A 68722-nucleotide genomic window follows, 5' to 3' on the forward strand; every position below is an offset into this window, starting at 1 on the left:
CAGCAGATGCAGGGCATCCACAGGGAACCTTCTATGATCTTTATGAATATTTGAAAAACCTTCTAAATCCTTGACTATATAGGCAATCAATTATTATGGATTTTTATCTTTCACACCCACCACAGGATCTACATGATAGATATATATTATTGGCAAGAATGACAAAATTTTATCCAAGATAAATGTGGAAATTGCAAAGAAAAATAAGTAACTGCATTTGAATTGAAAGTCAAGTGATAGATTATCTAATTTCTCTAAGTATGAGTAAATTACTCAGCTCTGCTGATTCTTGAATATGCAACAATCCTCCCTCCAGTTTTGCTAAAAGGGTTTACAAACCTTGGAAATCATTTCATATATACCAAGAAAAATGAATAATAAGAAATCCATTTACATTTTGATTAGGGTGAAATATATAAACCAAACTAAAAAAATAAGATATTAAAATAACATTCCTTCTTTTCACAAGTCTTTCTTATTCTTAGAAAAAATGCTTTTGTTTTTCAATTTCATTTTTAAAATATTTTTAGCTTACATTTTTGAAGTTCTAAAATTTTCCAAACTTTACCTAAATTTTTGCATTGATGGAAAGGACACTTTAAGTCAAGAGAAAACAAAACAAAACATTAGATCCTATGAAATTCTGGGAAGCATCAATTTAATAGAAGGTGACATTTGACAATATAATGTGTTTTCATTGACTTAATAAAAATAGTTTTTTAAATAGAAATACAGATAAAGTTTAAGCACTTTGACTAAATAAATAATGGTAAAATAGAACTAAAATTTTCTGTGACATAATTTTTGGAAAGGATTTGGATTACTTTGGTTATGGAACTAGCAATTTTTTTATTAATGCAATGAGCATTGCAACTTAATAACATTATGAGTATAATTTCTAATTGTTTTCCAGAATGGTGGGATTCATTCATAGGTGCATTGACATTGAATTCTTGTAATTGTTTTCACATTATCCTTTCTGTATTTGTTATTTCTTTTTTCTCACCTTTGCCATTATATTGGTATGAGGTACAATCACAGAATTGTTTTAATTTTCACTTCTCTACTTATAAGGGTTCTAGGTAATCTTTTCATTACTGAAACTTTCCTCACTTACAACAAAATTATATGAAAAGATGAACTATAGATTTTAAAGCTTTCTCAATCATCTGGCCTGCTTTCTGGTCTTTCTTTTCTCTACACTTAAAACAAAACAAAAAAGAAAGAAAGGAAGAAGAAGAAAACATTCCTCAATGATCTTTTCTTTTTTTAACTAGAGTTATTATATATTTTTTTCCTTTATATTGTACCAAAATTTTTTTCAGTGCTCTCTCTTCTAATTTCTTTAACAGTATAAAATAAATTTATGCCATCTTCAATGTTAGATGCTTCTAAATAATCAGACAATTATTATTCATGGTCTACATATAGCCTTCATTAGTATCAGTATTCTCAATTTAACTTTTTCCTTATGTGATATGGTTTCCTTTGAGTTCTTTGAACATCACTCTTTTCTTCAAATGTTCCTGTTAAAACACTGTGACCAGATGTTAACACCATGTGGCAAGTATCATTTGTATAGAATACAAAAGGACACATTACTACCCTTGACTGTTAGGAATATTAATTAGTTAACCTGAGAATGTGTTAACATTTTCAGGAAGCATTTCACACTGTTGTTTCATATTCTGCTTGTAGTCTAGAAAACTTTCCCCAAGTTTTGTCAAGTTAAGTCTCATTCATACTTTCTTATGTTGCTAATTTTTAAGTGAAATGTTTTACATTTGACAGTTCACGATTGTATCTACTTAGTTTTAACTCATTTTTCAATTATGTATTATAATTACAATATAATGGTTTTCCATTACATTAAATATGATTCTTAGCTTTAGTTTATGTGAAAACTCAATAAATATTCCTCTGACCCTAGTATGAATGTATAAATTATTGAAGGAAAAAAATAATTTAACTCTTACTATGTGAAAATATTCTATATGCACTGTATTTTATTTTTCATTAGTCAGTAAAGCATCTATGATTGCCTAAATATGCTGGGCATTATAGTATACCCTTGTGATACAAAGACAAAAACAAATTCTGCTTCTGTTCTTTACATAATAGAACCACTTTAAATGTAACCTTCCCCAAGCCATATTTCTTCAGCTCTTAGAATATTGAAATATATCATTAAGTGCATTTGGGAATTCAACATACATAATTTTACAAATATTGATTTTCTAGTTGTCTCATAACTCTGTTAATTATAAAAATTGGTCTTATTTAACATTATTTATTTTTAGTAAGTATGTGCCATGTCCCAGTGCTCACAGATTTTTAAAAATTGTATATAAAAAATCCATTATCCATTTTACAAGTTGTTCTCAAACTTTTCTGGAAATAGACAGTAAGGTTACCAGTCTGATGCTAGAAATTTTGAAATTTTTCCTTCCCTTATATTTTGGTATTCTCTCATTCATTGTTATTCCTCCAGGGTTACTGACAATAACTTTTCCATCCCTCTTGAAAAAATAAACAAACAAACAACTGTAATAGGCATATGTTTCACTGGGACATAACTATTTGAAATCATTTAAATTGGTTAGATTACTAAAAGCACTCACACATACTTACAATACATTTTTTTTCATTTTTAATGTAAAACTAATGCATTTGTCATAATTCTCCCAGATATTGAAGTATTTGATAGTTTGAAAATATGTTGTTCTCTCTGTTGTTGGACCCTATTAACCCCCAACAACCCACCCCCCCACCCCCCGTTATCTACCATTCATTAACTATCTTTCAAAAGTGTGAACAGTTCATCTTTCTGTATGGGCTCACAAAAATACTTTCACCCACAACACTTGAATCACCCTCCTTCCACATTATGCTGTTACCACTATAATACAAAAAATTTAAAATGCATGTATTCTTTTCTCTTTGAATTTATACTGATTCTTCAAAGAAAAAAAATATTCTTATGGTTCTTTCATCGCTATAATATCAATTATTTTGAATGCTCTCCAAATGTTTTTAGCATTGTTTTTAAAAGGTAACGGGGGAATTCAATCTCTGAATGCCTTTGAACTAATTTTCATGCCAAAAGATTGTAAAGCTTGAGCATTTTAAATTGACAAAACATGTCTTACATATAGTACTATACAAAGGTCAAGGCGTGATAGAATAAAAAAAATAGCTAGGTTAGTATAATTTCTCCACCCCTCCCCCCACATAATTAGAACTGTTTGGATGACCTGACTATAATCATCTGTATTAATTTTACAATGCCAACATAGCAGGAGGTCTGCAATGGAGTACCCTAGGAATTTATGCATGGATCTCTGATACGTAAAATTTGTATCAATGACTTGAATAAGACAAATGTGGCAAGCTCATTATGTTCTCAGAATACATACAAGTGGGAGGTATAGCTAACATGTCAGATAATAAAATCAGGATTTAGGAAGAACTTAAAAGGCCAGATCATTGCATTTGTTCTAATAATATATAATTACATAGGATTAAGTATAAAGTCTTATTGGTTGGTAGAAACAAATAACTTTAATAAGTAAAAGATGAGGGAGGCATTCTTAGATAGTCATTTTTTTCTGAAAAAAGATCTTGGTTTTTTTAGTGGACTACAATAAAGTCCAATGTGAATGAATGTAGGATGTGGCAGCCAAAAAAATTCAGTTCTCAATGCATAGCCCCATGGAATGATGCCTTTGTTTATTCCAAATGGGGTTCCTCAATATTTAATGAGTTCCCCCCACCTTGGAAATCTTAAATCAGAGGTTAGATGACTACTTCTCAGGTACATTACAATTGGGGTTTCTTTTGCATATTGTTTGGACTATATAAGCACAAAGGTCCTTTCTAACTCTTGAAAGCTGTGATTCCATCAATCATCTACTGCAATCCATACCTAAAAATATAATTCCCTTCCTGAAAAATGGTCACGTCATCTTTGTCATACAAACACTGTAATTGTATTGTACACTCCTGTGTTTTATGAGGTAACACTTATAATGTTCTACAACCATCCAATATGGGTTAAAAATAGATTTACATTTTAAACTGGTATGGCTTTTGACTCCATTACTCCTTTCTTAGCAAGTAAGTATGATAGTTGCTGACTAAAACATTTTTAATCTGTTTTAGTGGTCTTATGAATTTATATTGGTAAAACTGTCTGAAATGATAAATATTTGTGTTTTCTTTGGCTTTTCATGCATCTTTATTATCAATAACTTATTTTAATTGGGTGACATTTTGTTTTTTCAATTACATGTCATATTTATTTTGATGATGGTGTAGTTCCTCTTCTCACTTAAGTTAAATCTGTCAACAACAAAAACAAAAAACAAACAATAGATTTTTAAAAATCTGAATTAGCTGCAATGATTTCCTTTCTCTCTCTCTCTCTTTTTGTTTAATGCAGATATTCCTGCACATTCAAGTGCTATAATGAATTATTGGTGTAGACATCTATGTTATATAAACAATCAGATGAAGTCAATACATTTAATGCATTCTCCACTATCACAAAGAAAAGTGCAATCATATGCCAGTTGTAGAGCAATTACTGGTCTCTTATCATTGTTCACGCACATCCTACTCTTTATAACCCCATTTGTGGCAAAGATACTAGAGAGATTTGCCAATTTCTTCTCCAGTTCATTTTATGCATGGGATAACTGAGGAAAAGAGGGTGAAGGGAATTGCCCAGGGTCACGCAGCTAGTAAGGGTCTGAGAACTCAGGTCTTCCTGACTCCAAGAACAACCCCATGTCCATTGTTTCACTATGCAATATTGCTATATCTATAGGATATGAAAGCACAAAACCCAATAGTTAAACAGCCTGATGAATCAACAGTGGAGCATCTTAATCCCTAGTGCTAACCCTATACACCTCACCTACCCAAAATTCTATATCTCCTAAAGATTGTGTTCTCTTATTCACTCTCTTATGTGTTGTTCAGAAGTAATAGAAACAGAGGGGGAGATACTTCATTCTTTCTATAGTTGCCCCTAAGCCAGGGAACATAAGTCAGTACTAACTGTACAATGAACATGTAATCCACTCTCCCCTAAAACTGGGGAAAAAAAAAACTCCACAAGAGCAGACTCTTCAAAGAACTGAAAATAACATGAATTAGTATGGGAGTCATATTTAGAGACACACTATGTCTGAAGAAAAAGGGACTGACATCCAGTTGTAGTCATTCCTACTGTCACAGGAATGTGAGGGTCCAAAATACATGCAAAATAAATTGCCCAAAATGGGAGGAGACTGAGGCTGAGATATTTTTGAGATCTAGCCTCAAATATAAACCCACCACCAGAGGAGAAGGAAATACAGAAGGAAAATATGTGTTTATATGTCTATGTCTTATGTAGGATAAATCTTGGTATACACAGATACATACACAAATTTATACACACACACTTATATATACATACATACATACATATGCACACATTCATATATATAACAATGTAAGAAGATTGGCCAACTCCTATGAGTCATGACTAATAAATTCACATATCAGTTGCTTTTGAAATATTTTTCCTTAGGATTGATAAATAATGGTCAATAACATTTAAATAAAATGTTATTATCTTAAATCTTGATTTTGTGAACACATACTTATCATCCAACAAGCATTTATAAAACACCGAATCTGTATCAGACACATTGCTAAATGCTAAGTTCACAAAGAAAGGCAGAAAAACAGTCACAGCTCTCAAAGAGCTCATGGTCTTTTGTGGAAGACAACATCCAAACTACTTTGTACAAAGATGTGCTTATTATAAATTGGAGATCATCTCAGAGGGAAGGCCCTGACGTCAAGTGAGACTTTAAAGAAACTTTTCTAGGACTAGTTTTCAGAATATACATTGTATATTTGACTGTATTTCCTATCAAGAATTTGAATACTTTTATGTAGCATGTAGTATGTTGCATTTAATTGAGAATAAATATTATAAAAACATTTAGAGATTAGGTGGTTTTCATCTACTTCAGGAAATATTAGAAAAAAGATAGACAGGAAATAAAAGATATTAAAAGTAAAAAAAAAAAAGTATTAGAAAAGCAGAGAGCAGGTGGCACTTAAATCCAACACCAAACAGAAAGGAGCCAAATTTTACTCCTTGGAGTACAAAGAGATTTACTCACCACATGTGAATTTCTAGGTTTCACATGTAAAAAATAAAATTCTTTATAGACAAATCTTCTAAGGAAGCAATTCTTGCATTTGAATTTAATTCTACTTTCTTTTCCCTTATTCCTTCCCGTTAGCATATAACAAAATAAGCACATCTGGAAAATCTTCGAGAAGATTATAAATATATATATATATATATAAGATGGCATAGTGAAAGCAGGAACTCACCTGAACGCTCCCATGAATTCCTTCAACAACCTCAAAAAAGTGAATCTGAACAGTTTGTAGAGTGGCAGAATCTATTGGAAGACAGAGTGTGGCAAATTTCCTGCGTAGGAAAGTGCGGAAGGTTAGGATTTGTTTACACTGGGTCACAGCGGTCGGATTGTTGAACCTAGGGGCTGCACCAGTACACTCCGAGTCAAGCTGAAAGAAGACTTTATTTGGATACAGTGTACTGACTAAGAAGATAACAATTTACAGGTGATGAGGTGAAAGTAGGGTTGTGGTATGTCATGTCTAAAGAACTGCAAAGACTCAGGCCAATTCCAAGCCAGTTGGAAAGATTTATTATACTTTTGAGGTTTCACACTCTGGTGGGTGGCTAAGTCCCTTTGAGGAAAGTAGCCCCTCAGTAAGGCAAGACACACAGTTTTATAGAGAATATGATGTTGATTACATAATCAAGACTTACATACAATTATGGGAACATAATTGATAGGAGGGGTTTGTTGAGTGCTTAGGTAATGGAGGAGAGGTCCAGGTCTTACTGTAACTGGCCATGTGTTTAGCCATAATGTGTGCAGCTAGGGGGCATTTATGTATGGTAATGATACTATAATAAACCTCTCTATGTCATAGGTTCACTCCAGGTCAGTCCTTTACTATTACTGTATAGGCACTAACATAGGGTGGGCCCCTTCTTCAGTTAGGTAGTCAAGTATGCTGGTCTACATCCTGGTATAGTTTTCTGAAAGGCTAGCTATTGAGGCCTTGTCTGCTCAAGATGGATAGTTAGGTATTGTTGTACTGTCCTGGACTAAACGGATGGTGTCATTGTGATTGCACACCTGTTTTCATGGGAAAAGGTCTGGTGGGGCAGGGGGGCAGGGGGCTGAGTTTCTATCACATGGGCACTCCTGTTGTTTCTGTGGGAATTAACAGTTCAGGGACACACTTGTTCTAGTCAGCAGTGAGGCATAAGTTAGGACATTGGTGGGGGAAGAGGGAGGTAGGTAGATACAGTGGGCCTGTAGTGAAATTTAGATATTGGGGCTGAGGGCAGTTCTGCTAGGACTTCATCACTAGTGACCTAGGAGTGGAGGGTCTCTGTATTTCTCATGTTTGAATAGTGAATAATGAAGGATGATTGGTTGATGAAATGGTTGTACTTAGTGATGATGACTGAATGAGTAATTGATTTGTAACCTAGTATGCCCCATGAGTGGAAAACTTTGACTATTGTACTTAGTGATTGAATTAAGGATTTTGTGAATGCTTGAGTTACTAAATGATTGTTCTTTGTTCAAAACTTTGTGACCATGGAAGTGGAAACTATATGGCCATTTTCTGTGATAAGTTGTTGTGAATGCTACATTTTGTTTTTCTGTGATAAGTTGTAATATTTTGAATGCTGCACTTTGATTTACTGCGAATGATTAGCTTTGATTTGTTATGGAATAAAGTGTTCACTATATTGTGTAATCAGAACTTCAAAAGGTGTTCATGGTAGCATTCTTCTGGAAAGCTGTGCATACATGGCATTATACCCAGGATGCCAGTGGCTGAGCCGAAAGTGAACTCTAGCCCAGGGGCATAGAGGCAGAATCCTGAAGCATCCAGTACACCCCACCCCACACCTCATACTGTGAGCTTCAAAGTAACCCCAGGGAAATGTCAAAAGTCTTGGCCTAGGCCTCAGACTAGACATTCAGCAAACAAAGCCAATAACCAGGACCCTAACTCCCAGTGTAAGAAGCGTGTATCAGAGCCCTATGTATACCAGAAGCAGAGGTCCACTTTGAAAGACAGGAAATAGCCAGTCACAATGGGTAAAAAGCAAATTGGAAAATTGAAGACTTTAATATTCTATTATGGTGAGGGAGAAGAACCAAATTCAGAAGAGGACAGCATTGAACTTTTACCCACATCTGAAACCTCAAGAGGGCATATGAACCCTTCTCAAGCCCCAAAAATATCATTGTTAGAAAAGTTCACAAAGGATTTTAAAAGTCAAATTAGAGAAGTAGAAGTTAAGTTGTTCAGGGGCAGCCAGGTAACACAGCGAGTAAGAGCACCGGCTCTAGTGTCGGGATGACCTGGGGATCGAATCCAGGCTCAGACACTTAGCACCCACCCAGAAACACCTGGCTGTGTACCCTTGAGCAAGTTATTTAACCCCAATTGCTTAGGGGCGGCCAGGTAGCTCAGCGAGTAAGAGCACCGGCCCATGTTGGGATGACCTGGGGATTGAATCTGGGCTGAGATACTTAGCAGCACACCCAGAAATAACAGTCCATGTAACCTTGAGCCAGTTAACTAACCCCAATTGCTTTTTAAAAAAGTAAAATTTGGTAAATGGGAAAGGAGATTCAATATCTAATTAGACAAAATTCCTCCCAAAATTAAAAACTGAACACATGGAAATGATTAAAAAAAACCATCTGGTGAAACCAATTAACTAAAAATTAGAATATGGCAAATTGAAGATAATGACTCTATGAGGCAGCATGAATCAGCCAAACAAAATCTAAAGGATGAAAAAAATAGAAGAAAATTTATAATATCTCATTGGAAAAAAAAAAAAAAAACAACTGACCTGGAAAACAGATCCAGGAAAGTTAATCTAAGGATTATTGATTTACTGGAAAGCCATAATGTAAAAACAAACCTGCACAACATCTTCCAAGAAATCATAAAGGAAAACTGTCCTGAGGCCCTAGAACTAGAAGGTAAAATAGCAATTGAAAAAATTGACTGAACATCTCCTGAGAGAGACCCAAAATTGAAAACTCCAAGGAATATTGCAGCCAAATTCCAGAATTATCAGATCAAGGAGAAAATACAGCAAGCAGGCTGAAATAAATAATTCAAATATCATGGAACTAAGAGTCAGGATCCCACAGGACCTAGCAACTTCTATATTAAAAGATTGGAGGGATTGGAAAATGATATCTCATAAGGTAAAAGAGTTTAAACTACAAACAAGAAACAGTTACCCAGAAAGTTTGAGCATAATCTTTCAGGCAAGTAGACAGTCATTCATTGAAATAATGGATTTCCAGACACTCATGTTGAAAAGGCCATTTTCAAATGCAAGATTCAAGAGAGACATAAAAAGTAAACAGGAAAAACACACACAACTTATTATTCAATTAAAAAAACTAATTGAGGGGTGCAACAACATTGTAAGAGAAGAGGAATGGAGGAGGCAATAAAGGATAAATTATGCCACATATAAAAACATATTATTATGGAAGGAAAGAACAGAGGGAAATAAATATTTTATGAGTTTTAATCTCATTGGTTTTGATTCAAGGAGGAAATAACATATACAGTTAAGTATAGAAATCTAACATGAAAAGACACAAAAACTTAATATATTAGATGGGAAAAAAGGGAGGAAAAGGACCATTGTTTGAGATTTACTCTCACTGGATTTAGTTCAAGGAAGAAACATACTTTGTTAAGTATAAAAATCTAACATTCACTAGAAACAGTAGGAAGGGAAAGGGGAAAGAAAAGAGGGGATGGTTAGAAGGGAAGGAAGAAGTAATAAGGAGAAAGGTTAGGAAAAGAGAAGGGGTATGATAGGGAAGGAATACTGAGGGAGTTGGTGGTCAAAAGGAAAACTCTTAAGGAGGGAAGGAAGAATGGAGAAATAAAAGCATGAACAGGGGAGGGAATATGATGGAGAGGAAGACACAAATAATAATCATAACTGTGAATGTGAATGGGATGAGCTCTCCCATAAAACAGAGGTGGATAGCAGAATGGATTAAAAACACAATCCTACAATAAGGTTTTTACAAGAAACACAATTGAAGCGGGAGGATATATAGGGAAAATGGAAAAAGCTGGAGCTGAATATATTATGCTTCAGCTAAAGTAAAAAAATAAAAAAGACAAGGTAGCAATTCTTTTATCAGATAAAACAAAAGCAAAAATAGATCTAAGAGATAAGGAGGGAAAATATATCTTTCTGAAAGGAACCATTGAAAATGAGCAATATCATTACTCAACATATATGCACCTAGTGGTATAGCATGCAAATTACTAGAGAAGAAGTTAACGGAGTGATAGGAAGAAAAGGATAGCAAAACTATATTAGTGGGGGAACTCAACCTCTGCTTCTCTGAACTTGATAAATCTAACCTCAAAATAAACAAGAAAGAAGTTGAGAAAGTAAATAGAATTTTATAGAAGTTAGATATGATAGACCTCTGGAGAAAACTGAATGGGGATAAAAAGGAATATGTCTTTTTCTCAGTGATACATGGGGCAGACACAAAAAGGTACCATGTACTGGGGAATAAAAACCTTACAACCCAGTGCAGAAAGGCAGAAATATTAAAGGCATCCTTTTCAGATCATGAAACAACAAAAATTCTATGTAATAAGTCCTGCAAGGATAGTCCATAAACTAATTGGAAATGAATTTATCTAATACTAAAAAATGAGTGAGTCAAACAACAAACTGTAGAAACAGTCAGTAACTTCATTCAAGAGAATGAAAATAATGAGACAACACATCAAAACTTGTGGGATGCATCAATAGCAGTTCTTAGGGGAAGTTTTATATATCGGAATGCTTACATGAATAAAATAGAGAAAAAGTAGATCAATGAATTGGACATGCAACTGAAAAACTTAGAAAAAAAGAACAAATTGAACATCCCCAATTAAATACCAAATTAGAAATACTTAAAACAAAAGGAGAGATTAATAAAATTGAAATTAAGAAAACTATTGAACTAATAAAAAATTAAGAGCTAGTTTTATGAAAAAAGCAACAAAATTGATAAAACTTCAATCAATTTGATTTAAAAAAAGAAATAAGAAAATCAAATCACCAGTAGCACAAAGCAAAAGGGTGAATTTACCTCAAATGAAGAAGAAATTAAAACAATAGTTAGGGATTATTTTGCCCCATTTTATGCCCATAAATTTGACAATCATAGTGAAATCAATGAATATTTACAAAAATATAAATTGCCCAGATTTCCTGAAGAGGAAGTAAGATACTTACCCCTCTCAGGAAAAGAAAATGAAGAAGCCATCAATGAACTCCCTAAGAAAACAATCTATAGGGCCAGATGGATTTTTAAGCAAATTCTATCAAGCATTTAAAGAGCAAATAATTCCAATACTTTATAGACTATTTGTGAAAATTAGAGGAGTAGTCCTACCAATTTCTTTTTATGATATGAATATGATACTGATACCTAAAGCAGGAAGATCCAAAACAGAGAAAGAAAATTATAGAGTGATTTCCTTCATGAATATAGATGCAAAGATTTTAAATAAAACATTAGCAAAAAGACTATAGCAACTTATCAAAAGAATAATACTCTTTGATCATGTAGGATTTATTGCAGGAATGCAAAGCAGTTTCAATATTTATAAATCTATAAGTATAATTGATGATATCAACAACAAAACTAGTAGAAACCATATGATTAACTAAATGGATGCAAAAAATCTTTTGACAAAACACAACACGCATTCCTATCAAAAACACTAGAAAGTATAGGAATAAATGGAGTCTTCCTTAAAATAATAAGTAGCATCTATCTAAGACCTTCAGCAAGTATTATATGTAAGAGGTATTATATGTAATAAGTATTATATGAAGTAGTATTGCATATATGTAATGCATATTTGTAATATATACATACATATAACATGTTTTATATATAATTCATATAATATGTGTTAATGTAATAGAAGCATTTCCAGTGAGATCGGGGGTGAAACAAGGATATCCACTGTCATCTCTGTTATTCAGTTTGTTACCTGAAATATTAGGTGTAGGAATAAGAGAAGAAAAAGAAATCAATGGAATCACATTAGGCAAAAAAGAGACTAATAAAAAAGAGACTAACTGCATATCTTTGCATATGATATGATAATATACTTAGAAGATCCTAGAAAATCAAGTAAAAATTATTTGAAATAATAAATAAATTTAGCCAAGTTATGGGATATAAAATAAACCTGTATAAATGCTCAACACTACTATTTATTTCTAACAAAGCCCAAAAGCAAGAAATAGAAAAAGAAAAATACATTTAACTTTAGTGAAAACATTATAAAAGACTTGTGAGACTACCTGCCAAAACAAATCCAGGAATTACATCAATACAATCAAAACACTTTTTTTTCACACAAATAATGGCAGATTTAAATAATTGGAAAAATTTCAGTTGCTTATTGGTAGGTCTAGCTAATATAATAAAAATGACACTTTTACCTAAATTAACTATTAAGTGCCACATCAATAAATCTACCAAAAATTATTTTAGGGACCTAGAAAAAATAGTAAGAAAATTCATCTGGGAGAACATATGTATAAGAATACAAGTCATTCCACAATTGATAAATGATCATAATATATAAGCAGGTAGTTTTACAGAAAGATATCTATAATCATATGAAAAAAACTGCTCCAAATTACTGTTGATTAGAGAAATGCAAATCAAAGCAACTGTGAGGCACCACATCTCACCTCTCAGATTGGCTAATATGACACAACAGGAAAATGAAAAATGCTGGAGAAAACGTGGGCAATTCGAACACTAGTGCATTGTTGGTGGGGCTGTGAACTGATTAAACCATTCTGGAGGACAATTTGGAATTATTCTCAAAGGGCTATAAAAATGTGCATTCCCTTTGACCCTGAAATACCACTTTGGGGGCTGTATCCCAAAGAGATCATACAAGTGGGATAAAAGCTTATATATATATATATATATATATATATATATATATATATATATATATAACAGCTGTTTTTGTGGTGGCAAAGAATTGGAAATCAAGGGAATATCCATCTATTGAGAAATGGCTAAACAAGATGTAGTATATGAATGTAATGGGATACTATTGTACTATAAGAAATGAGAAAACAGACTTCATAATAATCTGGAGAGACCTATATGAATATGTTGCCCGAGTGAGAGAAGCAGAATCAGGAGAACATTGTACACAATTACAGACACATCATGTCTGTGATGACTGACTTTGACAAACTGGGCTCCTCTCAGCAATGCAAGGTTATAAGACAATTTAAAAGGACTCATGATTCAAAAGGCTATCCCCATTCAGAGATAGATTTATTGAGTCAGAATGCAAATTGAAGTAAACTCCTTCCTCCCTTTTTTTTGTTTTGTTTTGTTCCTTCTTCCTCATTGTTCATTACATTGGTTATAATCCTTCTTTATAACTTGATTAATGTTTCATGTAAAGGTATTTGTAGAATTTATATGAGATTGCATGGCATCACAGGGGTGAAGGGAAGAGGAGAGGGAGCAGAAAAAAAATTTGTAACTCAAAAACTTGTGGAACTGAATGTTGTAAACTAAAAGTAAATAAATTAATTAAATTTTTAAAAAGTCTCACAACTGAAATCAGTTAACAATGGCAATTGAAAATTGTCCTGTGGTTTAATGTAGCTATAAGTGTGTACTCTCAAAATAAAGTTATTTTGCGCTAGCAAATAAAATCCACCTATAAAGCCAAACATTTTAAATCCATGAAATTCCTCATAACTCTACTGAATATTAGAGTTTTACTCTTGCATTAAACACATTAATTCAACTATTCCTCTTCTTCCTCTTGCACATCTCAGTGTCCTACTGCTTTTATTATTAGCATAAGCAACGAAGACAGTCTACTATAGAAACATTCCTTCTGTATCTGCAAAGGCCTGTGGGAAAAAAAGCCTGTCTTGTTTAATTAACTTGTTTAGTATTTATACTCCACCTGCTTCTAAAGAGGATTTGAGGTTACAAATGTAAATTAGACATTAAAAAGTCTCAGACAAAAACATTTTTGTTTCCTAAAAGCTAGAATATCTAAATACAGATAGAGATATTTCCAGTATATTGACAGTGAGTTGACCTTTTGAACACATATATAAATGAAAGAAATGAAGTCAACAAATAGTTTTCAATTACAGACAGTTCCCTTTCAACATTGTTGTAGCCTGGCAGTAGAAAGGAGAATAGAGTGGGCAAAACACACTTCAATTTTAGAATGTCTTAGTCATTAAGTTAAATATTGATCATCTCAATATGAGATCATCTCCCTATTGCTACTAGAGAAACAAATTCATGTCATTCTTCAAATTCTTCCTATAAATACAACCAGAAAAAAATAAAGAACAGCCCATAGGTTTTCCTTGGAGTTGCTAAAGTTAGTTTAATTGAGGATCTGATATTAATGATGATTAATGATTAATGAGAAAAATCATTTCATGGGATACAGAAGAATATCACATTGTAGTGATAATGACAAACATTTACAAGGAGCAGAGTGATGAAAACTGACATGTATATGTGAGCATTTGTTAAGGAGAATAAGGAATGTAAAAAAGTTTATAATAATCTCCAATTATGTACAGGGTAAAGACACACACTTTTTACGTCAGAAGATCTATGTCTGAGTTTGGGCTCTGCCACCTATAGACTGTGTCACCTTGTGCAAATCCTTTTTATTCTCCGAGCCTCCATTTACTCACTTGCAAAGTGAAGGAGTTGGATGGAATCATCTCTAAATCTATAATCCTTTAAACACACAATTTAATTTTTCCAAAAACTATGCTGTAGTATGTGACTCAGGATTAATGAATGAAAGGCCAAAAATTGCATTGCTATATGTTATATATTATTAATCCATTGAAAAAACAATAAATTGACAAGTAATTCTAAAGCTCTTCCTTTATGTCAGGCATGATACTAAGCAATAAGAATACAACAAAAATGAAATGATGCTTGACTTCAAGGAGTTTATAATCTAGTGTAAAAAGAAAACATACATATGTGTGTGTGTGCATGTAAAATACATGCAATATAATGTGAAGGGGAAGGCTAGGAGTATCAAAATAACTGCATGTGGAAAGTAGCCAGAGTAATAATAGAATACATTCTAGGGAAAAATACACCAAGTACAAAGGCATGGAAACATGACATGTGATGTCATGTGTTTTTAAAAATAAGAACATATATAGTGTGGATAAAAGGGAATGGTGGGTAATAAGATTGAAAAGGTAAGGTGGACGAGTTTTTGAAGGACTTGGGACTTCATCCAGGTAGTCAACAAGCATGTATTGAGCACTTACTAGAGCAGGTATTGTTAAGCAGTGAAGATATCAAGCAAAGCTAAAACATGCTACATGCCCTAAAAGAGCACATATTCTAATAGAGGAGACATGTAAAGATTTTATGGACAAGACATATACAGTGTAAATCAAAGGCAACCTCAGAAGGAAGATACTAAAGAGAATGAAAAGGCCTCCATGAAAAGTAAGATTTGGGAACAAGAGAAACCGCAAACTAGAAATGAAGACGGATTGCAGGCCAGTTATAGGGAGCAGACAGGGAAAAGGCTCGGAATATTGTGTTCTAGGAATGAAAGGACAGTGTTCATTAAATCACAGATTACATGACGGAGTATAAAATATGCAAAGATTCCTAAAGTAGTAAGTGGAAAGATTTTGGAGAACTTTATATGTCAATTACATATTTATTTTGGAGGAAATTAAAATCTGCTAAAATTGATGTGTGCATGCCTGCACTCGTGTGTGTATGTGTGTGTGTGTGTGTGGTTGTGTAAATAGTAAAATGATCAGGCTTGCTTTTTAAGAAAATTTGGCAGTTACACAAAAGGTGATTTGAGATAGGGAAAGACACTAGGTAGAAAGACCATTCAGAAACTATTGTGATGAAATGGACACCGAGACTGAACAGAGACCGAGACTAGATAAAGCCAATTCAGGGAGCATTTATTAGCCGGCCCGTGGCAAACTCAGGAGCAAGTCATTGAGAGCTGCCCTGAGCCACGGTCAAGGCAGGGTATATAAAGGCAAAAACCACAAGCTTATCTAATTGTGCATGGTACAGGAAAGTTACAGCAGGGGTCAGATACAAAGAGTGCCACACTTATCTGGCGCAACAGCAGGGTTTGTCAAGTTCAAGATGGTCTTTGGGGCCCCTGGCTAGGCATGTACAAGTTCAGGAGGATTTCAGTAATTTTCCAAACTTGTTACATATAGGGACTTAGTATATGAGGCCATGGTCATTTCAGTAATAATATAAATGTAAGGTGATGAGTTTCTGTGTGGGTGCTAAGAAAGGGAGCATATAGGAAAGATGTTGTGAAGGAAGAAATGAAAAACAAAGACAAATGTAGGCACAGATTAGATATGGGAAATTAATTCTTATGAGGAAGTAAAATGATCTTGTAATTGTAAGTCTACATTACTGAGAAATAGCGATGACTTTGACAGTAATTTGTAATTTGGGAAGAGGACCTTTTTGTGGGGGGAGAAGGATATTGAATACCTTGTGGTATGCATTTAATTTAAGAGGTCTATGGTGTATATGACATTCAGTCAGAAAGTCCAAAGATAGTTAATGAAGCTGAACTGGATCTCAAGAAGGATTTCAGGGTTGGAATTATCTTCATAGAGCTGATAATTGAACCAATAAAAGGTGGTAAGTTCACTAAGGGAGATAGTTGTAGAGGAATGGTCCTCATTTAGTATTTTATAATCCTCTTGGAGTTTCCATGTAAGGGGTTCATGCTAAAAATTCTCTAATGGAACCTTAAGTAGTAAATATTTGTTATAAATTTGTACCTCTTCTGTGGCAAGAAGTTGCATGTTTGAAACATTATAGATTTCCATGTATTCCAATTCAATCTATAATAATCACAAACATAATAGCAAGCAAATAAGTTCTTGTTTGATTACTTTTTTAATCTCACTAAATATACTTCAAAATACTTGTAATTATTTCATATTTTCAATTTTATAATCTTATAGAGTTTTAATAATTACATGTAAAATCCAACTGTTTTTGTGGTTTTCCAGTCATTTTTCATTATGTCTGACTTTTGTGACCTCATTTGGGATTTTCTTGACAAAGATATCAGAATAATTTGCCATTTCTTTCTTCAGCTCACTATACAGATGAATAAACTGAGGTCAGTTGGATTGTAATTTCCCAGGGTCACACAGCTAGTAAGTATTTGACACCAGATTTGAACTCAGGAAGATGAACCTTCCTGACTCCAGGCCTGGCACTCTATTAACTGCACCACTTAGGTGCTCATAATATATATTGGGGGTATATTGTGTGTTCACAGAAGACTAGTACCTTAGTTATGATGGTTGTTGAGTCCTTTTCAGGACTACTTTACATCATTTGTGTCCACCTGTTCTACCTGGCTCTCACCTGTGACTCCAAGAAGCTGTATCATGGACTGTCGATATTCCCTAGTAAAACTATTTTGGTAGATGGGCTAAAACGGGTTGAGGATAACTGAGTAGTCTCAAACACATTGGTGAGTTGGGGGGTGTCTACACCAGCCATGTGAAGACTTCCCCTGGTCAAATGGGTGAATGAACACAATTTATTCCTCCAGCCATGAAGGCAGCTAAAGCAGGTGATTTGAGTCACAAGAACTTGGTGAGACATCAAAGACACCAAGATAAAAGTCATTGATATAGAGGGAATATTAGAAATTAATTAACAGCTTGGGGATGACAAAAGAAAAAGTTGTGAGTAAAAGAGCCAAGAAAATATCTTAAGGATGACATACCCTTACAGACTGAGAAGGGGAAAAGTATAACTAGTACAAAAGACAAAGATAGGTACAAGACCAAGGGGGAGAACCTATATTTAAAGTAGGTGATAGAGTTGATGGGCAATTTTTAAAGATATTATAGCTATGGAAATAAGAATGAAGACTGAATTAAAACCCAGGTATTAGGAGAGGCAACTTTATGTGACAGATGGAGAAAGAAACACACTGAAGAAGATAAGTTTTGAGCCCTATCTCTGGAGCATACTGGAGGGGTAAGTCACTCGACCTTTCAATGACCTAGGAAATGCTCAGAAAATAATTTATAAAAGCTGATCTTCTCTGTTGAAATCACGGTGTAACATTCAAAGAGTAGTTTCTATTGATTGAGTGGGTAACTGTTAAATAAAATAATGATTATATCCTTAGAAATAGGAGGAACAAGGTAAAGATAACTTTCCACATATTGATCAGTGAAGATGGTATATCAAGGGATAAATAGTGTAGATGATCAAGAGAAAGATTGGAAAAAAATGGAGAAATGTAATCATGTTTGTCAGAAGATAGGAAGAAGTCAATAGTGAGTAGAAGTTATAAGGAAGTCACTACTGTTGGAGCATATTCTTTGAGAAAATGGTGAGATAAAGGTAAAAGTAGAGAGATTATGCTAGGTCTTAGTGAATTGGAAATCATGTTGAGAAAATTTTATTACTGGAAAGGGAAAATTAAGAACTCCAATGAGGGAACAGAGGAAGAAAGAAATGAAGGAAAGAAGGAAGGAAAAGGAGGAAGGAAGGGAGAAAAGAAAGGAAAGAAAAAAAGGAAGGAAGTAAAGAGGAAGGAAGGGAAGAAGAGAAAGCAAAAAGAAGGAAAAAATGGGAGCAATGGAGAAAGGAGGAAGGAATAAAGCATTCATTAACCATCTACTATGTTCCAGAAACTGTGCTAAGCAAGCAATTTGCGTTTTTTTCTCAAAACAATCTTGGGAAGCAAGGTGTTATTATTATCCCTCTTTTACAGTTGTTAAGACTGAAGTAGAGAAAGGTTAAGTGAATTTGCATAAGACCACACAGATATGAGTCCAAAGTTGAACTCAGGTCTGGTCTTCCTGACTCCAGGCCCAGAACTTTATACTGTATACCTACAAGGAAGTAGGTAAACAGGCCATCTACTACAGAACTTCGACTTTGGACCTCTTGTTGAGAGTTTGGTAAGTGTGAAGTTTTTTGATCGTTGGGAATGTAGGTAAGAGCACCTCCAAATAGCGTATATTTCTCAAGAGAATATAATAATATGAGGATCATTTATCACATAATTCTCAGTAAGAAAGAAAAGCATTTTGAGTAGAATCACTCCATTTTTTCTAAAATTGTTCTAATTTTTTTTGCATGGACTGGATAAACAAATAATTCCTATCGCCATACTCAGAATGTCTATATGTATGTACTGTGTACATTTGGGAGTTTACAAAGTCATACAATTTTCAAGACAAACAAATAAAAATAGAAACAACAAAGTTCTGAAGGATTCTATCTATACTGGGGGGGGGAGTATCTTTATTTGAAATTCAAACTTCCTCTTAATTTGTAGTGTTTTTTAAATCAACTACTTTTTTCCCCTTTAGATTCCTCCTGTCTTGATTTCTTTGTGCATTTAGATTGTCGCCTAAATGGAGTCTCACTAAAAAAAAAAAAAAAAGTGTTCCAACTGGTGTAATTAGCATCCAGTATAATGCAATAAAATGTTGCTCTCAATTAGTCACTGGGGTCCCACATTGTCCTCCTGAGCACAGAGGATAAAAATTCCACACTCTAATCTCTTTATTAAAAGATTCTCTGGGGTTAGGGAAGCAGGTGTAAAAATGTGCTATTAAAAATGTTTTAGCCTGCCAAAAACGCTCCCTAAGTCAAAGAGGTTGGAAATCTTTTATGAAACAGAAAACAAAAATAAGGATAGTAAGTGACATACATGAGCATCATTGCAAATTGAAATGATTTCCATTTCTCCTTTAAAACATATGTGCATTTTTGAACTGCTATCTAGTGCTTTTTTCTAAAGCTTCTGCTAGAGTCCCTGTTTGTATTGGAGGTGGTCCCTAAAGTCAATAGTCATTAAGCTGGTATTTTGAGAAAAAATGAAGGGATAAATACAGAAACATTTGCTATCTAAGACATGAATACTTGTAATAATATTAAAATATTCCTCATCAGGGAAACATTTTCTATATACAAAAGAATATGCCTGAAAAACGGTCTTTATTAGTAAAACAGTGAAAAGTGTCGCATGCTTATTTCACTAAATCACAGATTTGCAATCTACCTCAGTAACCACCTAATTCAGTTGGAACTTGTATACCAACCATGGCAAGTTGTTACACTACCCTAATTTGAAGAACTGCTGAGACAGGAAAGATACTAACTCCAAAGGTGGGCATTTAACTTTTGAATAGCTATATTTCTAAGGAACTTAATCCTTACCTTATTCTATGTAATTGAAAACCATTCTTCTAATTCTGCATCCTGAGGTCAAGAAGAAGAAATCTATTTCCTTCTTTATGAGTCAGAACTTCAGATGTTTGAAGACAGCTACCAACCCCCTATTCTTATCCCCTTTGGTGTCTCTTCTGCAGCTTAAGTGTTTTCTTTTTTCCTCCCATCTCATCCATAATTACAATAGTCTATAACAGCAGTCTCAAATTCAAATAAAAAAAAAGGGGGTCACTGAAGCAAACATAAAGAAAATTGCATATCACATATTGAATTAGAAACAATTTATTTGACTTAATTTTTTCTATTTATTTTTATTTATTTAGTTAAACATTTCCTAATTTTATCACATTGTGATGCAATAATGGAGTGTTTGATGGGTTGTACATTTGACAGCACTGATCTAAAATATACTTAAACTTTTGATTAGCTTCTTATGAATATGTTCCACTTTAGCAAAATCCTTTCAAAATTTGCTTTTTAATGAGCTTTTATTTTTAAAGAAAAGGGATAAGTAGAAGTAAATTTTCTCATATGCGTTTTCATTATGCCTAACAAAACTATGTAGTTCTTGACTAGTGTAATGCCAAGCATGAGCATCTTTCCAGAGGACTGCTACTGTGAACAGCTTTAAGGTTCGGATTACACAGTATAATCAACTCTCTATTGATTCAGCAGTAAATTAAGGCAAAACATTCACAGAAATCAAAGTACAGCATTCACAATATTATAACTTATCAACTTATCAATAAAATGGCCACATAATTTTCACCAAAGTGGTCACATAGTTTTAAGCAAAACATAACATACATTTAGTAACTCAATCATTTAGTAAGTCCTTATTTCAATCATCTTTAAGGAGGCAAGCCTCCTTAATTGACACAAAGTACAAAGGTCAAAGTCCTCCACTCCCGGTCACATTGTCTTAATCTCTTCAATCAAAAAGTCCTCTTTCTTCTTAATTGGATAAGTCCTTAACTCAGTCATCCAAATATAAAGTTCAGAAGTCACTTAAACCCAATTGCCCTCTGAAAAGGAAAAAATAAAATAAAATAAAATAAATATAAAGGTCAGAGTCTTCCATCCCTAGGCCAGAGTAAGTCATGATTTTCTAAGTTTGCATCAAATACCCAAGGACAGATCTTTTCATCTTGACTCAATAAAGGCTATTAGCTTCCACCTTTCCTTTTGCATGGTCCCAGCTCCTTCCCAAATCTATCCAACTGCCACCTGGGTTCAAAAGCAGGCAGCTCTAATTTCTTTGTCCAGCTTCTTGTGCAATTCCTATTCCATATTGAAGTTCACAGTGTCTGATCCACCTCAAGTCCTCCACAGTTTCTGTTCCTTGGAAGATAAAGATTAACAAAGCTACTATAACATTCATGAATATTGCTGGCATCCTCATCAATCCACTTTCTGCCTGAGAAATCAACATAGACCCAACAAAAAGGTCTGAGGCATCAGCACGAATCATCAGTATACTCCCAGGACTGCTGAAATCATTGGCAAGACCCTCCTCCAAGACTTCTGTAAACATACAACAAGAGAATCCTCTTTCTGGGCTTGTGAACCAGCAGCAAGGTGCCAGGGCTTCTATAACAACAGCACCAACTTCTATCAGCAGACAAATCTGACAAAAACATCAGAAAAGAAAGACAAAATGCCAGAACCACAGCCTAGTCCCACTTCTGCTGTCTTCTCAGTTCTTAGTTTTTCTAGATTCTCAGTTCAGTACTCAGTTCTTATTTCTCTTCTCAGTTTTTCTCAGTTCTCAGTTTAGTTATCAATTCTCTTCTCTCTCTCCAGCACTAGAAGCTCAGCCTTTATATGCTCACTCCCAGCTGTTCTCTTGTCTCTCAGCTTGGGCTTTTCCTTATATATGGTATTAGCTGACCATCCCTGTTCTGACCCTCCCTTTTAGGTCAACAAATCCATCCCCTTGTGTGATTCACAAGTTCTGGGTCTTAATACTTAACACAATCATAAACTTGTAAGTAGGTGCTAAGTAACTGTTTGATTGCAAACACAAGGTTCATGGAAGATCCTCAAATTCAATTAGCATTACACCTAGTGTAAATGGAAGGGTTCATAGAGAGATACTGCAACCATCTCATTGGACATAGGAGTGACATGACTTTTGTTGGATTATATATCTATTTATGACATGATTAAACTGAGGGTTAGTGAACCTCAATAATAAGAGTTCTTTTCCAGGTGGAAATGATAGGACCTTGGAACTTTTCCATACTCCACCCAAGAATTTGTGATAGAAAAGAGGAAAGCAAAATGTAGAATTAACTGCCAAAAAAAGACTGATTTTTATTTTTTAAAAAGGATCCTATTATCATGACAGTACGGGTGGAAAAGTCCTTGGGGATCATCAAACCATTCCCTTCATTTTAAAGTTGAGGAAACTGAGGCACAAAAACGTTAAATGACTTGCACAGCATTACATATAAAGTATTGGAGGTGGTACCTTATGAAGATGGAAGCAAATGAAGAGAAGATGAAAACCATATGATCTATCCATGTAATAAAATTTTCAAGAGTCTCTATACTGAACCTATGTAGCTATCTAGTGATTTTCAAGAATTCAGACATTTGGGTCAAATATTTACTGTTTTCTCTTTGGCACTATTACTATCCTTTAGAAATTAATGTTATAAAGCACTTCAGTGTAATACAATAGAAATGAAATATATTTTCTAAGATGATTCTTTACAGTTTAGCAATATTTGGATATGTGGAAATAACTGTTACACCTCACCATATTTTTAATATTTATTAATGTATTTTGTTATCAAGTAGAACTGGCCATTGTGATATATTAAGATATTTTTTGTCTTTCTATCTTGAATGATGAATTTATTCATAGTTATGTGAGCCATTGGATTTATAGGTAAATATTCTTCTTGTTGTTTTTTTTTTTTTCCTGCACTATCCTTTAGTGAAGAATGATCATAAATCTTCATTCAGGAGGTTAAGTTGCTTGCATATAAAAACAAAGCCTTGATTTAATTTAATTTTACCAGTTCATCCTATCTTATTCTACCTCAGTGATCAACTTGTATCATCCATTTGGATTCAATTTTTACTTATTTCATACTCTCATTTTTTATAGATGTGATTTACTCTTTATCTCCAAACTTCCCAGGCGTTGATGGTAAACCATCAGCTTTGTATTCTAATAGTCACTAAGGATATAATCTCCACTTTAGAGAAACATGATTGTGTATTTAAAAGAGGTGTATGAATCAAAAGACTTAATAGAACTATATCCAGGGTTTGAATCAGTGTCAGTTGCTGAACACCTGGCTGAAACTATAGATAGTCTTTGTTGGAAGATGGGTGAAGTTTCTCTAAGGAGTCTGACTAGGTTGAATCAACAAAAATTGTTTGGCTCAAAATACTGTAGGTGGGTGCCACGCTTTTTAAAATGAAGTCCAATGGCAAAAATTAGATCCTGAACTTTTATGTATATGTATGTGTGTATGTATATGTACATGTATGTACATAAATACACGTATGCATCCACATGAACGTATACACACATATGTGCATGCACACATGCATGAATCTATACATTTACACATAATATACAAATCACAAATACATAAATCAAATTCAGTCTTGGGATCATCCACCACAATTTATTTATTTGACTTTCTTTTACATACATAAAGGGTTATCTCTCTCTGGAATATTTTATCAAGAGTATACATATGTTTTCATAGATGTGGGTAAAATGGTCTCCATGTTCAACTCAATCCCTTCCAATTCCCTTCCCAATTGACAACGTAAAACAATTTCATGACAAACTGGACTTCACCAAAAGGTAAATGCAGGAAAAATACCTTAAAATTTTATTAAATAACTAAGAAAAAATAGACTTTCTCTGGTTAGTCTCATTACTCACCTTCGCCACATATACACTGTATTGTAAAGTGTCCCCAAGAAGACTAGTTTCTTATTCTCTATTTGAAATTAACCTTTTCCAGAAAAGTCATTCTATTTTATCCAATAATCTTAGTGATTTCTGCTTCTACTAATTGATTACCTTCTTCTGGAGCAACATTCTTAACTACATGAGCTAATAATAAAACCTATCTCTTCTACTGAATCTCTGACCTTAAAAGTATTCTTACTCTATTCTGGACCTAGCTGTTGTCATCTGTGGGACTAAGGTAGGGAATGTTAGTGGCTTCCTTTAGGTTTATATAAATACATGGGTAGAAGCTAGAAATACAAATCTACTGTTAGAACTTTTATTTCTAAGCTGTGTCCAATATCTCTGTATATCTCCAAATTGGAAATGGATACTAAGAAACTGAATCTTAATTTGAAAATGTATTACTTAGGATTATTATATTTTATTTTGTTAAATATTTCCCAATTACACATTGATTTCATTAGGCTACATGTAGGAATGTTATGGGCTAGTCTTTTGACACCTTCTTGTATATCACTTTGAGATTAAGTGGTATGCCCAGGTTCCCAGTATGTGTCAGAAATGGGTCATGAACTCAATTCTTCCTGTCTTTGTAGGTGCTTGTCTATCCACTAAGTTATTCTATATCTCAGCTGCATAAATTTAAAGTATGATTAAATTTGTTCCTTATCTCACAGTATTGTTTAGAAGTTATGATCTATACTTATAAGATTCCTGCTGTATTCAATTGTCATTTACAAGGTCTTCTGAGAGAACACAAACTTCCAATCACTGCTCACTCTTTCTTTCTCTTTTATTTTTAGATCAACTCATTTCTCTTATTTTTGTACTATAATATTTTTGTGATACTTGATCAATAAATATTTGATGAATTTAATAAACTGTTCCAAATGTTCCTGAGTTTTCTTTCATCTTACCTGTCTTTAAATGTGTGATATAGAAGTAACATTTACAGTTTTAAACTTGAATTCTGTATATGCATATAGATATGTACGTATATGTATATGGATATATGTTCATATACATACATATATTATTTCTAGCTAGATGGAAGTGAATACATTTAGAAAGATGATAGAGATATGATGCAAATAATATCTTTATCTCAATATATAACATAAAATGCTTTCTTTTCTAGATGAATGTGTTGATTTTAGCTACTGAACCAAAAAGTGACATGGAAATATATTAATAAGTACAATTTATAACTACTGCATTTTAATATGTAATTCACTAACATTAAATATATTATTAGGTAACATGATTTGGTGGATAAAGGCTTCTTGAAGTCAAGAATACCTGGGTTGGAGTCTTGCCACAGACAAATATTAGCTATGCAACCATGGACAAATAACTTCAGCTTTCACTTGCCCAGGTAAGTCACTATGATTGTAAGTCAGAGTGAAGTTGTTGAGGATTTAGCCCACCCCCCTTCCAGAAAATATTATCAATAAATTGTACAAAATGTATTTTTCAAAAAAAATAAACATAAAACAATCATATGGAGTGACTTTAAGATAACTTTGCATGTGGATATTCTAAAAGTCCATTATTCCAGTTACGTGTAACTGCCCATTTTCTGCCATATTATTTTTTCCAGTGTTCCTAGCAATTTTTTGTCAAATAATGAGTTCTTATCCCAGAAGCTACAGTCTTTGGGTTTTTCAAACAGTAGATTACTATAGTCATTGACTGCTGAGTCTTGTGTACTCAATCTATTCCATTGATCCACTACTTAATTCTTTAGCCACTACCAAGTAGTTTTGATGACTGCTGCTTTATAATACAGATTAAAATCTGGTACAGATAAGTCACCTAACCTAGCATTTCTTTTCATTAATGCCTTTGATATTGTAGAACATTTGTTTTTTCATACGCATTTTGTTACAATTTTGTAGCTCTATAAAATAAGTTTTTGGTAGATTAATTGGTATGGCACTAAACAATTAATTTAATTTAGGGAACTGCCATATTTATTATATAATCTTGATCTAACCATGAGTAATTTATGGTTTTCCAATTATTTCGATATAGCTTTATTTGTGTGAAAAAATGTTTTGCAATTATGTTCATATAGCCACTGCTTTTTTTGGCATGTAGTCTCTGAAATATTTTATCATGTCTATAAAAAAACTTTAAATGGAATTTCTCTTTCTGTTTCTTTCTGTTGGACTTCATTAGCAATATAGAGGATTTATGTGGGTTCATTCAATATCCTGCAACTTTGCTAAATTAGTTTATTTTCGCAAGTAGTTTTTTATTTGATTCTCTAGTATACCCTAAATATATCATCATGTCATCTACAAAAAATGATAGCTTAGACCTCTTTTTTTGCCTAATCAAATTCCTTCCTTTTCCTTTTCTTCTCTTATTGCTATGGGTTACATTTCTAGTACCTGTGGCCAGCTCGGGAATGTTCATGATGAAGTGGAGAACATGGAAAGAAGACAAGGCCCAGGCAGGAGCCTTAGAGCAGTGCAATCCATTTCTTCATCTGAGGGTCAGGGTTTATATACCTTTTACAGAATAAGCTACTTCCTTTATCCCACAGTACAGGTTGTACACAAGACACAGTATACATGGGAAGCAAGCACAAAGTATTAACAATGTAATAAGCATAGGTACAAAGTGTAATAAAATGGATATAATATTCTGGAAAGGATTTAACTTATCAAAATTATAGAGAATGTTATTAGCTAAATCAGAGGGATCAATTCCTACATTGTTTCTATGTTCAATCTGTTCTGTAATATTCCCCAGGGCGTACACGTTCCAGGTGATGCTGGAATCATGCCAAGCTCCCAATAAGGGAGCTATATTTTTATCCCATGTAATGTTGTCCTGAGAAGAATTATATAGGCTGGGGGTGATACAAATATATGTATATCTCTAATCACATCTAAGTAAAAGTCAAGGTTTTTATTCTTTTAACTCATAACCTTAATACAAAACTATTTGTTCTAATATATTGATCTCATATAAAAGATAATTATCTATCTTCTGTTGTGTCTTAAAGGCTAGAGAAACATTTTTTTTGATAATTCATTAACATATTGTGCAGTTTGGATTATTCTTTGTAGATAAATTGCAGACACACTGGTTGAAATTCTCAATATTAGGGCAGTGAGTCTAGTAACCTGAAATCTGACAAACCTTCCCTCCCCTTCTTTTTAACAGATCAAATATCATATGTAATGCATATCCCCTTGACATTTGATACCAATAATGAGTTAAATTAGTTGTAAAAGAGGCAAAAGAAGACTGTTCAACAATTATTACAACAGAATTTCAATGTAGATATACACTGAGTAAGAGTACAATTAACACAAGTTATAGAAGTCATACATCTATAGGTGTATGCATAATTACATTGAAGAAACAGTCTGGTCTTAAGTGTTTCTAACTAGTCTGAAGATACAAGCCTGATTGTTCCAAACAAATTGTTTTTTTTTTAATTTTGTCTTTATCTATAATTCTTTGGTTTTTAAATCCAGGCTAACATTTTATTTTTGCCAAATCAATCACAAATTGAGTAGTTTGTGTTTCACTTAGTAAAGAAAAAGAAGACACAGTTATTGATACTTAGAAAGAAGCTATAGCAATTAGTCCCATGATTAAAAGTCCAGAAATTGCTTTTTTATAGCTACACAACCAGATATTATTTAAAGTGGATGTTCCCTCAAAGTCTGAAACCAATTATGAAAAACAATAGTGAAAAACAGCAAAAGAGGGTGGTTCTACAAACAGTACAGTGACATCATAATCACTAATAAATTGTTTAAGGGTACAATTTAATCAAATAATGTTCCATTAGACGGTAGTATTGTCTTATGAAAAGTTGAGACACTATGCCACTTCTCCTGGGATTGACTTTGTGCAAGGAATCTCCCAATACTCTGAATTCTCAGTTTCTGCATCTGCACAGTGAGTTGTGGAACATGCTTGGACACTCTGTTTTGACAACCACACTGGAAATTCAGCATCTTCTGGAAAAAAAAAAAAACATAAGCATAGCCTCACCCCCACATTAATAAAGGGTCAGGCCCTCCTCATTTCTTTGTTTGGGGATCTCTCCACATTGCCTTCATTTGGAGAGTGTGTATTTTTTCAAATTGATTTTCTGCTGGTGTATACCCACTTTTGGTGATGTTTAAAAAAATTTCGGCTATATAAGGCAATAGCTAGGTGCCTTTGTGGTGTATCAGTCCAAGTATACCTTTTTATTTTTTTAAATAGTTTTAATATCTTTATTCCATCAATCAAATATAGCTTGGCCACTGGGATTATAAAGGATGCTTGTAATTAATTTTATTTGAAAATGATCACAGAAGATTGAAATGATTTGCTAGTGTAGGCAAGGGCATTATCAGTTTTCAATTGTTTTGGAATGCCGATTGAAGCAAAACATTGTAACATATGGCTAATTATATATTTTTCTGCTTCTTCTGTCAGGAGTGAAGCAAAGGTAAGAGAAGAAAAGGTATCTACCATAAAATTCATATATTATAATTTACCAAAAGAAGGGTATTGAGTCTCATCCATCTGCCAAATATGGTTACATTTAATTGCCTGTGGGTTAATGGCAATAACTGGATGAGTAGTATAAATAATGAATTAAGGGCAGTTTTTGATGATCTGTTTAGCTTGTACCCTAATAACATGGAATTGTTTCCATAGGGTATGTGCATTTTGATGAGAATAACAGTGAGATAATGTAGCTTTATGAATATTTGGGGGAAAAGTGGGAAAAACTTTAACTTTTTGATCAATAATTGCGTTATTTTGGGAAAGAGGTCAAGGGAGTGAAGAATGAGCTTTAATATAGGTTGTGGCTTCTATCTTATGAGATTTTGTAATGTCTGAAAAAGGTTAAAAAGATCTGTATTTTGTATGTTTTAAGTTTGGCGGTTTTGATATATTGACACACATATTATGAGTATTTGTTATCTGAAACAATAGTAAAGGGAGAAGAAAAAATCCTTTAACAATAATATCATAGCTGAAAGCTTTGCATTTTGAGCGGAAGTGAAGGGAGCATTAATAACTTTATAATTATTAGCATCAATGTGGTAAGCTATATTTCTAGTTTTAAGATTTATAAATGATCACCAACTTTTATGGAAAAAAATAGTTGAAAACTTATAACACTGTAGCTCTGTTTTTTACCTTAAAACAAAAACAAACTTTTAAAATTGATATTTATTAAAACTAAGTTGGTGTAAAATGTCCTCAAATAGCATAAATTCCCAAAGTATTATTAACAAACCAAATTCTTAGTTAATTGCAGACTTCTTATATATTACAAAGTTTTTTATTCAAAAAATGTAGTAATTGAATCTGATCATAGTACTTTTAAAAATTATTAGATTTACAATCCTTTTAAACGATGGGAATATCTTAAGATGAGTGTTAAGTAATTTGTATAAATTTCTGTACATGTTCTAATTCTAGGTGAAAAATAATATTAGATTTCCCAGTAAGCTAACACAAATGAGGTCATATCCTTTACTAATTACTTGTTCTCATCATGGAATTTGTTACAGGAAGGAAAAAATATATACGAATGTGTGAATTAAATATAATCTTAGTACATTTTATCTTAAACAGCAACTTTCACCAATCACAGCTCAGAGTCAATTACAGTTAATTTTATTCTATAGAGCTGTAATAAACAATAGAAATTTATGGGATTTACATACGGAATTTAATTTAAGGTTTGTCTGTCCCAAATTTAAATTTGTCCTGCTATAAAAGCCAATTGTTAGAAATTACTTCTACTTATTGTACCTAGACTTGTAATTTCTCAGCAAGCTAAGTTCATAGCTTAAGAACTGCATAACTAAAACAAGTTAATTTTCCAGCTGAGGACTGTGCCTATAGAGATAGTTTTCAGGGGTCTTGGGAGTTTTATGCAATAAGGATAATTGGCATGGACCCTAGGAAGGGGCCAATGGTCATACCCCTGCTTTGTCAAATCTCATGCATGCAGGAGGAATGGTCTTAATGGGCAGAATTAATCCAAATAAAGTTTTCACCCTGTCTCCTCCTATCAACCTATGGTAATCAATCAACAATTTTAGGTTTTTGCATTGAGACAGAAACTTAATTAACAATTTTATAAGTTTCATAAATCAGAACCAAATTGTTTTAACTACAACCTCCTTTTTAACTACAGATAAAGACAAATACCTGGTTTTCTATATGACAGATGTAAACATTATGAGACAGGGTTTAGCAGAACTGATAAAGTGACATAATTGTTCTAACACTATTTTTTTCCTCAGTCTTTTAGTTTCAGAAAAATTCAGATTAAAAATTTGCTTTATCCAACACAATTTATAGCTTAAAATGGTCACAATATTTTTTTTACTATATACTAGAATTTTACTGCAGTTTGGGAAGACCATAATAACAAGATGACATTACGACATTAATTACATTTCCAAATCACCACCTGTAAAAATTATTGACAGAAAATTGCACTTATCAAATGCAGAGATTTTTCTCCTCTTCACACAGTTTCAGAGCCTGATTGTGGATTCTGGGGTTTTGAAAGGAGAAGTTCATCTGCTTTTCTAGAGTTTGGGACTTCAGGGTGACCCAGGGCTTTTGCTAGTGTCATATAGAAATTCATCTTAATCTATAGGGAAGTAGGAGGGGAAAGGGGAAAGAAAAGGGGTAACAGAAGGCAGGACTGATTAAGGAAGGTATATTGTTGGAACACTAATAATTATTTGAGCATTGCAAAGATAAATATTACAAACTTCATGTTGAAAATTTCACAATGTCTATGTAGTCTCTTTATTTCCTATTCTTGTTAAAAAAAGATTCTCAGTTATACATTGCTGAATTGCTGCAGTATAATGGTGTCAAATGCAAATAGAAACAAATCACTGTGGCTGTATATTAACAACATATTAATATTAAGTAGGTGATATTGTTTTACACATTTCCTTAATTTCTTCTAAATTACATTTTATCTAATTCTAGGAGTACTTTGGAATTTTGCTGGTCTCTTGACACCCTACAGTTACAGCTTTGACATGTCTACTATAGTATACTTCCTGTGGACTCTGGAGTTCATCAGTCTTCTTACCATATTACTACATTGAAAGGCATACACAATTTTCATTCCTGTGCCTTATAAAATATTTGTTTTATTTTTCTTTATCTAGACCTTATTTTTTCTTTTTTCCTTTTCTTCTCCCTTCTCATTTCTTCATCTCAAAAATTATTTTTTTCTCTTCAAATCGTCCTTTTTTTCTTCTCAAATTACTTTTGTTCAACTCATCTTTCTTTATCTCCTTTTTTAATTGCTTCTTTTCCTTCTGTTTCAACTTGTATTTGTGTTCATTTATTTTTTTCTTCCTTTCTTTGAATCTTTCTTCATCATTCATTTTGACTTTTTCTAGGGATGCTCCCAACTTGTACTTCTCAAATTTCAATCTCTGCTTTCTTCATTAACCCTAACTGTTCTAAATATCCCATATAATTATTTTGCTACATCAGGCATATGCTTTCTTGCACTGAACAGGAGAATGGATGACAATATTAATACTGCTATTACTAATCCACTTAAATATTAGAAGATAATACTTGAATAATTAAATAGTAAACAATGAAACATTTCATAAAAATAATAAACTGATTTTTTTTATGGTACTTTGGAGTTTGAAAGTATTTTTCAGCACAAACATAAACATTGCTTTTGTTAAGTCATTCGGTCAGTCTTATTCTTCATGACTCCATGGACCATATTGTCCATGGGGTTTTCTTGGCAACCACTGAAGTGGTTTGCTAGTTCTTTTTCCAATGGATAAATAGAAACAAAAGTTGTATCTTGACCACAGTAAGTGAGTGTCTCACTAACTGTTAGTGAGTGTCTGAGGCCAGATTTGAAATAAAGTCTTCCTAATTACAGGGCCAGGTGTTGTATCAGCAATGCCATACTCACAATGCCTATGGAAATTACAGATATGCTGATATAATTATCCATTACAAAATACATCATGCTTGCCATATGGGGGAATAAGCTAGAAAATTTATTAAGATACCAAAAGACTGAGTCCCAAAACCAGAAAGTGAAAGCCATAAGAGTAGTTTTGAAATTGGCACAGGTAGATAAAGTAGAAAGCACCCACATTATCAAGCCTTTAAAACAGAACAGGCTACCTCAGGCAAAGGTCCTCCTCTCCCCACTCACAGCAACCACCCAGCGTCCCGGAAGTGCGCTCCCAGGATCTCCGGCCCCTGGCAGTCCTCAGCAGGAGTCCTTAGCAGAAATTCTGGCTGACTCAAAAAGGACTTCGCGCTGCCACCGCTGTTGCCTCTGCTACTGCCACCGCCACCATCGCCACCACTGCTAGCCACCGCAGGAACTCTAATTTTGGCTTCTGCTTCCTCTTGCTCTGCCCCTTCCTGCTATGTAAGCTAATACAATGGGGCATGGAAGATCTTTAAATCCCATAACCCTTACAGGTGTCTATCTGCTGAGCCATCTAACATAGAGTAAGCAATATTTATGTAACAATAAAACATCATATACTTATTTAAAAAGCTCCACAATTTTAGGATGCTAATGTAAACAACCAAATGTAAAAATGGAATAAGAATAAAATTAAATGATATATTTTATTTCTATGCCATAATTTCCAAATGAAAACAAATATATACTCTTTTAATTGCAAAGAGAAAAATAAATAAATGGATTAATAGTAGGGCTAATGAAACTAATTTTGATAAGGCATCTATGGCAAGTTAAAATAATTTGTCATCGCTTTCAGAATAACCTGAGTGTATATGTAGGTCTAATAATTTGCCCTTCTGGGAAACACCAAACAATTTGCCAAGTGTTCTGAATATGATCATCATTGCCCTACTTTCATAATCCTTATTCTTTGCACCCTATAAACAAAGTAACTACACAGCATTGCACTTTATAAATAGTGGTTCAAACAGAAATACCGACAGATTTTTTTTTCAGGAAAAAAAGAATAATATAGATTCCTGTATATTAATTCCTATATATTAAAATATCCTTACTGAAAAATACATGGAGTTAAATTGAAATGGACAAATAAAATGGACATGACAGCAAAGTGAATTATAATCAACAAAATGTGGTTCCAATGGGGGTGGGTAATGTTATTTCTAGTGAATTCTTGATTACCTAGCAAAGACCTGGATGCAAACATAAACAGACTGAATCTGGGGCATGTTTCTAGCAACACATATGAAAAGTTCCCTCACTATTATGGCCTATCAGGTGGTTCCAAGGACCCTGGTAGGGGCCCCTTCTGGCAGGTTTTAGGGGGCTTTGGTGTATAATTTTTGGTGGGCACTTCACTCACCCCTTTTCTTCTTCATAGTTGAAACATGGACTCAACTGAGTCTGGGGACATAGGTAGGGAGAAGGGCAAACAGCTTGATGGCTTGGATCCTTTTTCTAACATAGGTGGATAGTCAATTTGTGAAACATGGGAAACAACATGAACCTGGGGTCAAGCAGGGCATAGTGATCAAAGAAAAAGGGTGGGCTGGCCATGAGTTAAATTTTTAGCTAGCAGAGTCCCATCAATTGTCTATGTAAGAGTACAAGGTGGGAGCACAGGAGTTGAAACCATTGAAAGGCAGGAATTCCAGGAACAGGAGCACCAGGACAGTCTCTTACTCTTCATTTGTAAGTCACCAGCTAGCTGTTACCCACAGGTCTGGTGGGTCAGGAGGAGCCATCACCTTGATGTGTGAGGAGTGGATCCAGGCTTTTCTTCCTGCTACGTTAACAGTGGAGTGGTCTGGTACACCACTTGGACTGCTTCCTGGATGTTTTGGAGAGCTTGGAGGAACTAAAGAAGTAAATCATTAACAATCATACATAACAGCATTGGTCACCCAAAATACAATAGAAGGTGGGGTGCCGAACAGAATTTCCAAAAAGGGAATGAATTTTACACATATGTATTAAATTACAAATATTAACACTTGCTTAAATAATGGATCAAAATAGGAAGTTCTTGCTACATCAATTTTGCAAGAGGAGGTTTTAGTCGGTCTCTTAAAATCACACCAGAAATTCTAAAAAAATTCTTCTAAAAATATTTTCCTTCTTCAAAACAGTTTCCCTGCTTTTTAATTTTTTTTTTAAAGCAATCAGGGTTAAATAACTTGCTAAATGTTACATGGCCAGGTGTTTCTGGGTGGGTGCTAAGTGTCTGAGCCCGGATTGGATCCCCAGGTCATCCTGACACTGGAGCCGGTGCTCTTACTTGATGTGCCACCTGGCTGCCCCTCTTCAAAACAGTTTCAAGATTTATAAATAATCACTAAACTTTTATAAAGAAAATTAATTGAAAACTTTTAAATGATCTTAAGCAATTTGCATAATTTTCTGTACATGTTCTAATTTTAGATGAAAAGTAATATTAGATTGTACAATAAACTAACATGAAAGAGCTCATACCTTGTACTGATTACTTGCTCTGAGTATAGAAAGCTGTTATAGAGGGGAAAAGCAGGGATATGTGAAATTCAAAATGTGCCAGGAGAAAACATCCTTAGCTCTGTATGAAGTCACGTACATTTTCAGGTATGCCATCTCATGTAGCATCTGTTCCATTTCATAGATAGACTCAGGAATAGGTGGGAAACATTCCTTTTCAAAGGAATTTCATGGTTAAACTGAACCAGGAGGGATCCCATCTCAGATTGAAGCTAAGATTGTCCCTTTGGTCTTTGCCAAATGTAGGCTTCCACCTGTTGACAGTACAAGATCACATTCCTTCTCATTAGCTAGTAGAATTTTCTCTCAGACTGATTTAATGCAGACAACTATACCAAAATTCAGATTCAAAATAAAATTTAGTTATGGTCCCAAGTGATTTTTACCTTAAACAACAAGCCTCACCAATCACAGCTTAGAGCCAGTTATAATTATTTCTATTCTCATGGGACTGGAATAAGTAATAAAAATGAATAAGATCTTATAATCTAAGGAATTCCATTTTCCATCCTTCTAGAATATAAAGGCCAATTTACAGAAAATCTTTTTAATCTTTGCAATTTCTTAGCAAGTTAGCTTCATTTACTAAAACAAGTTCCTTTCTCAGGATTAATGACTTTTCCTGGACATAGTTACTAGGGGATTTAACAATTTTACAACATAAAGAAAATTTATATGAATTGTAAGCAGGGGAGACTACTCTGAATGGGCAGAACTATTCAGACAAGTTTTCATCCAGTTAGTTCCTTCCTTTCAACATACAGTAATCCATTAAAAATTATAGATTTTAACATTAAAATAATAGCCCCAAATAGCTTAGTTAATAGTTTTACAAGTTTTTTCTAACCAGCAGATATACATATTTAAAGTAACACTACTAGTATTACACAATTTTCTCCTCACTCAGGTTTTACAATATACAGTGTAGAAATACAAAAATAGTACAAACTTCAAGATGACATTAATTGCTTTTCCAAATTATGTATAAGAATGATTGATCTTACCAATTGAAGAGTCTAGTTGACTTCTGCCCTCATTTTCTCCTCTCTCATCTCCCCACTTTACAGATGAATTGAAACTCAGGGTTAAATTATTTATACTAGGTCACACAATCAGTCAGTGCAGAGTTTGTAACACACTGTTTCTCACTCACAAGCTTTTTTCTCACTTTTCTGATTTTTCTCTCTTTCATCTTTGTCTTAGCTGTACCTCTATGGTTTTTCTCTTTTTGCTCTATATTCTGGGGGGTTTTATCCTTGCTCCATTGTTTTGCAGTAATCCTTAGCAACCTTCTTTAGCTCCTTGGCACTGGAAAAAGCAAAGGGATAATTTGCAACAAGGGAGAGACCTCTTAGATGGGACTGAATTTGGGGCTTCATGGTACAGAGTGAATTCTATATTTCAGAGGAAAACCCTCCATTTTTCCAAATTCATGAAACTCAAAGCACATTATCAGCCAACTGGGAAGTGCCAGGAGAGGGTAGCCTGGAGCATTGAGGATAGGGTTTGGGGAATTTGAAGTAAAAAACTTCAGGCTCTGCTTACTTAGAGTGATGGACTTCAGGGTACCTGGGGATCTAAAACTATTGCTAGTGGGAGCTAAGCCAAGTACCCTTTTACTAAACTATTTAAGCTGTGGAAAGAATATAATTTTACTTTAGTAGTTCAAATGTATCTCAGGCTTAGTATATGGGGTAACGATTAATTTCTGTTTATACTTTTGTTTCACAAGCTTCTTTTCCCTTGTCTAACTCTTCCTATGCCATTCAGGAAAAAAAAAATCTATTCCTTGGATTTAACCTTTCAGGTAGGCAGATGACAAGCCTGTGTAGCTCTGATATAGCAACTGTTCCTTGCCCCCTTTTTCTATTTGGAGGAGGTTAACTCAAATTAACTTCACTGCAGCCCTAGTTCAGTTATAGTCAGGACAACAGGGAGAAAAAAATTCTTAATGGTTCAAACCTCTTACTGTCTCCTCAGCTCCGTCCAAGCTGGATGAGAGGGGAGGGCTCTGCAGCCCTAGCTAAGAAGAACTGGGACCACAGGGAATAGAATCTTATCAGTTGTAACTTGTTACTGCAGCACTGGTCTGATCAGAGTTGGATCACAGTGAGAAGGCACCGTAGCCCTTAGCCTTGTCTGAGGTAGGGCTACAGGGAGGAGAATTTTAGTGGATTTTTCTTTTTGACCTTTTGCTGAAGTAAACTTTTCTTAGGTTTTCATTCCTTTATAATTTCAGAACTACTTCAAGATTTTAAGAGCAACTGATTCTCATACAACCTAGATGATACAACTATTTACCAGTAACAATCATGGTCTTAATGTTGAACTTTAAAATGACAACAATTGAATAACCAATCTGGTGACCTTAAACTTCAGTTTTTTGTAGTGCCAAATAGTAACCAGAATGAATTCAATTACATGGATCTATGTTTCCAATGATGTTTCACAGTTCTCTTTCTATGACCCAGGAAAGGGTTAAGTTTTAGTCCTATTTCAAAGTACAGCTTGGAAACCTACTTCTCTTTGATCATTGAAGTGACCCCTTTTTCTCTTAGACAGATTTTAGGGGAGAAGTTTCCCATTCTATCTCTGGACATTTGTCTTTCTACTTCGAGAACTTTGGCTGGAGATAAAGGAGTAGAAGGAGAAATGATTTTCTGCCAACAGCCATTCCTTAAGAGATTATTCAACTTTCTAGTGCAGGTATACCATTTCTTACCACTTGGGTGCTTCTGGCTTCCTATTTTTGAATCTTACAGGGTGGCAGATTTAGAAATTTCTTTACACAATCCCACAGACAGGATATTAAAGTTACAGAGACCAAAAGAAATGCATGCGGAGACAAAGAGAAAGTTATAGACGGACAGAATATACACAAAACAACACAACACACAGAATATACTCCAGCAGCATTTTTTTGTCTCTGGTGGCCCCTTGCACTGAGATTTTTGGATTTTTAAAGTTCACTCCCTCCCTTTGGGGATCCCAGGTGGAGCAACTGAGTGCCCGGAGCAACTGTTGGCAGTTGTCCCAGGTAGGCTGGTCAGATACCAGGTGTGAAGGGGGAAGAGCTCTGATGGGGTGGTTGAGTCAGGGGTCGGGAAGCTGGCAGGAGCTTTTGATATATAGCATTGGCTCTCCAGGCTGAGACTCAGCACTTAGCAATTTATCTTCCAGACTCAGCCAGCAATGGAGACAAAAAAGTTAAAGTTGCAGAACAGTTAAGATTACAGCAATGCCAAGTGACAGACTCACAGGACCCATAAAGAAAGGGTTAAAGTTATAAAGAACACAGAGAATACATAAAGAAAAGGAACTCCTTTGGTGTCCCGATGTTGGAGGCCAGTAGGGGTGTTAACACCGCATCCAGCTTAGACTCCTACTCTACCTGAGGCTGAGGAACATCTCTTCTTGATCACCCCCTCGGCACTTTTACACATCATGAGCACTCACCTAAAAGAATACTCTTGGATCCAATTGAAAGAATTTGGGAAGGACTCGGTCTCCTTGTTCACTCGGGAAAGCAATACAAACCTGGGGCTAAGGAACATCTCTCGGTGGTCACCCCCTATTGTCGAATTGCTTTCCTGGCCCTCCAGGGAGCCTGGTCCTGCTGTCAATACAAAGCCAAAGGTTATCTTGGTGGGACCTCCAAGTGAAATGTACAAATAAAATGGACCTGACAGCAAAGCCAGTTATAATTTTATAGGAGTGTTTATTAACCATAGTGACTGCCCCCACCCCCCAATAGGGAAGATATCCGTGAGCCTTCTGCAAGATGCATTTTTATAGAACTAGGTGTTGCTAATTAAAAAAAAATGTGGTTCCAAGGGGGTGTGATGCTATTTCTAGTGAAGCCTTGATTACCTAGCAAAGCCCTGGATACAAACATAAACAGACCTGAATCTGGGCCATGTGTCTAGCAACACATATGAAAAGTTCCCTCACTATTATGGCCTATCAGATGGTTCTAGGGACCTTGGTAGGGGACCAGGGGACCATTCTGGCAGGTTTTAGGGGTCTTTGGTGTATAATTTCTGGTGGGCACTTAAATAAATAAATGAATGAATGAATGAATGAATGAAAAAATAAATAAATGGATAAATAAATAAATAAATTAGCTTCCACAATGATGCTAAACATGCACATTCTATTTCACCTTTTTAATAAATTAATTTATTTTTTCAACATTCACTTTCATCATTAAAAAAAATGTTATCCACCTTCTTCCCCTCCAATCTCCCCAAGATGGCATGAAAGCTGATATACAGCGGTGGCCAAGTGGCTCATTTAGTAAGAGCATTGGCCACAGTGTTGGGATGACCTGGGGATCGAATAAGGGCTCAGATACTTAGCACAACACCCAGAAATAACTGGCCATGTAACCTTAAGCAAGTTATTTAATCCCAATTGCTTAAAAAAAGCTGATATACACCCTGCATATATATTTTTTACTAAACATATTTACTTATTAGTCATGTTGTACAGAATAATAAGAATGAATGGAAGGAGCTATAAGAAAGAAAAATAAAATAACCAAGAAGAGGAGCAAACAGTATTCTTTGATCTGCATTCATACTCCATAGATTATTTTTCTGGATGTGGATGGCATTTTTCATTATGAGTCTTTTGGAATTGTTTTTGATTCTTGCATTGCTAAGAAGGGTTAAGCCTATCAATGTCATACATTGTACAATTTGTAGTGGGTGCAATGCTTTTCTCTTCTGCTCACTTCACTAAGCATCAGTCCATACAAGTCATTCCAGGTTTTTCTTTTTTTCATCAAGAATGCTTTAAAATCCTCTATTTCATTGAATGACCTTATTTTTCACAGAAGAATTATACTCAGTTTTGCTGTGTAGGTGATTCTTGGTTTTAGTTCTAGCTCCTTTGAACTCTAGAATATCTCATTCCAAGTACTTCGATCCCTTAAGGTAAAAGCTGCTAGGTCTTTTGTTATCCTGATTGTGTGTCCACAATACTCAAATTGTTTCTTCCTGACTGCTTGCAGCATTTAGTTCTTGAGCAGAGAATTCTGGAATTTGGCTGCGGTATTCCAAGGAGTTTCCTATTGGGGATCTTTTTAAAGAGGTGATCAGTGAATTTTTTCAATTTCTATTTTGCCCTCTGGTTCTAGAATATCATGGCAATTTTGGTTGATAATTTCTTGCAAGATGGTGTCTAGGCTCTTTCTTAGATCACGGCTTTGAGGTAGTCCAATAATTTTTAAATTATCTCACCTCAAATCCTGCCTCAGACACTTAATACGAAAACTCTCCATGTGGCCTTGGGCAAGTCGCTTAACCCGAATTGTCCTCTAAAAAGAAAAAAAAATTAAAAAGTTAAAAAAATAAATTATATCTCCTGGATCTATTTTCTAGGTCAGGGTTTTTCCAGTGAGATATTTCACATTGCCTTCTATTTTTTCATTTGTTTGGATCTCTTTAATATTATCTTGATTTCTCATAATTTCTCCAATCTTGTTTTGAAGGAGTTATTCTCTTCAGTGAGTTTTTGAAATTCCTTTTCCATCTGGCAAAAATGGCTTTTTAAAGCATTCTTCTCCTCACTGGCTTTTCGAGTTTCTTTTGCCATTTGAGTTAATCTATTTTTTAAGGTGTTATTTTCTTCAGTGTATTTTTTGAGTGTCCTTTATGAGTCTGTTGACTTGCTTTTTATGATTTTCTTACATCATTATTATTTCTCTTCCCAATTTTTCATCCATTTCTCTTATTTTATTTTCAAAATCCTTCTTGAGCTCCTCCATGGCCTGTAAGCATTTCATATTTTTGTTGGACGCATTTGATGTAATAGTTCTCACTTCTCTGTCTTCTTCCTGCCTTATGCCTTAATTCTTTTTTTTCCCCCAAAGAGGAAACTTTGGTTTGATTATATGTCCTGGGCTTGCTCATCTTGCCAGTAAATTATTTGACTTTTGAGTGCTTTGCCACAGTAGAACTTTGTTTTCAGAACGGAGAAAGCTTCTTCCCAAATTGCTGGAGTTTTTTGCAGCTGCTGGAGCTGATCTCTATACTAACATCACAAGCTCTGGCTCACTGGTCACACACCCCAGGACTACCACCCAAGACCATGATGCAGATCCAAGCAGGTTAAAACTAGAGAAATTACCCTCTGAATGATTTCTTGGTCCCTCTGCAATCTTCCTGCCAGGATCTCCTGAGACAGCCAGGAAATGGTAGCTGCACACCCACCATGCCGCTGCTGCTTCTTGCCTGCCAGACTGTGTCCATGGTACCCCTGTTACCACAAAGTTCCACACAGACCCTTTACTTTCTTTTTGGCATTTATGGGTTGATAATTCTTGAAACTGTCACAGCTGCTGGTGAGTCTCTCTCCTGAAGTCTGCTCTGGGCCTGCCACTTATCGGGGCTGCCCTTGGGCCAGGAAATAGGCACTCATGTGTGGCTGTGCTCAGCTCCCAGCCTGGTTTGATATATCCTTCCTGTTGGTGTTCCTGGCTTCTTTCAGGGGGAGCTTTGTTTCTCTTAGTCTCTTTGTGGGTTTGCTAGCCCTAAAGTTTGTTTAAAGTCATTTTAATTAACATTTATTGAAAGTGATTGGAGGGGAGCCCACACCAAGTTTGTGCTTCTACTTTTCCATCTGGACTCCACCCCCTGAAATGACTCTTAGTAGATGTTTATATCATCACCCTTTTTCCCCATTAAATGAATTACACTTTATTTTTTAAAAGCTTTTTACAATCATTCACTTGCATATATGTATTTTGGGTGCAGGTAGGTGGCTCAATGTATATAGTGCTTTGCTGAAATCAGGAAGACTCATCTTGCTGAATTTAAATCTGGCTTTAGACACTTACTAACTGTTTGACCCTATGCATGCTAATTATCCCTGTTTACCTCAGTTCTTCATCTGTAAAATGACTTGGAAAAAAATGGCAAATGACTCCAATATCTTTGCCAAGAAAGGCCCAAATGAGTTTGTCCTAACTGAAAAAAAAATTAACAAAAAATCAATATTTTTGTGTTTTCCTTTTCTTCTCTTCTAGTACTCCAAATTTTCTACTCAGCTACAGTCTTTCCATAAGAAATGCTTTTTTCCAGTTTTTTTTATTTCATGCACCAATTTTTTTTGACATGCTCTTTCTTTATTTTGTTGATTTAAGAATTTACAGAAATAAAATGTCCCCTAAGTATTGTTTTGACTGCACCCCATAAATTTTGGTATTTTGCTTCATTGTGGTCATTCTCTTTAATGAAATTATGGATTGTTTCTTTGATTTGTTCTTTGACCCACTTATTCTTTATTTTTGGAACTTGTCAAACCTTTTATTTAGAATTCTGTAGTTGTTTAATACATGTAAATGCTTTTTATTTATTGGGGGAGATGGTCTTGCAGATTCACAAGAAAATGGTGGAAAGGCAAAGTATAGCCATGACTATCCATTTGTGTTTTCAAGTTTACTGAATGATTTTTTTTACTGATTTTTTCCCTCACTAAGCATCTAATATAGTGGGAGATCTTGCATAGATTTCAGTTTCAAAAAGGACAACCTGAAATCCTACAGAGAACCATGATCCCCAAGCCCCCTCCAAAACAGCTATTTGGTTGAGAATGATAGGTCTGAAAAAGTAGAAGGATCCATTTCCATTTTAGATGGTTGGATGTTTGTGCAAGGTCTTAAGAACTGCTTCTCTCAATTGTCAGGAAATCAGATGGGAAGCTTTTCACGGAAAACTTACTTTGGAACTTACAATCCTGGTACACAGAGCTCAAATTTCACACACTTAACATCTGTTTTTTGGAAAGAAAGAAACAAATCTGAAAAGAAATTAAACATTGCTTTAACTTGTTCTTCACAAAAGCATAAAAATCATGGAGGGGAACTATACAGGCAATAAAAAAAGGAAAAACAACTTTGTTTCTTTTTTACTAGTCCTCTGGTAGTAAAGATAGAACAAGCTCCATTTGATTTGCTTTTTTTTTTTTTTGAAAGGGGGTTTTGGTCCAAAAACTTAAGGTTTTCATTTTAATATCTGCTTCTACCTCCTCCTCTATCAGATCGACTTCCTCCACAGCCACCTCTGGGTGCTCCATGGCTTGAGCTGCTGTATGAATGACATGGAGGAGGTTACCCCCTATCCATAGAAGGGGGAAGCCCTCTATCTTGTTGACCAACACGATCTCCTCCACCACTTGAGTAGATATTCCTCTGGAATAACTTTCTCTGCTTCAACCACATCCATCTCTGCTGTAATCATCATAGCAACTGCTTCCACCATAAGATGGCAGGGGCCTCAAGCAGGTGGAGCACCATGTGAGTTACCATAACTCTCATATGAATCTCTGTAGGAACCTCCCCTGGGGTGATCAGAATATTCTCTATCACGACTACCATAACCATCACGATCACTGTAGCCTCTAGATTGATATTCATCATGTGAACTGGAATGACCATAATCACGATATGCATAATCTCTAGGAGGTGGAGCATAATCTCTATTGTCACGAGAACTTTGATAATCTCTGCTTGAATAGTTGTCTTTAGTATTATATCCATCATCTCTTGGTGACATATAAACATCTCTTCTGGATGGCATGGGGTCTCTTCCAGGTGGACCTCCATAGTTGTCTCTACCACGTGATACTGGAGCTCTTTCTCCCATTCCACTACTGCTGCGCAGTGGCCCTGAAGGTGCAGATCATTTAGGTGGAGGACACCCACCACTACGTGTTGGTGGGCCTCTTTTTACTGGAAGATGTCCCTTGGAAGACCTCATGTTGAAGTTAAGAGAATATCCGCTATTGTCCATGTGTCCTGCACGTGATGGTGGTCCCCTTGTTCCTCCACCACTTCCTCCTCTAAGAGGTCTTGGAGGGCATCTGCTTCTTGGTGGAGGGGGTGGCCAATGCCTACCACCACTCTGGAATCTTGGTTTGGTGGCTTGTTCAACTTTAATTGATTTTCGATCTAGGAGCTTCCCATTCATGTCTCTGGCAGCATCCTTTGCATCTGCCGTACTTTCAAAAGTGATAAAAGCAAACCCCCTGGATTTGCTGGTTTCCCAGTCTTTCATCAGGAGTACTTCCACTATTCGCCCATATTTCCCAAATACAGCTTCAAGAGCTTCCTCATTTGTCTCTGTACTGAATCCACCTACAAACAGTTTCCCTGGACGATCTGCTTCAACCATTCTGACTTTGTTATATTCAATTAGGTAGGAGGGGCTAGTGAGGGCGCTAGGCTCTCCAGCTACTTTTGGCTTCACCTACTTCGGCTTCCCTCCGCCGCCACCACGTGCTCTAAACTCAGCTTTGTATGCATGCGTTCTAGCCCCCCTCGATCTCCAAGGCCCCTGAGCTGCCTAGGAGATGAGAACAGGACAGACGCAACTCCACAATGAGGACCCACTTATTCTTTAAGATTTCATTGTTTAGTTTCCAATTATTTGTTAATCTATCTTTCCACTGCCCTTTATTTAATGTAATTTTTATTCCATTATGATTTGAAAAGAATACATTTAATATCTCTGCCTTTCTACACTTGATTGTGAGGTTTTTATGCCCTAATACATGGCAATTTTGTTGTTGTTGTTGTTTTTTAGGTGCCATGTACTCCTGATAAAAAGTTATATTCCTCTTGGTTATCATTCAGATTTCTCCAAAGATCTTTCATATTTAACTTTTCTAATATGCTATTCAACTTCTTTTTTTCTTTCTAGTTTATGTTTTGGTTGAATTTATCAAGTTCTGAGAGTGGGAAGTTCAGGTTCCCCACTAGTACAGTTTTGTATTTCTTCCTATAACTAACAACTTCTCCTTTAAGGATTTGGATGCTATACTACTTAGTGCATATATGTTTAGTATTAATATTATTTCATTGTATATTAAAAAATTTCTCATACTATACTTTCCTTCCTTATCTCTTTTAATTATGGGTATTTTTGCTTTTGCTTTGTCTTAGATCAGGATTGCTACTTCAGCATTTTTACTTCAGCTTAAGCATAGTAGATTTTACTCCTGCCCCTTACCTTTACTCTGTGTGTGTCTCTCTGCTTCAAGTGTGCTTCTTGTAAGCAACATAATATAAGATTCAGGTTTTTGATTCACTCTGCTATTTGCTTCCATTTTGTGGGAGAGTTCACCCCATTTACAGTCACAGTTATGATTAAAGTGTATTTCTTTTAATCCTACATTTTATCCTTTTTCTTCTCTCTCTCCTTTTACCCCTTCCCTCCTCTTCATTGTTTTGCTTTTGTATACTTCTTTTCCTTGTCTACTTTCTCTTCTCCCTGCCCTCTCTTTTGTCAGTCCCCCACACCTTTACTTAATCTCCTCCCATCCTATTTGGGCAAGATAGATTTCTACATTCAACTGATTGTTTATATTATTCCCCGTTTAAGCCAATGCTGATGAGAGTAAGTTCCAATCAATACATATTGCCTACCATGCTATCTTTATTTCCATTATAATAGGTTTTTTCTACGTCTTCATGTGAAATGATCTACCCCATTCTACCTGCCCTTCTTTCTGCACCCTGTGCACTCCTCTTACTCATCCTTTATTTTTTTGTAATTTCCTGACATTCACCTGTTCACCTTATACCCATACCTTCTGTTTATGTATATTCTTCCTAACTGCACTATCAGTGGTAGAAATTTTAAGAATTGCAAATATTGTCTTTCCATGTAGAGAGGTAAAAAGTTTGGCTCCATTGAATTCATTATTTTGTTTTTCCCTTTTCCTTTTACAGACTTCTCTTTGACATTGATATTAGAGATACATTATTTTTTGTCCAGTTATTAGCTTCTCCTCCGTTTCTTCTCAGTGTTAGGCCCTAGACATGATGTGTCTCTTCCTCCTTCCCCCTGACCCTCAGCCTGGGGAGGGAGAAGATAGAGAAACCGAGGTGTGAGCAGGTGGCTGTGGTGGCTTTAGGGCCTCAGTGGCTACTTCGGTTCCTTTAAGGGCTATCCCCGCCTTTCCCATGACCGAGCTGACTTTACTTCACTCAGGTCCTCTTTTTATTATGGCTTTCAGATAGTTCAATGATTCTGACATTGTCTCTCATGGAAATATTTTTCAACATTTTTTTTCAATGCAATACTTAGCCTATTCTCTTTTTTTTCCTTATTTAGATTTTTTTTTAATTGATTCTAGATGTCTCATAGATTCTTTGGCTTTCACTTATTCAATTTTAACTTTTGAGGAGTTATATTCCTCTGTTAGCTTTTATACATCCTTTTCCAGTTGGCCAATTTTACTTTTTAAGCAGCGTTTTTTTCCAAGCTGTTTGCTCTTCCCATAATTCTCTTGTCTCACTCTCATTTATTTTTCCTGTACTTCTTGTACCTCTCTTATAAGATTTTAAAGCTCCTTTTTGAATTTTCCACAGATTCTTTCTGAGTTTGAACTTGTTTCCCATTTTTTCCCCTTTGGGACTTTGTTCTTAGGTGTTTTAATATTGTTTTTCTTCTCTGAGTTTGTGTCTTGATCTTTCCTGTCACCATTATAACTTTCTATGGTCAGATATTTTTTTTCTGTCCTTTTTTGCTCATCTTTTTAACTTTTCTCATTTCTTTTCAATTTTAAATTTAAATAATTCCAGGGCTGAAGTGACATTTTCTAAGGCTTCTTGTGCCAGGGTGTAACAGCAAGCCCCCTAGCATACCCAGGAAGGCTACAATCAAAGGTTCATTGATCTGTTTTTTTCTAAAGGAAAGCAACTCAAAAAGGGGTTGACAATCTTACTTTAATCAAACACACACAAATATAATTTACTTAGTATGGGGGAAAAGTTAGCACCTTCAATTTCAGGAAATACAAATTACAAGCAGACAAAAATACAGACAGCAAAAATAACAAAATTCAACACACCAACAGACTGGATTTCTATCTGTCTGACCATTACATACATATATAGTTAGTTACCAGAGAGAGAACCACCAACATCTGCGTTTTCCAAGACAGGGTGGTGTGTGTGTGGGGGGGGAGGGGCGTAAATCTACCCAGAGTCTCATCGGGCCAAATCTCACAACTCTTCCCATGAGTGAGCCCCAAAGGAAAACCTCTCTTCAGAGTATATATACACCATTCTTCAGGGTCAGAGGACATCACAACCTTAGTGGCCCAGTGACTAATTACAACATAACAAAATATGTGGGTCTTCCTGAAAAACAAGCCTCTCCTAAGCAAGCTTCTCTTATTGGTATACAAGTGAGACCCATTAAGGGAGAAGACTCTCCATCATTCTGAAGTTGTTTATCTATTCCTGTTCTTATTTAATAGTTTTACTGCCATGTTTACCTCTTAACAACAGAAGCCTATGAAACTGGTATAATTTTTTCTGTAAAAGACTATTCCTAAGGCTAAAGTGAGACACAGTTATTCTGTCTGAAGCCAAAAGACTGCCCTTAATTTTACAACTCATTTCCCTGGAGAAAGTTTGGAATTTTCTTCTCCAGTTGTATTTATGACAGCCAAGGCTAAAGAAACTAGTGCCCAAAAAGTGAAGATTTTTGCTTTTCATTGTTTGATTTTGAAGGGTCCCAGTGAGGGAAGAAATTACAGCCATAAGATTCTATGCAATTCAAAATTTTTGTGTTCCTTTCAAACCATTTTTCAATATCATTAGAAAAGTGCCACAGTGGAGGTATTAAAAAAGAAAAGAAAAACATATTATACTAGAGATTTATCCTTGGATTTTTGTTTTCTCTCCATTGATGCATTTATTTATAATCTATACACTTTGAGGTAAAACTCCATATTCCTTTGATATTCTGATATTAGCAACATTAAATAGATGTAAGCCTTTATCTAATATATTGCATGGTAATGAAATATGTATCCTGAAATGAAAATCTGCAGACCGAAAGAACAAAACCATAGTTCTTTCTGTGAAATGTCTTGTGGACCTTCTGAATTGAAGAGGACATTATATAAATCCAAAGGTATCCAACCCCAGTCCTTACATTCTTTCATATGTATTATAATTTATTCCACTTAAAATAACTGCTTACCTTTGGCTGAGTAACTGAGTTACAAGCAGAAATTACAAGAAGACAGAAAAACAGATCAAGCAGATAGGCCTCCAACTGTCTGACAGTTACATCAATACCTTGTCAGTTACTGTAGCAGCAAGCACCCCAAGTGTTCTCAGGGTTTGCTGCCAGTACAGGTTCTTGGATCTGCTTTGTTAAAGGAAAGCAACTCAAAATGGGTTAACAAGCTTACTTTAATCAGTCAGACATATATCATTTACCTTGTTCAGGGGAAAAAAGTCAGCACCCCGAACTTCAAATTATACAGGCAGAATTATCAAGACAGAAACAGATCAAGTAGACAGATTTCCAAACTGTCCAACCATTACATCCATACCCAGTCAACATCTGGGTTTCAACATCTGGGTTTTTCAAACCTGGGGGAGGGGAACTCTGGACAACGGCTTCCCAGAATCCAGATCAAATTACAGAACACTTCTCAAAGTTAGCCCCCAAAACAAAGCTACACATCAGGGCTTATATAGCCTTCTCCTGGCTCAGAGAATGTAACAACCTTATTGACTCACTGGCCAATCAAGAAGTATTTACTGAAAAACAAGCCTCCCACCCCAGGCTTCAGGTGCATTTTAGCCTAGGGGCAGGGAAGATCTTCCAAATCTGCATTCCCATTACAGTTACCAGAGAGGGAGGCATCAACATCTGGGTTTTCAAAGCTGGGGGACTTGATGGCTGCCCAGAGTCTCATCTGGTCAAATCACATAACACTTCTCAAAGTGAGCTCCAAAAAAATGCCTCACATCAGGGCTTATATAGCCTTCTCCTGGCTCAGAGAATGTCACAACCCTCTTGACCCACTGCCCAATCAAAAAGTATTCCTGAAAACCAATCCTCCCACCACAGGCTCCAGGTGCATTTAAGCTTATCAAAGGGCCTAGAGCCAGGAAAGATTTTAAATTCCCATTCCTTAACACTGAGAAATAAGTACAGGAAATTGAGTTTAAAAACTTTTTTGCCCTACAAGAAAGTGAGGGAGAAGGGAATATAAAGCAGGGCTAACAGAGGGTGAGCACAGATTGGGGAAAGGAGTAATCAGAATGCCTGCCAACTTGAGGTGGGAGGAGGGAGAGACAGGGAGAAAATTTGGAACTGAAAATCTTGTGGAAATAAATGTTGAAGACTAAATCAATTAATGAAGAAGAAAGAAAATAATATTAAACTTTTCTTTTTACGTAATTCCAGTATTAGTGGGAAGTTAATGTACCCTAAAATTTCTTTGCTTAGGTTTTCTCTGTCTGATATTTCCTGAGCCCACTTTTGGGTCCCTATATATTAAGAGACCACCTACACTACGGTGGTTTTTTTTTCAGAAAAAAATAATATGCAGAGTAGTTTTAGAAGAAGGGATAAACTCTGTCAAGTGTCAGTAATTTTCACTGCTTTCAGAATGTTTCCTGAGGCAGGGCCTAGACTTGTAGAAATTTTCATGAAAATGAATGATTAGACAATGTTTTGTAAATTTGAAATAGGTAACATTATGTATCCCTTGATATTTAAACAATGGATAAATTTGGCCTTCTCTTAGTGCAGAAGAAAATAGGAAACTATTGGCTCTACTCCTGATTCTCCTATCCTCTCTACCATGCCCAGAAGCCTCCTCTTTCTCTGGAAGGTCATTCCACATCTCAATTTATCACAATTGAAGTACATTGGTACCTTGCTCTGATTGATTGTTTCCTCATAGAACCTACATGTTAAGGAAAATTCCTAGGTTTGCCAAGCTTTCTTTCTTTTTTTTCCTAGGTTTAAATTTTAACACTCTAGAAATTCTTTTCACACGACCCACTCCCCAACTCTTTTCAGTTTACTTGTATGTGCTGTCTTTCATTATTAGAAACATAAGCTCCCTGAGGAGAGAACATAGAACTGTGCATAGTATCTAGAACGAAGCAAAAATTTAATTAATTTTTATTGACTTTACTTGCCCATTTATTCCACTATTTTAATTGCAGAAAAATTTTTAAAATTATTTTAGCATGCCATTTTACATATGTATTATTGTTTAAACATTTCTAGCATTTTAGTATTGCTGGGAATATTGATGATATCATTTTTTCCCTCCAAAATCATATTTTTCAATGACAGAGCCTATACAATCCGCAGTCACAAAGTGAACGTGAAAATCCAGTTATTCAGATTTATGTATGAACTTCACAAAATGATTTTCCTCTCTCACAAATGCAAACACATAGATACACACATATGAGAATATAGTTAACAGAAATCATCCATATTACATAATTCACTATTTTTGGTTTATGTCATAATATGAATATTGCTAAGTACATGATAAGGAGGAAAGGAAGGTTCGATTTTTCAGGGAAAACTCATTTTAAAGTGAATGAAGTGTTAATATAATAATGTATTTATAAATTACTTTAAAGTTTAGCAAATCACTTTTTCTAATTATCCCAAATAAATGGTAGAAGTATTAGTAACAATTTTACATAAAACAAACTGAAAGAATAAAGAGAATTTAAGTTACTTGCCAATAGTCACATATAAGAAAGAAGTATATACCAGATTTGAACTTAGGTCTTATGATTCATAATAGTTACTCTTCTTATGACATTACTGACAGATTATTTATGTACAAAAAGGAGCAAAAACAAATGAATTTTCCCAGAATTCTTTGCCTTGATTTATTTGTCCATCAGTATTCATTTAGGTAGAAGGAACTACTGAATTTCTTGACCTTAAATTAAATTATTTATTCTGTCAATGCTCGATTCTTCATGTCAAGAAAACTTTACAAATGATAATAATAAATGCTTATTATTATCTTTTACTGTTTCCAGTTTCTAAAATATGATTTATTACTAATTCATAATGGTTCCATAAGCCATGCTCTCTACTAGTGAAATGAAGTGTTGAAGCTTTTATTTGGGTAATTTAGGAAATATTGCTTTGTATTAATTTTTAGAATAGTGCTAAATATGAAAAACCCTTCATGATCTTCAGCTAGCCAGGAACAGAAACATTTGGTAGTTTATATTTTTCTTCTATTCTACTTCAATATCTCTCCAAGGTATCAGTTTTGAAACACATTTCAGAAAAAAAAAAAGTGTCTCCTGGGCAATTTGAAATAGTGAAGTGCCCAAATCCTGCATCTTAAAGGAACAGAGAGAGACAATGGGGTGAAGATAACAGACAATGCATTCTAAGCTTGTAGAATGTGTATTGCAAAGGTACAGAAAGAAACTGGAGATGGAGTGTGATGTATGAGGACAACATAGAATTCCATAATTCAGATTGACTAAATCTCAGAATGTAGGAAAGAATGTAGTGCCCATAGAAACTGGAAATATAGGCTGGGACCATGTTTTAGGGCTTTAAAAGCTAAACAGGAATTAATGTATATCTTAAAGGTAATAAACAGTCACTTATTAAGTAGGGAAATCATTTGGACATATCTGTACTTAAGAAAAAAACTACTTTGGAAACAATGTAGTCATTAGACTGGGGTAAGAAGACACTTGAGTCAGGGAGATTAGAAAGCTACTTCAATAATTTATGTAAGAAGTGATGAGGTCCTGAACTAAGGTGATGCATACATAAGTGAAAAGGATTGAATGCAAGAGATATAATGGAGATAGAAAAAAAACAAGATATGAGAAATGGTTAGATACATAGGGTGAGGTAAAGTAAATAGTCAAGGTAATACCACACCAAAGTTGAGTCTAGGAGACTGACAGGTTGGTGGTACATTTGAAATAGCAAAATTTGGAAGAGAAGAAAGCTGTTTTTGTACATTTCTTTGTTTTGGAGGGAGGAAGATAATAAGTTCCACTTTAGTAATTTTTTTTCCTTTTTTTGGAGGGGGAAGAAAGGGAAATTGGGGTTAAGTGACTTGCCCAAGGTCACATGGCTAGTACGCGTTAAGTGTCATAGGGGAGATTTGAACTTAGATCCTCCTAACTCCAGGGTTGGTGCTCTATTCATTGTGCCACCTAGCCACCCCTTGGTATATTTATTTGAAGATGTCCTCTGGACATTGATTCTAGTAGGCAACTAGAAATTTACGATTGATCCAAAATAGAGAAACTAGATATATAGATTTGTGTATCAAGTAGGTCGCATTGATAGGCCCATGGGAGCTAAAACACTGACCATGTGATGATGTAGAAAGACAAGAGAAAATTATCAAGGAGAGATCCTTGAGCAATGCATACTGCTGGGGAAAATAATATTTTTGATTACATTTTATGTTTACTTTTGCTTTACATCATTAATTTCCACAAAATTTTGAGTTAGAAATTTTCTCCTTGTCTTTCCTCCACCTATCACCCCAGAAAAGTGATCCCAGTGTAAACCCCCTGCTGCAATCTGCTCTCTCCTTTATTCTACCCAAGCCCCCTCCAACTTTCAGTAGGGCAAGATGGATCTCTATACCCCTTATTTCCCAGTTGAATGTAAAAATATATATATATATTATTTTTTTAAACATTTGATTTTAAAAGTTTGAATTTCAAATTCTTTCCCTTCCTTCCTCATCACCCACCATTACAAGGAAGTTAAGCAATTCAAATAGGTTGTATATATGTAGCTACACAAAACATTTCCATAGTGGATATACTGTGAAAGACTGCCTATATTTCCCTCCATCCTATACCGACCCCCACTTGTTCTTTTCTCTACTTTGACCCTGTCCCTTTTCAAAAGTGTATGCTTCAAGCTTCCTTTTCCCAAGCTTTCCTTCACCCCATCAACCCGCCTCACATTCCCTTCCCCCCTACTCTTCTGTAGGGTGAGGTACCCTATTTAGTGTGTGTATGTGTTCCCTCTCTAAGCCAAATTCAGTGAGAGTAAAGTTGACCCATTCCCCTTTGCCTTCCTGTTTTTCCCCTCCATTGTTTTCCCTCGCCTCTTCTATATGAGATAATTTACACAATTCTGTCTCTCTGCATCTCCTCTCCTTATATTCCTCTCTCACCTATCAATTTTATCTTTTAAGTATCATCCCATCCCATTCAATAGGTCCTGGACCCTCTGTCTACATATACTTGTACACATATATACACACACTCATATATGAATGCATACACCCATATACCTTCCTATATAGACATATATGTATGTGTACATATATATATGTATGTATATACACAAACACACATTTATATTCCCTTCAAGTATTCTCATACTGAGAAAAGTTTCATAAGTTACAATTGTCATTTTTCCATGAAGGAATGTAAATAGTTTGAGTTGGATAAGTCCCTTATGATTTCTTTTCCTTGTTTACCTTCTCATACTTCTCTTGCTTCTTATATCTGAATGTCAAATTTTCTTTTCAACTCTGTATTTTTCATCCAGAATGCTTGAAAGTTCTCTATTTCATTGAATGACCATATTTTCCTCTGAACCACGATATTCAATTTTGCTGGGTAACTGAATCTTGGTTTTAATCCCAGCTCCTTTGACCTTCAGAATATCATATTCTAAGTCCTTCAGTCCCTCAATGTAGAAGCTGCCATAACCTGTGTTATTCTGATTGTGTTTCCACAATATTAAAATTGTCTCTTCTTCTCTGCTTATAATATTTTCTCCTAGATCTGGGAATTCTGGAACCTGGCTATAATATTCCTAGGAGTTTTCCTTTTGGCATCTTTTTCAAGAGATGATTGGTGGATTCTTTCAACCTCTATTTTGCCCTCTGGTTCTGAAACATTAGGGTAATTTTTCTTAAGAATTTCTTTAATTATGATTTCTAGTTTTGTTTTTTTTTTATCATGGCTTTCAGGTAGTCCAATAATTTTTAAATTATCTCTCCTGGATCTATTTTTCAGGTTAGAGATTTTTTCAATGAGATATTTCACATTGCCTTCTATTTTTTCATTTGTTTTGATCTGTTTAATAGTATCTTGATTCTTCATAAAGTCAATAGCTTCCATTTTCTCCAATCTAATTCTTAAGGAAGATTCTCTTCAGTGAGCTTTTGAGATTCTTTTTCCATCTGTCAAATTCAGCTTTTTAAGGCATCCTTCTACTCATTGGCTTTTTGGGCCTCTTTTGCCATTGGAGTTAGACTATTTTTTAAGGTGTAATTTTATTCAGTCAGGTTATTGACTCTCTTTTCATGATTTTCTTGCATCATTCTCATTTCTCTGCCCAATTTTTCCTCCACTTCTCTTATTTGGTTTTCAACATCTTTCTTAAGCTCCTCTATGGCCTGTATCCAGTTCATATTTTTCTTGGTAGCTTTTGCTGCAAGAGTTCTAACTTTGTTGTCTTCCTCCTGTTCCATGCTTTCATCCCATTTTTTCCCCAAAAAGGGAAACCAAAGGTGGATTGTTGTTCTTACTTTGCTTCCTTTTCTTGCTTATTTTACCACCCAGTTATTTGACTTTTGAGGTTTTTGCCACAGTAGAACTCTGCTTCCAGAGAAGAGAGCTTTGTCCCAAACTGTTGGGGTTTTCACAGCTGCTGGAGATTTTAGTTGGCTGTCCTTTCAGAAGCCTCCACTGGCTCTGGCACACTAGTCAAGTACCCGAGGACCTCCACCCATTAAAACAAGAGCAATTACTCCTAAGACTACTCTCTTGGTCCCCCTACAATCTGTATGCCAAAAGCTCTGAAGTAGCCACATGGTGGCAGCAGCATGGCCACAGCACCTCAGCTACTTCTCCTTCCTGGGGAGGAGGCCAACTGCACTCCTGACCCCCCTGTTCCCATAAAGTCCACACTGAACTCTCACTTTGTCTTTGGCATTTATGTGCTGATAATTTTGGAAACCACCAGAGCTGCTGGTGATCCACTATCATGAAGTCCCTCCAGCAGGAGCTGGCTGTGGCCACCCTGAGGCTAAAACCCGGGACTCGTGCAGGGCTGGGCTAAGATCACAGCTTGCTGTTATGGACCCTTCCTGTAGGCCTGCCGGGCTGTCCTCAGCAGGAGATTTCTCTCTGTCATTTTGTAGGTTCTGTTGCCCTAAAGTTTGTTTAGAGTCATTTTTATACATATTTGAGGTGCTTATAGAAGGGGCATATGGACTTTTCCTTCTTCTATGACACCATCTTGGCTCCACCTGATGCTCCCATCCCCTTGGGAATATTTTTAATGATCCAGCAAACAGAGAATGAAAAGCATTGGACAGACAAATAGGAGGGAAATTCAGAGAAAGTATGTTTACAATAACCAGAGAGGCAGATATGTAGTAGAGAAGTATGATAAACAGTATAAAAGTTCACACAGGGGTCAATAAGGACAGAGATTGAAAAAAGGGCATGAATGTGGAAAACTAAGAGACTGATGACTTTAGGGAAGACAATTTTCAGCTGAATAGTGAGGTCAGAAGGAATATTGCAAAAGGTTGAGGAGTAGGTGAAAGGAGAGGGAGTAAAGGTATGTGGTATAATCAGGTTTCTTAAGGTACTTAAGTGTGATGGGGAGGTGGAGAGCAGCATGTAAAGATTTTTTGTTCTGCTTTGTTTTTAAAGAGATAGACATATGCATATTTATAGGCAGCAGAAAAGCTTCCATTCAATTGTCAACTGACCTGGAGGAGATGAGGATCAATAAGAGAGAGACTGAAAGATAGACAGAGACAGACAGACATAGAACAAAGAGATAAAGAGGCAGAGACAAATGACATAGAGATAAAGAGAAAGAAAAAAATGCTGATTATAGTGGGAGATTTGATAGAAAAAACAGGAGAGCATGAGATCAAAGGCACATATGCAGGGGTTGATCTTGACAAGCAAAAGAACCACATCATTATCAGAAAATCAGGGAAAAGGAGAGAAAGTGGGAAATTATATCAAAGAATTTAGAGGTTAAGAGAATATGAGAATATCATGCCACAAGATCTCAATCGCTGGAATAAAATTAGAGGAAATATCCCCAGGTAAGAGAGAGGGGAAGCTGTGGGTAGGTTTTAGAAGGAAGAGACAGTTTGAAATATTTTTTTGTGGGGAAGTGAGAGAGTGAATCAATTAGGGAAGAATAAAAGAACTGCTTTACCACACTAAGGGCCTAATTGAGACAGAAAAAAAACAAGAATTTGTAAGGCATCTAGTAAGCATGGTTGTGAGAATACCTCCAGAAGACTTCCATAGCTTAAGATAGGAAAAGAGGAGGAAGATACTAAAAATGTGGCAGTTTAGCAAGAGAAAAATAGTGATAGGCCATAAAGACAAGGGATTCAAGATCAAAAGATAGCTTAGAGTTTAAATGTTTAACTGGGGTTAAGTTTGAAGAAAAAGTGAAGTTAAAATTGTGGCCTAAAGAAAATATTGAGTATATGTACTGTGAAGGACACAGTATCCTTTACAATATGGCTTCTCACTTAAACATTCAGCTTTAATCATTCAATTTAAAACTCTGTCTCCAAAGTTAGCAGTGATATTTTAACTGCTAAATCTAGCTGTGTTTTCATAATACTTCTTCATTTTTTATAGACTATGAAACTACCAATCACCAATTCTTCTAGATACTCTTTTCTCTCCAGGTTTTTAAAACATTACACTCTCCTCATTCTTTCTCTGCTTCTTGAACTTCTCCTTTTCTGGATCTTCATCCAGTCTAATAAGTCTTGTCCTCAAACCAAGCCCCCCAAGTCCTCTACTACCTTTCTTGATGATCACAAGTATAATTGGATTCAATTATAATTTTTATGCAGATGATAATAAGTGTTTATTGATTGACTAATTTGCATATTTAGTTGCATATTGCCTCTTCTGTTACAATGTGAGATACTTAATGGGAGGAACCTTGTTTTCTGCTTGTCTTTGCATTGCTAGAACTTTTCTCATTTCCAGGAAAATAAGTGGTTAATAAATATTGATTGAGAGGTGATATTTTTATTATTGCCATCAGGTGAAAGTAGATGATTTAGAAGACAACTGTATTTGTGGGAAGTACAAGGAAATCTAAGGTGATCTTATTTTCAAATTAGATTTATTTCTAATTTATTTCTAATGTATTTCTATACCTCTGCTTAAAAGAAAAGGATCAGAGATAAGGGGGCAGAGTCAAGATGGTGGAGTAGAAGCACAACCTCCAAGTCGCTCTGGCTTCCACCTTCTCCAATCAATGTAAAAAGGGGACTCTGAACAAACTTTGGAGCTGCAGAACCCACAAAATGACACAGAGAGCTAATATCCCACTGAGGACATCCCAGCAGGCCACCAGAAATCGGCCAGATCAGTGCTCTGGGAGCTGAGCCCAGCTCCACCATGGGGTTTTAGCCTCAGGGCAGGCCTGAATAGCCACTTGCCAGAGGGACTCCAGATCAGCAGCAGCTGTGGCCTTTTCCAGAATTATCAAAACATAGATGCAAAGGACAAAGTGAGAGGTCAGTGCAGTCTGGACTTTGGGACCCAGTAAGTGGGAGTGCATGGCTTTTGTCCCTGGGGCGAGAAGCCACTGAGACCATGGCACAGCCAGCCAGTGCCACATGGCAGCTTCAGCTCCTGGCCTGCAGACTGTAGGGGGACCAAGCAAACAGTCTTATGAGTAATCACTCTTGCTTTTACCTACTTGGACCTGGATTGTAGTCTAGGGTGTAGGTCCTGGGGCATGTGTCCAGTTTGCCACAGCCCATGGAGGCCTCAGAGAGGGCACCTATCTAATATCTTCTACAGCTGAGAAAACCCCAGCATTTGGGATGAAAGCTCCCCTGTCTGATGGCAGAGTCCTACTGTGGCAAAAAGCAGGGGTCAAGTGACTGAGGGGTGACATGACAAGGCAAAGGAAACAAAGCAGACAGAAGATTCCAACATTAGGCTCCTATTTTGGGGACAACAAGGAGCAAAGCATGGAACAGGAGGAAGACGGTGAAGTCATATCTCCTGCACCAAAATCTTCAAAGGAAAATATGAACTGGTTATAGGCCATAGAGGACCTTAAGGAGCACATAAGAGAAGAGAAGGTAAAATTGGGAAGAGGAATGAGAAAATGCAAGAAAATTATGAAATGAGAGTCAACAGCCTGACTGAGAAAAATAACACCTTAAAAAATAGACTAACTCAATTGTCAAAAGAGGCTTAAAAAGGCAATTAGGAGAAGAATGCTTTAAAAAGCTGAAATTGTCAGATGGAAAAAGTATCTCAAAAGCTCACTGAGGAGAATCATTGCTTCAAAATTAGATTGGAGCAAATGGAAGCTAATAACTTTATGAGAAATCAAGATGCTGTTAAACAGATCCAAACAAATAAAAGATTAGAAGGCAATATCTCATGGCAAAAACTACTGACATGGAAAATATATCGAGGAGAGATAATTTAAAAATTATTGGACTACCAGAAAGCCACGATCAAAGTAAGAACCTAGAAATAATCCTCCTGGAAGTTTTAAAAGAAAACTGCCCTGATGTTTTAGCACCAGAGGGCAAAATAAACGTTGAACGAATCCACTGATCACCTCCTGAAAAAGATCCCAAAAAGAAAACTCCTAGGAATATTATAGCAAGTTTACAGAATTCCCATATTAAGGTGAGAATATCACAAGCAAAAAAGAAGAAACAATTTGAATATTGTGGAAACACAATCAGGATAACCCAGGATCTGGCAGCTTCTAGCCTGAGGGAACGAAAGGCTTGGAATATGATATTCTGGAGGCCAAAAGAGCTGGGATTAAAACCAAGAATCACCTACCCAGAAAAACTGAGCATCATGTTTCAGGGGAAAATATGGTCATTCAGTGGAATAGAGGACTTTCAAGCATTCTTACTGAAAAAACCAGAGGTGAATAGAAAATGTGACATTCAGATACAAGAAGCAACAGAAGGTAAACAGGGGAAAGAAATCATAAGGAACTTATCAAAGTTGAATTATTAATATTCTTACATGGAAACACAATAGTTGTAACTGATGAAACTTTTCTTAGTATGAAAATTGTTGATGGGAGTAGAAATTATATATATACATATATATATATATATATATATATAATGTGTGTGTGCGTGTGTGTTTGTATGTGTGAATATGGAGACATGAATACATATGTGAATGTGTGTATATATGTTTACAGGTATACATAGATAGAAGGCACTGGATCAATTTAACAGGAAGGGATGATACTTAAAAGGTGAAATTAAGAGGTGAGAGAGGGGGGTAGTTGGAGCCAAGATGGCGGTGTAGAAGCATGACCTTCTTGCAGCTCTGCCTTCCACTCTCCCCAATCCATGTAAAAAGGGGACTCCAAACAAACTTTGCAGGTGCAGAACCCATAAAATGACACAGAGAAGCTAACCTCCCACTGAGGACAGCCTGGCCATTTCTAGATTTATCAACACATAGATGCAAAGGACAAGGTGAGAGGCCAGTGCAGTCTGGACTATGGGACCAGTAGGTGGGAGTGCATGGCTTTTGCCCCCAGAGCGAGAAGCCACTGAGAGGCCAGCACAGCCAGCCAGTGTCATGTGACAGCTTCAGCTTCTGGCCTGCAGAGTGTAGGGGGACCAAGCACCAGTCTGAGGGGTAATTGCTCTTGCTTTAACCTGCTTGGATTTGGATTGCAGTCTAGGGTGGAGGTCCTGGGGTTTGTGTCCAGCTTGTCAGAACATGTGAGACCTCGAGGGGGGACCCATATAATACCTCTGGCAGCTGAGAAAACCCCAGCATTTGGGACAAAAACGCCCCTGTCTGGTGGCAAAGTCCTACTGTGGCAAAAAGCCCAAAAGTCAAGTAATTGAGTAGCAAAATGAGCAGGCAGAAGAAACAAAGCAGAGAGAAGATTCCAACATTACACTCCTATTTTGGGGACAAGGAGCAAGCCATGGAACAGGAAGAAAACAGTGAAGTCAGAAATCCTGAACAAAAAGCTTCAAAGGAAAATACGAGCTGGTTACAGGCCATAGAGGACCTTAAGAAGCAGGTAAGAGAAGTGGAGGAAAAATTGGGAAGAGAAATAAGAACAGTGTGAGAAGGTTGAACATATATATATATATGTGTGTGTGTGTGTGTGTGTGTGTATGAACATATATATATATACATACCGTGTTTCCCCGATAATAAGACCTATCCCTAAAATAAGCCCTCCCCTTACTGTGTAAGATTCCTCTAAAATAAGCCCTCCCCTGAAAATAAGCCCTATTGAGATTGCTACTGTAGTGAAGGTGATCCCCTGCACTACACGCCCCCCCCCCCCCGTGAAACGCAGAGCTGCAGCAGTGAGCGCGTCATCCTGTTCTTCCCCAGTGATTTGCTTATTGAATAAAGGTACATTTTTTTGTTCACATTTACCTGTTTATTAAAATTGTTGTCAATGTTCATTAAAATAAGCCCTCCCCTGAAAACAAGCCCTCTGGTGTTTTTCTGTCCAAAAAAAATAATAAGACAGTGTCTTATTATCGGGGAGACACGGTATATATATATATATGTATAGTATATTATTATTTTGCATTCTCTACACAAGTACAATCTATACTGAACTGCTTATCTTCCCAGTAAGGGTAGGTGACAAGGAAGTAAGGGAATTATTCTTTAATTCAAAGTTTTAAAATCAAAGGTTTAAATATAAATATATATTATGTATAATTAATATATATGTACATATAAATATATTATATATAAATATATATAATTAATAGTATTTTACATGTAATTGGGAAATAAGATATACAGGCACCATAGCATAGAGATCCACCATGCTGTACTGGAAATGTCAAAAGGAGTATATATGAGAGAGAGCAGATTGGAGGAGGGCATATCCTGTGGGATTGCTATTTTGGGGCAGTGGGTAGGGTAAAAATGGGGAGAAAATTTGTAACTCAAAATCTGGCAGAAATGAATGATGTAAATGAGAAGTTAATAAAGCATTTAAAAATGGAAAAAAAATATAAATTGTATAACACACACACAAGGATCATATATTTTTTTTCCACAATAGAGTACATAAAACAAAAGTCAGTAACAATGAACATTCCTAGTATCTTGAGAAATTGATTAAGAAGACTTTAAAATGAAAACATAAGAGAAAAGTCAATGCAAGTCTTTCAAATTTGATATTTTGGAGATAAACAGGTAGAACATGGAAAGAAGAATTAGAGGTAACCATATGCTTATGTGAAACAGCACATAAGAAGACAGCAAAGCATACAACCCATGGCTTCAGATATGTACAAAATGTTCCAACCATAGATAATATGCAAAATAAATTCTAGTTATTAATGCAAGGAAGAAGATTGAAAGTGATAAGTACAGTGAGAGTGGAATAACACTATAATAAAAATTTCTATTCTTCAATTCAAAAGGAACAGAATAAATCAGTTATACCAAATGGAAATTTTTATTGAGACTATATGATGTTATGAGAAAATTCATGAATTCAAGTAGAGCATAATTATGTACATGTAAATGAAGAATAACAGGAATATCAAATATTATACAGATAGGTCTGTCATGAGAAGTCATTAAACAGGTCAGAAAATTGATGATAAATAACCCAGGTTATGATGAGTATGATAAGTAACTTTAATTATTAAGAATTTTCTTGGAGTTTTGTCATGTAACAGATGATAAATTAGTATTTATTTTCAAAATATTGAAGATATTATAAGTGAAATGACCCTTGTGAATTTTATTATGACAAATAGGAAGAGATAAATTTGAAATTGAAACAATGGAAACTTTGGAGAAAATGCATAATCCATCTTCGAATTTCTGATATATGGTTGGAAAACTATGTTTTGACATATATCAAATGTTTTGCAGGAAAGATGGGACAATAATTATAATAAACATTCACAGTTTGATAGCATTTTAAAAATATAAACTATTTTTTATAAAACCTTGTAAAATTGGTAGTGCAGTCTTATTCTTCTTATTTTAAAGATAAGAACATGAGGTGAGGAATATTAAGTAAGATGTATATATTCATATCTCACTGATAGGATTAATGCTATCCTGAACTTTAACCTCATTTTCTTTATCCTTATTTATCTGTATTACCTCATGGACCAGAAGTAAGTAAAAAGTTCAAAGAATAAATATTTATTGTTTTATTAATGCATAATTTATTATAGCTAGTTTGTTTCTTGGGTAATTCCTCTTAGTCCCTCTGTAACATGTGAAAGAATAGAAGAGGCAAGCATTCCCCAAAATACTAAAAAGTAAATCTTCAAAAAATTTTATCATTTCAATCACAATTTTGACTAATGTAGAAGTCTGTGATTTCTTATTTATTTATTCATTCTATTATCTATCTACTATCTGTTTATCTATCCATCCATCTGTAGTTTTCAACATTCAGTTCCACTAACCCTTGATTTCCAAATTTTCTCCTCCTCCCTTTCCTCCTCTTTCCCTCACCATGGTGGCATGCTATCCAATATAAGTTCTATAAATACCTTCACATTAAACATTACTCAAATTGTAAAGAAGAATTATAATGGAATGAATAATAAGAAAGAAGGAATGAAACCAAACAACCCAAAAAGAGAGAGAGCAATTGGTTTGCTTCATTCTGCATTCAGATTCCTTAGCTCGTTCTCTGGATATGGATAACCCTTTCCATCATGAGTCTTTTGGAGTTGTCTTCCAACCTTGCATTGCTGAAAGGAGTCCAATCTATCAAATTTAGTCATCAAAAATATGATTTGTCTTTAATTGTGTACACATTTCTCCTTGTTCTGCTCTCCTCCCTCAGCATATTTACATAAATCTCTCCAGGTTATGAAATCTGTTTGCTCCTCATTTCTCTATAGGACATTAGTGTTCTATTACATTAGTATGCCACAACTTGTTTAGTCATTCCCAATTTATGGGTATCCCCTTGATTTCCAATTCTTTGCCACAACAAAAAGAGCTGCTATAAATATTTTTGTATAGACGGGTTATTTTCCCACTTGTATGATCTCTTTGCAATACATCCCTAGACATAGTATTGCTGGGTCAAAAGGTATGCTGCTTTTTTTTATAGCCCTTTGGTCATACTTCCAAAATCCTTTCCAGAATGGTTGGATGAATTCATAATTCCATCAACAATGCATTAGTGTTCCAATTTTTCCACATCCTCTCCAGTATTTATCATTTTTCTGTATTATCATCTTTGCCAATCTGATCATGGAGATGTTGTATGAAGCAGAAGTTTGTATAAGTCTTCCCAGATTTCTCTAAAACCATTAGTTTCAACATTTATTTCAGTAGAATAGTATTTCATCACATTTATGTACCATAACTTGTTCAGTTATTCCTCAAGTTATAGGTACTTGTTCACATTGTTATTCTTTGTTCCTTCAGAAAGAGTTCTTAATATTTTTGTACATCCTTATGGTTTGATTTCCTCAATATTAATTCTTTCTTTAATCTGCTCTTTCCTCTAATTCCCCTTTTCCTTTCTCCCTATTCCTACATCCCATTTCCCTTGATTACTTCTCTATTAAGTGAAATTTTTTATACCTAGTTCTGTGTGCACTTTTTTCTCTTTTAACATTTCAGAAGTGAGTGCGATTCCATTGTCAATTGTTGCCTGTATTCTCTTTTCCCTATATGTATAAATATCTACTTGTATACCCTATGTAAGATAATTTCCTCTAACCTTTCTTTCCCTTCCCTTAATATTTTTTTCCTCTTCCATTTTTTGTTTGTTTTTAGATCATTGAGATGCAGTAAAATCATTCCCAGGCCTTCTGACTAATTAGGATGCCTTTTTGGTTTGACCTCTGATGACGACAGGGCTCATAGAGAACCATGAATCATCTCCCCACATTTGAATGTAAGCATTTTTTTCCATTGCTTTGTCCTGTATCATCATTCATGTATATTCACACATTCATTTTCTTTACTTGATTATACATAGTGGTAATAAGGGCTCTGTATTCATTTCATTCACAGTTTTATGGGGATCAATGAGGAAAAAGAGAAAGCAGATCTTCACTGATTGAAATATATAATTCTTTAAGCTACTATCCAATTTAAAAAAAAAATGTTTATCCACTGTACTTTGTGTATAGTTCTGAGCCCAGCTTATTTCTACTTCATATTTTAAAAAAAAAGTGTATCGCTGGAATAACTCTGTAGATGCCTATCCAACTGCCTATCATAAGATAGACAATAGTAATTAACTATCCACTTCCGTTGTAATAAAATTATTCTCAAATTCTCTCTGCAATCTATTTTCCAGGGAGGTTGTATTTACTATGATATACTTTACATTTTTCTTCTATTTCTTCAGCCTTTTGCCTGACTTTCTTTTAATCTTCCTTGATTCTATAGAACTATTGTTTATATTTGGTTCCTTCTAATGTTCAGAGAGATTTTTGGTTAAGCAAGTTTTTTACCTCTTTCTCCAAGATGTTAATTATCTCCTTGATTCTCCTATAGCCCTCATTTTCATGCAATTTTCTCTCAAGTGCAGTTCATAAGCAATAAATAAATAAATAAATAAATAAATAAATCCTCTTTATTCATATCTTCAAAGAATTCCAGTTTTTGAATTTGTGATTAAATTACATTTTTGTTTGAGACTTTATCGAAGTTTTGAAGTCATTTTCTTCTGAGTTTATGACGTGAACATTCTTTTATAAATTTTTTAAAATTATTTTTCCTTTTTGGAGGGCAATTGGGGTTAAGTGCTGCCCAAGGTCACATAGCTGGATTTTGTGTTAAGTGTCTGACACCGGATTTGAACTGAGGTCCTCCTGACTCCAGGACTGTTGCTCTATTCACTGTGCTACCTAGCCGCCCCCTGACGAGCATTCTTGTCAACATATTAGCCTTTTATGCCCTTATTTTTTAGTTGTTTACCCAATTTTCCAGTCTACTTTCTCACTTTGGACTTGATGTTAGTTCCAGGCTACGTGCACTTCGATAGGGAATGTTTGGACTGGTCCTGTTGCTGTTTTCTTCTTGTTATTAAGTGCTGCATTATACCAGGGTTTCAGGGAAAGATTGTATTCAGGATCTTCAAACTTTTAATGGTTCTCTGATCAAGGACAAATTCTATTCACTATTTCCCTGATTTGAATTCTTCAGATTTCTGACCTGGGCTTGGGTCTAAGCAACAGTCAATGGCTATTACACTCAGCTATTATAGGTCAATTGGTTTGGAGTGACAGAATTACAGGCTCTCTTTTGTTCTGAGATTTCTGCATCAGTTTATTTCTTTCCAAATTTTAACCTTGGCTAGAAACAAGAACTGAGACTCTTCTCTCCTCTTGGTGTGTGAACGAAAATGCTACTTCTTACTTCTGAATATGTTCCTCACTGGGAAGATAGCTTAGGGCCTGAGACCACTGCTGAGGGGACACAGAAGCATGGTGGTTACAGGTCTTCACTCAGCCTATCCTGTTGCCTAGAACTGAGCAATGGGGAAAATAATGCCAGTTGGTACCTGTTCTTGTAACTATGACATGATATGGGACTGGAGGTACTTTGAAATGTGTCTGTTCCCCATCCTTGCCCTGTTGCCTTTCTTTTACTCTGCTGAAGTTTTGAAAACTTCCCCAATTATTTTTTGGGCGAAACCACATCTCTTGCATCTGTACAACTTTTTCTCTGTGTATCTGTACTTATCTAGGCATGAAAATTATTTACTTTGTCTTTTTCTTGGATTTTTTTAGCACGATTCATTTTGATCCATTTTCCAAGTCAATTTGGAAGAGTTTCCTGTGGCAACTCACTGTACTGCTTCCTGCTTGGTTCTTCCACCCATGTGTTTTCACTGACCTCAACCTTTTTCCTGATAGATAATTTTATCATTTTACCAAAAATATTCTCCAGATGATTCATGGCTGAAAATCTTTTCATATTGTTGTGGTTTAAACCAAGGGATACCAAAAACTGTTGAGGTAGGGATTCTGCCCACCCAAAAACTATCATGGCTTCATGATGTGTTGTGGTGGAACCATCTCAAATAATTCAGAGTTAGACCACCTCTAATCCAAGTATAGGCATTTATTGAGATTGATGCCTCTCATGTAGCAGGCTAAGTCCCTAGAGGAAACAGCAACTTTAAAGAAAGCAAGTTGGATTTTTATAGGGTGAAGATGTAGTTACATAACAGACATTTACATATAAAAGAATAATATCATTAATATTAAAAAGGCAGGGGAGATTTGTTAAGGGACTAGGTAATGGAGAAGGGTGTCCCATCAATGGTTTGGTGGTTAAACATTCTGGTCATTCTGCCCTCCAACTGGCTAGCTACTGTGGTCCTGCCTGGTTAAGACAGATATTTAGGTATTGTATTCCTTTCTTGGGCTAGAAGGATGATGTGATTGTGATTGAATATAAGAACACTTCTGTGGGAATGGGTCTGGGGGCAGTGATTAGGTATAGGCAGAGACTGGTTTCCCATCACATGGACATACTTGCTGCTTCTGTGGGAACTGAGAGTTCAGGGACACACCTGTTGTTCCACTGAGTAGTGAGGCATATATGAAAAATGACATTTGTGGGGGTAGGTACAGTAGGCTTGCTGCTCACTGAGGCCAGGTTTATAATGAAGTTGGAATATTGTGTCTGAAGGCAGCTTTCTTAGGATTCCATCATTCCCCCCTCAAAGAATTGCGACCCAAATTCATTTGGAAAAGGGATGAAGGTCGGGGGGCAGCTAGGTTGTGCAGTGAATAGATTACCAGCCCTGGAGTCTGGACAGACTGAGTATGGGATTGTATCCACTGTTTACTGCCAACTGTAGGTGAATTGACCTGTAATCTGAGAGACATAAATCTGAAAGGAAATTTCAATATGCAGGGCTCAAGGAATAAGGAGAAAGACAGATAGATATATCTAGGAGCAGGCAGTTGAATAGGCCAACTACCCATTTACAAAATTATTTAGCCTCTATCAAGGAATAAAATTTTAGGCTGAATAGTTCAGATCTAATATGCATTTTAGTCATTTTCCTCAGGGAGGGAAATACAGAGTGTCTACTTTGTCTTCTCTTAGAGCTGCTGTGGGATCCGTTTTAGGTTTTAACATTATAACAATAATCCCAAATAACTTAGTTATCAATTGTACAATTTTCATAAGTGAGAACCAACTAATTTTAGCTTTAGGACAGGGTTAGCAGGACTAAATAAAACAACATACCTGTTTTTAAGCATTTTTTTCCAGTGTCTTATATTTAAATTAAATTCAGATCAAAAGTTGCTTTGTCTAACACTGTTTCTGGCTCAAAGTGTCTGTTCAAGTTTTACAATGTAAAATATTTTCACTACAGTGTAGAAGTAAAATAATAACACAAACAGCAAGATGACATAAACTGCATTTCCAAATCACATATATAAATTATTCATGGAAGATTGGTTTTACCAAGTGTAGCAGCTGGTTGACTTCTTACCTCTTTTTCCCCATCTCCTTTTCTCATCTCTCCATAGTTACAGGGGGAGTGGTTGATCTAGGAAGGAAGGAGAAAGAGGGGACTGCTCCTTGTGTGGGAGATACTTGGGACCAGGTAATGCCGGGAGTTTGTAGAGTCCAGACACTTAATTAAAGGTCCAGAAGCATTGAGGAGGGGTTTTGGTGAATAAGGAGGAAGGTCTGTGAGGAACCCACAACATTCCTGATAGGGGTTGCTTTACTTCAGGGACCTTGGAGCAGAAACTCCATGTCCCAGTGGTGTGAGAGAATGGATTTGGAGTTTTGAGAGAAGAAGTTCATCTGCTTACCTAGAAGATGGACATTTAGGGTACGCAGGTGCTTAGAATTGTGGCCAGTGGGGCCCCTATATAGCTGTCATGTTTTCCCCATTTTTACTTAGTTCCCTGCTTCTTTCATGAGAGGAGGGAAATGAATTTTATTACCTGTTCTCTAGGGCAAAGATTATGTCCTATTCTTTTTTTTTTTTTTAAAGCAATCGGGGTTAAATAACTTGCTCAAGGTTACACGGCCAATTATTTCTGGGTGTGGTGCTGAGTATCTGAGCCCGGATTTGATCCAGGTCATCCCGACACTGGAGCTGGTGCTCTTACTTGCTGAGCCACCTGGCCACCCCTAAGCAATTGGGGTTAAGTAACTTGCTCAAGGTTACACGGCCAGGTGTTTCTGGGTGGGTGCTAAGTGTCTGAGCCCGGGATTCGATCTCCAGGTCTTCTCAACTTTGGAGCCTTATTTGGAGCTCTTATTTGCTGTGCTACATAGCCGCCCCTGATTATGTCCTATTCTTAATGAAACCTTGTTGATTATTTTTAGAAAAGTTGGAGTCTGTCCAGAAGAAAACCAAGAAACAAGAGACCTGAAGAACATGCTATATGAAGATTGGTTGGAGGGCTTGGCAAACCCTTTTCAAGGCTACTCATCCACCTTTAGTGTCGACGTGGCATTCAACTCTTACCTGAGGCTTCAAGAATTTAGGTTGCACTGCAGGCTAGTCTGCAAAGATCTGGGACCATGGGGAGGAGGATGTTACTGGTTCTAATTTTTCACCATGACCCTGGTCTGGTCAGAGATGGAACACAGGGAAAAGGGAGTGTAGCCCTAGCCTAGTCAGAGATAAGACTACAGGGTGGAGAACCTTGGGGGGTTGGGTTTTTTTTTTTAACTTTTGTTCAAATTAACTTCACTTCTATGTCCTCTCCTGAGAACTTCTTTGAAAATGAGAGCTTTGAACCTTCCAGTCAGAGTCAGTGGGAATCTGGAAAACATCTAGTGGCACCTAGTCCCCTCTTCCCCATATTGGAAAGTTCAAAGTTTTGTCTTTGAAGCATCTCTTTCAGATCTATGCATTTTCCCAATTTATCTTAGGGCTAAATAGTAACCAGAATGAATTCAATTACTTGGATCTATATTCCAAACGATATTGCACAGTTCTCTTTCTGTGATCCAAGAAAGAGTTAAGTGCTAGTCCTATTCCAAAGTGCAGCTTGGAAACCTGACTCTCTTTGATTTAT

At 35.5% G+C, this 68722-nt stretch overlaps 1 pseudogene; it reads right to left on the minus strand.

Annotated features, from left to right (window-relative positions):
• Positions 1-42187: 42187 nt before the first annotated feature.
• LOC138169993 (RNA-binding motif protein, X chromosome-like) lies at positions 42188-44242 on the minus strand (annotated as a pseudogene).
• Between the last annotated feature and the right edge of the window lie 24480 nt (positions 44243-68722).

The sequence above is a fragment of the Petaurus breviceps genome, unplaced genomic scaffold (genome assembly GCF_028583685.1).
Source record: "Petaurus breviceps papuanus isolate PSGF00001 unplaced genomic scaffold, PetGlider_PUasm1.0 38, whole genome shotgun sequence".
Taxonomy (NCBI): Eukaryota; Metazoa; Chordata; class Mammalia; order Diprotodontia; family Petauridae; genus Petaurus; species Petaurus breviceps.